The following is a 72,089-nucleotide window of genomic DNA, read 5'->3' as shown; positions in this document are numbered from 1 at the left end:
TAAGTAAAATATAGTTATTCTTTTATTTTTATGAGGAGAAAATAGTGGTATATAGTTTTAGTGTTTATTATGCCTTACTTTTGTTCTTTATATACTGTCCATTTCAGAACTAATGACTCATTTTTATAGATAGTCTATTTTTACTTAAGTCCATAGTCAATGCCTGTTATTTTGTAGTTTATTAGCTGTCTGGTGTGCTTTACTTATTTAGTTTTTTCACATGCGTTTTCTGCACAGTTCCTACATCACATCCTTTCACACATTTTCAGTATCCTATGAATGTTTATGCATGAGGTTGACAAATGTTTTTGCACGAAGTTGATGGACTTGAGCGAGATGGATGTGGACAAGTATTTGATGTACAGCTTCGTTCATCATTCCTTGTTGGCTTTGCAACGATGTGTTGCTGTTGTGGAGGTCTCATAATGGAATGGCTCTGTGAGTGCAGAATCTCGTGGTTTACTGGCTTTGTATGCGTGAAAGTCATCGTTATGTGTCGCTGAAAGCGGTCGTTTTTCGCTGTGATACTTCGCACATGACTAGATTACAATAGGATAGGGATTTGGGAAAGTATGTCGTCTATTCTTCACCCATCTTCTTTCTTGGTCTCAACCTTGCAAATCTTCAACTTATGTTCTTCCTGCTTTTTCTTGGCTTCTTACTTGATTTTTGGATCTTCTCTGGGCAGGATATGGGAATATTTATTGATAACTAGTTGCTTTGAAGTTCTCCACTTAGTAACAGTTTGATAAATTGTTTGGACGTGTCATTTCCACTTTGTGGAAGTTCTCTTCAGTTTCGTACATCAGCGTGCTGTTTAATAGCAGTAGTGTGACTTTAAAACACATATTTTTTTGCCAGTGGTGGCTTGCCCAAGCGGTCTTCTCGTTGGGCCGTTTTTTGCTCGCTCCGCTGAGTCAGGGCATCCTGGGGTTTACGAGCGGCGAAAGTCCGGTGTTTGCTTGTCTGTCTCTGCACGGGTCCCTTTTAGCAGTAGATTTACTGCCGACTTTGGATACAAGTGCCCTTTGTTGGTCTCCCTGTCCTTTCCCTTTTCCCGATGCTTCTGCCTTATAGGAATCGTCTCTTGCTAATTACGTCCTTTCCTTTCTTGATACTTCTCTCGTTGCAACTTGTGGGTCATTGCATTTGCTTCTTCCTGTAGTTTTTACAATGGTTCTTACAAAAAGTTTTACTTATAATCATCCAACATATGTCTAGTACCTACATTGTTTTACGCCTTTTTAAAAAGCTTTACAAATTTTGGCACCTTTCCATGTTACAATTATAAGGTATTTTGAGTCTTAACTTCTACAAGAATCCTCAAATTCGTTTTTTATTTTTGTGTAGTGTCATGGTGTATAGCATTTTAGTATTCCATGCTGTTACACTATCTACACTTTATCCCTTCATCTTAATCTATGCTACCATTTGTGTTATCTTTGTTTTGTTTTTATTGAAACTACTTTCATTTCCCCACCTTCCTCTCTCTTCATTCTTCTTTCTCCTGACGATCTTATCTGCAACATAAACTTGAAATATTGTGCTAATTATTTACCAGCAATAAAATTAATCTTCAAACTTTTTGATATGGCTCACATGGTGAAGTCCTATGGTTTTGCCTGTTTTTGGGTTCATTAGTTCCACAGCATTATCATGAGCAATTCAGCTAATTATGACCGGTCCTTCGTATGCAGTGTAAAACTTATGTATTTCGTGTTTATGTTTGCTGGAGAGATGGTGTGTTTTTACAAATACTTTCTGGCCTACTGAGTATGTTCTTATAATTGCTGTTCTATCTCCTCTTTCTTTTATTTTAATGGCTGCCTTTATGATGTTGGTGAGTGCTGTTGCTATGACTTGTTTGTGCTGTCTATGTGGTACAATAGGAAATCTAACATTTCCTCTGGTTATGTTTGGGGGTTCAATATTTTTAAGTACAGTAACTGGACGTAGTAGTGTAGTGCTATGTGGCATTTCATTTATTACTTCTTGAAAATCTTTAAGGTATATATCCCAAGTGTTGTGTCTTTTGCCTGCATATAATCGGCATAAAGTGCCTATGTCCTTCATAGATCGTTCTGCTGGATTTACGCTAGGTTTGTACTTAGATATGTAGATGGGTTTTATTTTGTGTTGTTTTAACGTGTTCTGCCATTGCACTGATTTGTATTGTGGGCCATTATCCGAAATTATTCGTTCCACTCGACCTACTTGCCTGAGGAAATCTTGTCTAAATGCTTTACTTATAGTAAGACCTGTTGCCCATTTTAATGGTGTCAAGGTAGCATATTTAGAAGTAAGTTTCAAAACGACAAATATGAAAATATATCCATTTTTTGTGCATGGGAGTGGCCCCATCAAATCTGTTGCAGCTATTTGTTTTAATTTTTTAGGGATTATTGGAAACATAGGTGTTTTGGTTTGGAAAGTGACGTGTTTAGTCCGCATACATTTTTTGCATTTGACTAATACTGTTCTAATTCGTCCTTCCATATTAGGAAAATAGCTTGTTTGTTTTATTTTTAAAAAGCATATCTTTGGTCCAAAGTGGCCATTACTTAAATGTGTATACCATATGTACTTATTAATTAGTTTATCTGGGACATAAATCAACCATTCATTCGTTGCAACATTTCGTCAAAACAATAAAACATTGTTTTTTACGAGATAGTGCTGTTGAATGTCTGGATAATCCTTACTTCTCCACTTGTGTTTGATTCCTAGTATTTCGGGATCCTTGTCCTGTTCTTTGCGTATGTTTTTCAATGCTGCCATAATGTAGTTTTCGAAAGGTACTTGTTTCATGTAGTATATTGTAAACTGGTCTTCTGCTGCGTCCAAACCTATGTTATTGGATGCACCTGTGGACATCGTGATAAAGCATCTGCTAATACACTGTTCCTGGTATGTGTGTAATAGTGAAGTCAAATTCTTGTAGTATTAACATACATACGGCTAATCTCCCATGAGTTAGTTTGGCGTATAACAGAAATTCTAATGCTTTGTGGTCAGTGTATACTTTTGTTTTTCTTCCGAATAGGAAGTATCGAAAACGTTGGAAGCCCCATACAATGGCCAATGCTTCCAGCTCCATGACTGAATAGTTTTTCTCGCATTTTGTGAGTACATGACTGGCAAATGCAATTGTTCTATATGATCTTAGCCCTGCCTGTTCGTATTCTTGGAATAAAACAACTCCTAAACCTGTTTTCACGCTATCAGTGGCCATACAAAAATGTTGTGTTAGATCAGGATGTGCTAAAATCGGTGCTGTTGTTAGTGCGTTTTTCACTTTTAAAAGTTCTTCGTTGGCTTGTTGATCCCATACCCATGGCGTGTTTTTTCTAGTCAATGCACATAGGCGTGGTGTTCTGAGAGAGTCGATCTAAATAAACTTTTTATAGAATCCGGTGAGACCTAGAAATCCTCTGAGCGTTCTCTTATTATATGGAGTACAGAATTCTTTGATCGCCGTTAGTTTTTCTGGGTCAGGCATTACCCCTTTCTCTGAAATTATGTGTCCTAGAAATTTGACCTCTCGCCTTCCAAATTTGGATTTTGTTATATTTACTTTGACCCCACGCTCTTTCATGATCTGCAAAAACTGATTTAATGTTTCGTTGTGATGTTCCCAAGAGGGTTCTGCTATAATCACATCATCAACATAATTTTTTGTAAAATTTCAGGTCTGTAATAGTATTACATTCCCTAATAAACGCTGCTGATGATATGTTTAAAGCCGGCCGGAGTGGCCGAGCGGTTAAAGGCGCTACAGTCTCGAACCGCACGACCGCTACGGTCGCAGGTTCGAATCCTGCCTCGGCCATGGATGTGTGTGATGTCCTTAGGTTAGTTAGGTTTAAGTAGTTCTAAGTTCTAGGGGACTTATGACCACAGCAGTTGAGTCCCATAGTGCTCAGAGCCACTTGAACCATTTTTTTATATGTTTAAACCAACTGGCAATCGTTTAAATTGGTAACATCTAACGAATACGATAAATGCTGTAAATTTTCTACATTCTGGGGCCAATTCTGTTTGCCAGAAACTACTCTGTAAATCAATTGATGAAAATATCTTAGCACCGTGGAAGTTTTGTATCAATTCCTCTAATTTTTCTGGGCGATCTGTCTCAGTGATTATGATTGTGTTGATCTGCCTGGAATCAAGCACTAACCTGATGCTCCCATCTCGTTTTTATACAATATGGAGCGGGCTGATATATGTGGAGATAGCTGGTTCAATAATATCATCATCTAACATTTTAGATATCTCCTGGAATACTTTATTCCTATAGCTTAATGAGATTGTATAGGGTGGCACTCTAAATGGTTTGTGCTGTTTTACTTCAAACTTGTACTGAAAGTGTTTAATATTGGCAGTCTTAGGCAAAAATACCTCTGCTTTATCTCGTAAAATACCCTCTAATTCTCTTTTACTGTGTTCCGAAACACCTTGAACTTCTTGCAATTTTTCGTCGATTTCTTTATGGGCTTCTAACATGAGTTGAGGCGATTCCCCCTTTTGTGCATACCATTCTAATTCTTCATCCTCTTTATCTCGCATCATTCTTAATTGTTTGTTTATAACTGGTATTTCTTCTAATTTTAGCTTTTGCTCGAAGAGAAGTATGACATTCCCGAATGTTACGCTACCTTTCCCCATATCTATTATCGCTCGCCTCTCATTTAAAAAAATCTACACCTATAATCAGATCTACAATTAGTTTAGGTATAATCACGAAGTTGGCTTCAACCTTTTGATCTTGGCACGAAAGAGCTAACCTTGTTTGTCTCGTAACTTCCGCAGCATTGCTTCTGGAAATTCCTCATTGGAATTACACTGCATGAATAAATTTTCTGAGGTCGCGTTCAGTTCACTTCCGCTATCAATTAAAATAGTGAGTGGGATATGTTTTACCATGGCCTTCACAATTGGTTGAATTTGAAAGGGTTGGTTCTGTTCTTCTTCTTCTTGCATCAAGGAATCCTCCACTGAATCATACATGAGTCTTTTCAGGAATTTCCCTTGTGAATTCGAACTTTGTGTAGGATAAGCTTCGACTGCTACTTCTCTCTCTTTTATTTCCTCTTCTCTATTTCTTCCTTCATTTACGCTTTCTTCAACATCCTCTACTTTTTCCTCATCTTCGTCTATCTTCTCCTTCTTCGTCGCTACTTCGACATAATAGCATTTAAATGCTCTAATCATCGCTTCATAACTTCCTTCATTATATACGTTGGGTTGTGTGCCCAATAGTAACTTATTTTCAACTTCTGTCGACTGCGCATTATCCTCATTGAATTCGCTTTCCCTGGTTTCCATCTCAAATAACGCTGCAATACTCATTACTTCGTCCTTTCCTCCTACATTCGTTGTGTATGCCTCTGGTAATTCCTCTTCCTCGTCTGTATTCTCCCAATTAATTTCGTCCCAACACGATATTGTTATTTTCTTGTCTTCGTTTTCATCTGGTCCCTGCGGTTTTGTTTCTTCCTTCTTCTCTTCTCGTGATAAGGTATATACTTCTCTGTTCAAGGGGCTGCAATTATCCTGGGTCGGTGCGTCATTCTCTTTGGCATGGGCGCTTGTCTGTCAATTCGAACGTTTTTGGGGGTCTGGTGGTCTTACCTCCACCTCTTCTATCTGTATTCTCTTTTCTTGCTCCGCTTGTTGATATTGGTTTCTTTGTTGATAATTTGTCGGCCGATTGGTTCTCCAATACCCGTTCCAGTAGTAATTGTTCCCTCTGTAATAGTTGTTGCCGTTCCTGGGTGAATTATAGTTATTGCCGTATTCTCTTCTAAATCCATAACCTTTTTTTTTTTTATTTTTTTAAAAAAAATCTGTTGTCGTTTCTTGGTGCGAAGTTATCACGTGGTTCGTAATTATTGTTTCTTCGTGCTGTGTCTTGTGGATTCCACTGCTTTTTGCTTTCGTTTTCACGTGCGCTTCGTATTTTTCTTGCGTCATCTTCCAAAAATATAAACTCTAGTTCCCTTAGAATTTCTTTAAGTGCTTCGACGTCATTGCCTCTGCGACCTACTAGTGATTGCTGGTATTTCAATGGTAACTTCATCGCTCATAATTTAATCAACTCTCCGTCACTGTGTGGTATATCTAAGCACTGATTTTTCTTTGCCATTACTTCGAAAGATTTCACGGGACACTTCTCTCCTGAATTGTCAAAATATGGGTTCTGTAATAAATCTTACTTCACTCTGTTCTGTGCTTCGCTGTACCAATATCGTGAGAGAAACTTCTCTCTGAAATCTTCGTACGATCGCCATGTCGCTGCAACATTCTGCATGGTTTCTGCGACTGTTCATGACATGTGTGCACATATAAAGTTTAATTTGTGTGCTAGCGTCCAGTGTTCTGGTAATCCTACCCGGAACTGATCAATAAAAGTTTGTGGATGTAATGAGTCTCCTTCTCTAAAGTGTTGAAATTTTCTGACTGTGAGGAAATGATCGTTGTCGTACTTCGTCTCAGTTCCACATCAAATTCGCGATTTTTCGCCACTTTTGTTTCTGATCATTTCTCCCGTCGTTCTTTCCGGTTGTGGTAGATCCATTGAATATTGTCCACTGTAACTTTCGCCAGCCCTTGCGTAGTATCGTTGGATTGGTACGCAGTAATTTTCTTCCATCGGTTGTGAACGTGTAATTGAATGCATTGCACTGTACTCTTCGCGACCTGACTTTCCATTGTCACGTATTGGTTCGGTATCTTGTCTGGCTAACCTTTCCGCTTCATTGCACGATCCAGACTGTCTTGAAACATACATTTGTGGTTCCGCATGTGTCTGTGGTGCCGTTTGTTCATCAAGAATTTCGAAACGTGTTTGTTGCGGTGCAGGCTGTCTGATTTCACGTATGTTACTTTCCGCTTGTGATTGTAATCGCGTATGCATGATATCTTCGTTAATTGCTTGTTTTCCTGGTGCTGTTACAGATACGGATGTGGTTGCAGACTCGGTGCTTGTTCGATCCTATTCACTACGCTTTTCAATAGTTTGCAACAACTCTGTTCGTAATTTCTGAAATTGTTGCTTCGTTTGCGCTTCTATTCTGACTATGCGATTATCATATCTTTTCAGCGCTGCTTTTGTGATACGTTTGTGTAACACACTGTTTTCAACAATTTCGTGCGCTGTACCTGCTGCTTGTCTAGTAATTACGTTTACCTGTTTCTCTAGTTTCTTGACTTCTCCCTGGGTGTTGTTACGTAATGTTTTGATCTCGTCCTGAATGTCATTACGCAATGTTTGTACGTCCGCTTGTACCTTGTCAATGTCTGTTCTCAATTGATTGTGACCTGTTATTAAGTTTCCTATCACATCTAGAGATTCTTTTGCCTCGTCTTCAATATAACTTAGGTGTAACTGAATTTTTTTGTTTTGTTCTTTAATCTCACGCATTTGTCTCGTGGTTTCTGCAATTTGTTTCGTCGTTTCTGCATTCTGAATTTTAATTTGGTTCGCAATTTCTTTATTTTGTCTTGTCATGGTTTCCGTCATTTGTTGTAATAATTCTGCCAGATTGGTGGGTCCTATTGCGTTTTCTTCCGACGTCCTACGCTCTGTACTTTCGCCCAAGTGTTGGTTTGCAACCGATTGCATCGAACTGTGCGGTGACATGTTTCTGCTCGAATTCCTTGTACTCTGTTGTGAGGGAGCTCTGATTACTTGTACTATGGGTTCTACGTATTCAAGACCCAAGTTAGAACCCTCATAGACTGTCTCTGTACTTTCCTGCTCCTCTGTCGTATGCTGACCTACGTTTTCTATGCCTTGGCGTATATTATCCTCGCGTTTCAGATTTTAACTTCAAGTAGCAAATGTGAATACCATGAGCTTTAGTTGACGATCGACACTAGTATTACGTAAAAAGGGGTGTAACAGATGAGACTTCTGCAGTTCCGAGTGAAACGTTATGCGCTGTTATGCGGCATCGTGTGTGTTCATTACCTTGACGGTGTTTGGGCAGCGTCAGGGGGCGGCGGGTGGTGCAACTCCACACAGCTCGCCATCTCGGAAACAAGTCCTCCTAACTTCTCCTTACTACAATTTACCGAAGTTGGTTTAAAAAAAAAAGGTATCTGGCTGTGTTTCCAACTGACCAATGAGGGTCTCAATGTTAACCTTGAGCTCCGCCTACAAAACTTCTGTCTATCCAATGACCAACGTTATGCTTTTCGTGGTGGAGCAATGTTTTTAATGTTTGCTACGTCACAGAGGCGTGAAAAAGTCTCACGTTAAAACTTGCAGCTTGTGTGGCCCTTTTAGTGTTATCATAAGATCTATATTGTTCTTCTGGAGGGCACTATCTTTTAACATGGGCTGGGGGTGGTTTTGGTGGTCGGCTGGCGACGTGGGTGTCCGTCCCTTATCGTAGGGCCTCCTAGCCTACACGATTCTGCTCTCGGCTTCTGTTCTCGTTTCTCCCCTTAGAACTGCGTCTGTTTCACGGTGGGAAGGTATGACATGCATTTAGGCATTCTTGTGTTAGTCTGTGGTATTCCACTTGCTCACTCGTTACTCGTATTACTTTGGTTAATTTAATGTCAGGATTTATTCGGAAATATGTGACATACTGTCGGATTTGCTATCATGTCAGGGTTTTCATGGAAGGTGTTGGATTTGCCTGACACCTTACAATCTTCAGGCCTTAACTGACACTGGGGGCTAATACCAATCGTATACAAGATTCATCAATGGCGAACATCCATAAACTTTTTTCTTTTTGTGGATAATGGTTGGAATTATGCAAGTGTCTGTCTGTAAGTGTGACTTACCGAAAGATCTTGCGTTTCAAGCTCCTACCAGTCTGTCTGATATACATCGAAGAAGGGTATTACGTTTTATAAGCCAATTCAGTGGTAAACTGGATATTTGGATTCATGCAGTTTAGAGATCATAAGACTTTTTGTAAAGCTTTTTTACCATGTGATTCGTCAATAGGCAACACTCAGCATCAGCAGGAGCACCTTCGAAGATGTTCAGCGTAGCTCAGGGAGGAACGTCATGAACCAAAGTTTCTTGGACAAAGGCCCTACAGCCAGGAAGACTCGGCAGCAACTACACTACTGGCCACTAAAATTGCTACACCAAGAATAAATGCAAATGATAAACGGGTATTCATTCGACAAATATGTCATACCATAACTGACATGTGATTACATTTTCACGCAATTTGGGTTCATAGATCCTAAGAAATCAGTACCCAGAACAACCACCTCCGGCCGTAATAACGGCCTTGATACGCCTGGGCATTGAGTCAAACAGAGCTTTGATGACGTGTACAGGTACAGCTGCCCATGCAGCTTCAACACGATACCACAGCTCATCAAGAGTAGTGACCGGCGTATGGTGACGAGCCAGTTGCTTGGCCACCATTGACCAGACGTTTTCAATTGGTGAGACATCTGTAGAATGTGCTGGCCAGGGCAGCAGTCGAACGTTTTCTGTATCCAGAATGGCCCGTACAGGACCTACAACGTGCGCTCGTGCGTTATCCTGCTGAAATGTAGGGTTTCGCAGGGATCGAATGAGGGGTAGAGCTATGAGTTGTGACGCATCTGAGATGTAAGGTCCACTGTTCAAAGTGCTGTCAATGCGAACAAGAGGTGACCCAGACGTGTAACCAATGGCACCCCATACCATCACGACGGGTGATACAGCAGTATGGCGATGACGAATACAAGCTTCCAATGTGCGTTCACCATGATGTCGCCAAACACGGATGCGACCATCATGCTGCTGTAAACAGAACCTGGGTTCATCCGAAAAAATGGCGTTTTGCCATTCGTGCAACCAGGTTCGTCGTTGAGGACACCATCGCAGGCGCTCCTGTCTGTGATGCAGCGTCTACGGTAACCGCAGCCATGGTCTCTGAGTAGACGCCTGTCATCTCGACTGCCAGTGATACGAGGCCGTTGGTATACGGCACGGCGTTCCGTATTACCCTCTTGAAACCACCGATTCCAAATTCTGCTAACAGTCATTGGATCTTGACGAATGCGAGCAGCAATGTCGCGATACGATAACCCGCAATCGCGATAGGCTACAATCCGACCTTTATCAAAGTCGTAAACGTGATGGTACGCATTTCTCCTCCTTACACGAGGCATCACAACAACGTTTCACCAGGCAACGTCCGTCAGCTGCTGTTTGTGTATGAGAAATCGGTTAGAAAATTTCCTCATGTCAGCACGTTGTAGGTGTCGCGAGTGGCGCCAACCTTGTTTGAATGCTCTGAAAAGCTAATCATTTGCATATCACATCATCTTCTTCCTGTCGGGTAATTTCACGTCTGTGGCACGTCATCTTCGTGGTGTAGCAATTTTAATGGCCAGTAGCGTAATTCTGTCTTCCCCAACTTTTGTGAGAATAACTGAATTTGATGAGAAGTCCAGAGATGCTAAGATGATTTGTGTTGTAGGCAGAATGAAGCAGAAGTCGGCGGCAGAAGGGCCTACTTCCTGAGTGAGGAGACTGCGTACCTCGTGGGAGGCGCCGACGTGGAGCAGCTGCGGCTGCAGCTGGGGCGCGACGGGCCGCCGCTCAACCCCAGGGCGCGCTACTTGCTGTTGCTGGAGGACGCGGGTCCCGTCTTGGAGGAGCTCTGGGCTGGCCGGCGCGCGCTGTTCGCCCTCGCGCTGGAGGGCGGCCGCGGCCGCGCCTGCCGCTACGACGCGTTCGCTGTGGACGGCGCCGGCAGCTACGGGGCACTCGTCTGCTTCACCGTCGATCGCTACACCGACCTACCAGGCATCTTCAGCCGCAGCCTGAGCGATCTTAACGGGTGACCACTGTTAGAATTGATTTCATTTAATAATACTAATTGTGGTGGCAGCAGTAGTTTTGTAGATCAGTTCATCACTTTCGTAAGGATTCTAGATGCGTCACGGTTTACAATTTGCGAAGAAACCAATAAAAACTAAATTCGTATTCTGTCTTAGGTGAGGTGAAGCAACCAAAAGGTGTGAAGAAACTAAACGGAACTTCACGTGTTGAGAATGTAAGAAGGCTATTTTTGCTTTTCACCCTCCGATCGGCCACGAAATGGAAACCACAGTGAAAATGAAAAATGCTTTATTTGTAACATTTAACTGCATCTTCCAGCTACTTATCAAGATAGTCGGCGCTCAGGCTTACATATCTCTTGTAGCTATGCCTCTTCGTAGAAGGCAGCTACTTGTGATTTCCGCTAATTCTCTACTCTGGTCTGCAGCTTGGAGTCTGTGACAAAATGCTGTCCTCATAGCTTGCAGTCCACTGAGCAAAACAATGAAATTTCAGCTTCCGGGTGTATGGTGGGTGCTGAAACCATTCCCAATGAAAACGATGCAGGAACGTCTTCGTTGCACCTGTGTCATGAAGAAACAATCGGATGACAGTTACGTTATGTGGGCTACATCAAATCAGGAGAACACCTAATCATGTACATCACGCTTTCCGGGAGACACTATGCACATTTACGTGCTCACTGTGCGCTCAGAAGCGAAAAGTGCGATGTGACGTCATAGAATGGTTTTCTAGAGACACTTAGCAATACATCTGTCAAAAGTTTCACCAGATTTTCATTGTACTTTTAATTTCACTAACGATCCTAGGCGGCAAAAGAGCCCAGAGCTCTCACATCTCACATTTGTTATTGCATCAATGATTTAAAAGTAACTCAGTTTTACTATCAACGTAAATGCACTCTATGACGTTGCAGCCCCTGTAGCCTCGATGCTTCCACTGATCCGCTTATGAAAGATATCATAAAACCGCTCAATCCTCTCATGAGGCAATCCCTTCGACATTGTCCTATATATGTTCTGTCAGGCATAGTTCTGAAAACCTTGCTGGCTTAAGGAGTATCTTGGCATCGCACAGACAGTTCATAGATACATGTGCCGCCATGTGATAACAAACATTGTCCTGTTGAAAAACAGCGCCACGATACAGCCACATCAGAGGTAACATCCATAAAGATGCACGATGTTCGTTATGTACAGTTGTGAGCCAGAATTCCGTCAATCACTAGACGTTGCGCAAGATGAAGTGTTCTGTGCACAGGAACACATTCCCATCCTGACCGTCCATTCCTTTGCTCTGAAGAATCGGTGGCCAAGAGAAGGGAATCGACAGAGAGAGGGGGGAGGAGGAGATGAACATAGAAAGGAAAGAGGAGGACATGGAGAGAGAGAGAGAGAGAGAGAGTGTGTGTGTGTGTGTGTGTGTGTGTGTGTGTGAGAGAGAGAGAGAGAGAGAGAACAAAGGAGGTCATCGACAGAGAGTGGTGTGGAGGAGGTGGTCAGAGAGAGTGGATGGAGCAGATGGAGGAGAAAGAGGAGATGGCCAGGAAGAGAGGGCAGAAGGAGACTGACTAATGGAAGACTGGAATAAATACATACCCCGCCCTTTTTTAAATAAATAACTGTTTAACAGTAGGTAACACAACGGGACGCAGTCGCTATACATTGCAGAGCTTTCGGAGCGACGTTTCCCAGATAAGAAAAAAAGGAAAAAGTCATTATAGTGTGGGACTATTCTATAAATTAACAGATGTGTTTTACTATTCTTTCATACTTTTGTTACATTTTTTACCAAACCCAATCTCTGTGTTAACTAAATCTAAGTAATCTTACACTGCGTAAATGCCTTGCTCGACAAGTGTTTATTCTTTCTTGGCAAATGGAAATTCATTCTACGTATATCTTTTTCCATAGACATGTAAAGAGCTGTTTGTGGTGAAATAATCAACTTCATTTTCTATGTGCACCACCGTCTGCTAAGTGTACTCTCATGATGCAGTTAAAATACCCAGTGCTTTGTACAGAATTTTATTTCTGGTTATTATTATTATTGGCCTTTTCTGTACTTTGCAAACAATATGTGTAACTTCTGCTTTCGTTCTGCCGAAGAAAAATATTCTTTACAGATGATCTGCAAACCTAAAATACTGACCTTACTGTGTGTAATGAAATGGGGACATCCTAGTTATTGTCACAATATATACTCTATTTAGTAAATACACGTATGCAAGAAATACGCTAAATTTCGATCGTATTCCCGTAAACTAGCCAAACAATTCCTTCTATTTTCAGTACAAAGTAACGTGAGTCATTTGAGAGATGAATACACCTGCGTCTGTGTGACACTATAGAAAACGTTGTTCATTATCACAAGACATTCCATATTTCGCCTGCAATAGTTTTTGGTAAAGTGCTGCAAGTCGTTCGAAAGTCTAAGAAAAATAGGACTAAATTATAGGGAATGATGAATTATATACAATACGCACAAGAACCAGGAGGGAAGAATGTTGTTGTTGTTGTGGTCTTCAGTCCTGAGACTGGTTTGATGCAGCTCTCCATGCTACTCTATCCTGTGCAAGCTTCTTCATCTCCCAATACCTACTGCAACCTACATCCTTCTGAATCTGCTTAGTGTATTCATCTCTTGGTCTCCCACTACGATTTTTACCCTCCGCGCTGATCTCCAATGCTAAATTTGTGATCCCTTGATGCCTCAAAACATGTCCTACCAACCGATCCCTTCTTCTAGTCAAGTTGTGCCACAAACTTCTCTTCTCCCCAATCCTATTCAATACCTCCTCATTAGTTACGTGATCTACCCACCGTATCTTCAGCATTCTTCTGTACACCACATTTCGAAAGCTTCTATTCTCTTCTTGTCCACACTAGTTATCGTCCATGTTTCACTTCCATACATGGCTACACTCCATACAAATACTTTCAGAAACGACTTCCTGACACTTAAATCTATACTCGACGTTAACAAATTTCTCTTCTTCAGAAACGATTTCCTTGCCATTGCCAGTCACATTTTATATCCTCTCTACTTCGACCATTATCAGTTATTTTACTCCCTAAATAGCAAAACTCCTTTACTACTTTAAGTGTCTCATTTCCTAATCTAATTCCCTCAGCATCACCCGATTTAATTTTACTACATTCCATTATCCTCGTTTTGCTTTTGTTGATGTTCATCTTATATCCTCCTTTCAAGACACTCTCCATTCCGTTCAACTGCTCTTCCAAGTCCTTTGCTGTCTCTGACAGAATTACAATGTCATCGGCGAACCTCAAAGTTTTTACTTCTTCTCCATGAATTTTAATGCCTACTCCGAATTTTTCTTTTGTTTCCTTTACTGCTTGCTGAATATACAGATTGGGGGAGAGGCTACAACCCTGTCTCACTCCTTTCCCAACCACTGCTTCCATTTCATGCCCCTCGACTCTTACAACTGCCATCTTGTTTCTGTACAAATTGTAAATAGCCTTTCGCTCCTTGTATTTTACCCCTGCCACCATCAGAATTTGAAAGAGAGTATTCCAGTTAACATTGTCAAAAGCTTTCTCTAAGTCTACAAATGCTAGAAACGTAGGTTTGCCTTTTCTTAATCTTTCTTCTAAGATAAGTCGTAAGGTTATCATTGCCTCACTTGTTCCAACATTTCTACGGAATCCAAACTGATCTTCCCCGAGGTCCGCTTCTACCAGTTTTTCATTCGTCTGTAAAGAATTCGCGTTAGTATTTTGCAGCTGTGACTTATTAAACTGATAGTTCGGTAATTTTCACATCTGTCAACACCTGCTTTCTTTGGGATTGGAATTATTATATTCTTCTTGAAGCCTGAGGGTATTTCGCCTGTCTCATACATCTTGCTCACCAGATGGTAGAGTTTTGTCATGACTGGCTCTCCCAAGGCCATCAGTAGTTCTAATGGAATGTTGTCTACTCCCGTGGCCTTGTTTCGACGCAGGTTTTTCAGTGTTCTGTCAAACTCTTCACGCAGTATCTTATCTCCCATTTCGTCTTCATTTACATCCTCTTCCATTTCCATAATATTGTCCTCAAGTACTTCGCCCTTGTATAAACCCTCTATATACTCCTTCCACCTTTCTGCCTTCCCTTCTTTGCTTAGAACTGGGTTGCCATCTGAGCTCTTGATATTCATACAAGTGGTTCTCTTCTCTCCAAAGGTCTCTTTAATTTTCCTGTAGGCAGTATCTATCTTACCCCTAGTGAGACAAGCCTCTACATCCTTACATTTGTCCTCTAGCCATCCCTGCTTAGCCATTTTGCACTTCCTGTCGATTTCATTTTTGAGACGTTTGTATTCCTTTTTGCCTGCTTCATTTACTGAATTTTTATATTTTCTCCTTTCATCAATTAAATTCAATATTTCTTCTGTTACCCAAGGATTTCTATTAGCCCTCGTCTTTTTACCTACTTGATCCTCTGCTGCCTTCACTACTTCATCCCTCAGAGCTACCCATTCTTCGTCTACTGTATTTCTTTCCCCCATTCCTGTCAATTGTTCCCTTATGCTTACCCTGAAACTCTCTACAACCTCTCGTTCTTTCAGTTTATCCAGGTCCCATATCCTTAAATTTCCACCCTTTTGCAGTTTCTTCAGTTTCAATCTGCAGATCATAACCAATAGATTGTGGTCAGAATCCACATCTGCCCCTGGAAATGTCTTACAATTTAAAAGCTGGTTGCTAAATATCTGTCTTACCATTATATAATCTATCTGATACCTTTTAGTATCTCCAGGATTCTTCCAGGTATTCAACCTTCTTTTATGACTCTTGAACCAAGTGTTAGCTATGATTAGGTTATGCTCTGTGCAAAATTCTACAAGGCGGCTTTCTCTTTCATTTCTTCCCCCCAATCCATATTCACCTACTATGTTTCCTTCTCTCCCTTTTCCTACTGACGAATTCCAGTCACCCATGACTATTAAAGAATAAGACTATAAAACTGGAAGAACAAGTACAATGTGCTCGGATTAAAAGCGGGGCAAGATACGGATACTACCTTTCGCACGCAACATTAACTCTATACATCGATAATGTATAAGATTTTCTACTTCATGCTCCTCCTCCTTTCTTGGCTCCTGATCTGTTTCTAATCGTCTAAAATTCCCTTCTTCCGCCTTGTTGTTTAGTCGTGGAACATCGTATTTTATCGAAACTGTCAATTAATTACGGTGTCATCATCCGAAATACAGGCAAAGATAGTTGAATTGACGCAGTATTGCCGTTAACATCAGTCACCTTTTTCACGGTAGTACACGATGTGCACACACGGAAGCCATATTTCAAGCAGAAAAGTGGAACAGCGTTTTATACTGCTTTGATTTATCCTTGTCATATGAGTTTCTCTTAAATGGTTAACTACAATATCATGTCGCCACAGACAAATTCGCTTTTAAGTTTAGGCGACAAAAGAAATACACCCAGTATTGGTAAAAATTAGCAAAGAGCTCCACTGAATTCAAATATGGAATTACGTCTCTTGAAGATAATTCAGAACCTGAAAGTACAGATAGAAACATAGAGTATGTATACATACGCTATGGGCAACCGCTTTTGAAACCTGTGTGTCATAGGTGACTTAAATTCATAAAGACTGTGCAATATGGATTTCCTAATTGCCACGTGTTGACGGAAAGCAGATTTGGGAACCACTTTCTCGACAACGTATGCAGCATTTTAGAAAATATCCAACTTAACTCATGCAACGGTTTTTTTAAATTCAGATGAAACGGTAGAACGTCACTTTACTCCAAAAGACGAAGGTGCTGTTAAATCAATAGACACAAAAGTCATATCGACTCACATGTCGAAAACGTCATGGCCAGTATTTCCCAAGATGTGAATGGATTAATTTTACTGATTATTTCCTAAAGAGAAAAATTAAATTTTACGAATACTGGTAATATTCTATGGCCTAACTGTATAAAAGAAGGAGTGAGAAAACGCTGTTTTTAAAAGAGAAATCTGTCACTCATAAAGGGAATGTCACTGCCCTCAAAAATTCTTTGAAAATGTGGAAAGGGGAGTACGAAGTATTTTTTTATGATACTAAACTCATCTAGTGACGCCTCGTCCCATGTCTTCCACCCATTCGCACATTTAAGCGAGTATTTGAATGGATAGCGTTTCGGGTGTAAGAAATAACCATCGTTGACGGGTATTAGAAAATCTTAGAGACACATAATTTAGGGAAAATTGTTGGGACTAGTGTACCTGTATTGACCTAGATGGGACTTGAACGAAACCAATGTACTTTTACCAGAAAGAACAAAGTACAGTATTATACTGCCTCAACGAAATCCTTTCACCTTGCCCACGTGTACAACATATGTGGCAGGTCTCGCATCCATGTCATCTTAGGTCAATACAGACAATCACTGTTAAATTCAACATATGCAGGCAAATGTGTCTGGACGTTAAGCCTCACACATAGAGGAAAATGGTAACGTGCCGACATTGGGCTGCCCATGCGTGGGTGGCGAGAGAGAAACGGAATTGTTTTTATTTATGGCTGCACATCGATACCTGCCAAAGTGTATTGACCATAAACACTGCCTAACAGAGATATGAACATTGTTAACATTGGCTTAGAGCTGAATATGGCAGAAACTGATCCGCTTTTTATCCAACGTACTCGATTTTTCATTTTCTGACGTGTAACAGACTGCCCCTGTCAGAGTTACAGGAACAGATAATTCAGCGATTTGCAATGTGATGAATGGGTAGTAGTAATATACGTTTGTGCCTACAACGGAAGAGGATTATATCTACATTTGTGTATTATACACACAGGATATGATAGGTGCTCAGGTCTGGCGGCTCAGCTTCATCGAAAACATACAGAGGAATGAGCTTGTTTTGGCACATACTGGGAATTCTAAGAATGTCTAAACAAGAATAAGTCGTACATATACTGGTTAGAGAATCATGGTTACTAGACTAACTTGTACTGCGACTGGAGAAAGGTCTAATACTTGTAAGGCTCTGCATGAGCTATGGCAGCAGAGGAAATATTTCCAGAAATTAGCATTGCGAAGCTATTCATTTTTAAAACTGTTCCAAACCTCATAACGGATCTGTTAATAAGCAGCAGACAGTTTTCAGTTTGAATTAATGAAAATGTAGTCTAATTTGAAATTAACTCGATTATTTCACCAATTTCATACTCCCTAGGTATGGCTTCACAATTATTTTTCGTGTGACTCGGAGTTACGAGCAGTCTTCGAAGACAGATGTAATTTTCATTGCTACTTTAACAAATAACTACAAAATAAAATTAACACTATTTGAAGAACCTGACAAATTTACGATAGGTTAAAAACACACACTGAAGGGACCTATATCGAAGAAGCACCGTGTACTAAAAACGGGAGCATTACGTACACTCGCCTGTGGAGAAGTTACTGAAAAGTGCGACGTAGCGCTGACCACATTAAACTAAATCAAATTCGTCCTATTCGATAAGTGGGTTACACAGTCCAGTCAACCACAGAGTATCAGGATAGCAAAGCGTTTTTGAGCTATGATAAATACACATTGAGGAATATGTTTACGTTTACCGTTCATAGAAATTTCATCTTCACAGACGAAATAAAAAAAATAGCGTAAGTTTGTACTTACTGTTCCGTTATTCATTTCTCCGCGTTTGCAAGTAGTTCATTCTATTTGCACCAGAATCACAAATCATTCACTCGCCTTCAAATACACCCTTGCTTGGTCTAGGCTCGTGTTACAGAGCAATGGATTAACACATGAACACCCAGTTTTCTAACAAGAGACGATGTTACTGGAAATGCATGTAACAAGATATGTGAACAGAAGGAGGAAGATTATGATACATTGTACAACCGACGGCTCAGTCTTAAGTACTTGACAGGAAATTGTTTGCAACTATTCCAAACATTTTCTAGTGGTGATGGAGTTAATGGTGATGTTCCATGTTTTAGTCAACCGTGAACAAGCATAAGTACACACAAATCACATCCCGAGAAAAATATCTTCAAAACGTCCACGAGGAAGATAACGTAAATCACGCTGTTACACAGAAACGGTGTAAACTACTGAAAATTCGCACTGTAAGATCACCCGAGTTTTTAAACGTTGGTTCCTACTTCGCTAGTTCTCCTTGAACTTTATGCCTAAGAGTGGCATATCCGGCCTGAAGACACTCCTGAAACCCACACATTTCGCAGTCATACAGAAGTTACAAAGACGTTTGATGTCTACTCTTCGATCTTCAGCAAAAGATATCTTGACTGACTGTTTCCAGCAGATTTATAAATATCGATAGCAGTAGTACTCAATAGAGATTACACCGAAGGCGAATAGAGGTACAATATTTAGTTCGTATCATCTACTTTACTTCACCGTCGGCTGTTTGTACCAGTCTTGTAGTAGAGGCATTGAGGGTAGCAGGAAGTACAGTCGTGTGGAGATCAGAACCTAACTGTAAGAAATGATGCTCCAATTCTAACCAGCTGGTGTTACATGTACGAATTGACACGCAGGAGTTGGCTGTCACATTTACACACGTTTAAAGTAATCATTTGGAGACTGTCTGCAAATAGTTTAACATTTTACGTGATTGAGGTACTGATTATTGTTAAGGTTCAATATAGAAGAGCGTCGGATATCTCAGTGACTAATAAAGTGACATACGATGCCGTAAAGTCGTTCCTTCACTTCCACTGAATATTCACGTGACCAAGATGAGGCCTCTAAAATACAAATTTTTCTGTGTTTGTAATGTACACCCCCTAATAAGAAAAAAAGCACGCAGAAACTGGAAGGAAAGAAAATTAATCTTCATATTCTGAAAGGGTATGTTATGTTATTTCAGTGACTGTAAAATAGTGTCAAATTTAGAAAGAACTTAGCACTATAGGCTCACTTATTAGAACAACGTTACACACCCTCTGAACTGGATACATGTTCCTGTTCGGTTGGGAAGGGTGTATTTAGACCATTTTATCCTCTTCTGAGGCAATCTGGTCCACAGCTGCTGTAACTGGTACTCGATATCCCGGATACTGCCAATGGGCCGGGGTCGACGTCCGAACTGGTTCCACAAACCAGGGAGGTGGGGCTGAAAAAATGGGGTGGGGGGATATCTGAGGTTCTTGGACTCTTGCTGACCCAGGGGTATCCCAACACTATGCAGACAGTGCAAAGAGACACGTGCAACGTGTGGATGAGCATTGTCCTGTTGATAAATGACACCACTGTACTGATAAGGGGAAGGTAACATGAGGACGCAGGATATCCGTGACCCAACTTTGTGTCGTCAGAGTTCCTTCAATCACCATCAGCGGTGACCTGAATTCATACCCGATGCTTCACAACGATAGACTCACAACGAAGCCACTTTGACATTCTGTGACGCACTGATGACGATGACTGATGCAAGTACCACTCATCTCTGTTTCTTTCACAGAGCTCACTCAACTTCAGACGCTCTTCACGTCCCTTATATACCGTACCGGGCCTGCAAGCAACACTAAACAAGAACAGCGCTAAGGCACTGCGATGGCACGACGCGAGGAGTAACACCACTATACAATTGTACCTCTTCGAAACATTGGAATAATGTGACATCTCCACGAGTCACAGCCTTCCTCGTCCTCGCCAGTGCTGAGCGGCATTTCATCGCTGAACATAGACTACTGGCCATTAAATTGCTACGCTAAGAAGATGACGTGCTACAGACGCGAAATTTAGCCGACAGGACGACGACGCTGTGATACGCAAATTATTAGCTTTTCAGAGCATTCACACAAGATTGGCGACGGTGGCGACACCTAAAACGTGCTGACATGAGGAAAGTTTCCAACTGATTTCTCATACACAAACTGCAGTTTACCGGCGTTGCCTGGTGAAATGTTGTTGTGATGCCTCGTGTAAAGAGAAATGCGTACCATCACGTTTCCGACTTTGATAAAGCCTATCGCAATTGTGGTTTATCGTATCGCGACATTGCTGCTCGCGTTGCTCGAGATCCAATGACGTACCAGAATATGGAATCGGTGGGTTCAGGATGGTAATACGGAACGCCGTGCTAGATCCCAACGGCCTCGTATCAATAGCAGTCGAGATGACAGGCATCTTATCCGCATGGCTGTAACGGATCGTGCAGCCACGTCTCGATCCCTGAGTCAACAGATGGGGACGTTTGCAAGACAACAACCATCTGCACTAACAGTTCGACGACGTTTGCAGCAGCATGGGCTATGAACTCGGAGACCATGGCTGCGGTTACCCTTGACGCTGCATCACAGACAGGAGCGCCTGCGATGGTGTACTCAAAGACGAACCTGGCTGCACGAATGGCAAAAGGTCATTTTTTCGGAAGACTCCAGATTCTGTTTACAGCATCATGATTGTCGCATACATGTTTGGCGACATCGCGGTGAACGCACATTGGAAGCGTGTATTCGTCATCGTCATACTGGCTTTTCACACGGCGTGATGGTATGGGGTGCCATTGGTTACATGTCTCGGCCAGCTGTTGTTCGCATTGACGGCGCTTTGAACAGTGGACGTTACACTTCAGATGTGTTACGACCCGTTGCTCTACCCTTCATTCGATCCTTGTGAAGCCCTACATTTCAGCTGGATAATGCCCGACCACATGTTGCAGGTCCTGTACGGGCCTTTCTGGATACAGAAAATGTTCGACTGCTGCCCTGGCCAGCACATTCTCCAGATCTCTCGCCAATTGAAAACGTCTGGTCAATGGTGGCCGAGCAACTGGCTCGCCACAATACGTCAGTCACTGCTCTTGATGAACCGTGGTATCGTGTTGAAGCTTCATGGGCAGCTGTACCTGTACACGCCATCCAAGCTCTGTTTGACTCAATGCCCAGGCGTATCAAGACCGTTATTATGGCTAGAGGTGGTTGTCCTGTGTACTGATTCCTCAGCATCTATTAACCCAAATTGCGTGAAAATGTAATGACATGTCAGTTCTAGTATAACATATTTGTCCAATGAATACCCGTTCATCTACATCTACATCTACATCTACATTTATACTCCGCAAGCCACCCAACGGTGTGTGGTGGAGGGCACTTTACGTGCCACTGTCATTACCTCCCTTTCCTGTTCCAGTCGCGTATGGTTCGCGGGAAGAACGACTGTCTGAAAGCCTCCGTGCGCGCTCTAATCTCTCTAATTTTACATTCGTGATCTCCTCGGGAGGTATAAGTAGGGGGAAGCAATATATTCGATACCTCATCCAGAAACGCACCCTCTCGAAACCTGGCGAGCAAGCTACACCGCGATGCAGAGCGCCTCTCTTGCAGAGTCTGCCACTTGAGTTTATTAAACATCTCCGTAACGCTATCACGGTTACCAAATAACCCTGTGACGAAAAGCGCCGCTCTTCTTTGGATCTTCTCTATCTCCACCGTCAAACCGATCTGGTACGGATCCCACACTGATGAGCAATACTCAAGTATAGGTCGAACGAGTGTTTTGTAAGCCACCTCCTTTGTTGATGGACTACATTTTCTAAGCACTCTCCCAATGAATCTCAACCTGGTACCCGCCTTACCAACAATTAATTTTATATGATCATTCCACTTCAAATCGTTCCGCACGCATACTCCCAGATATTTTACAGAAGTAACTGCTACCAGTGTTTGTTCCGCTATCACATAATCATACAATAAAGGATCCTTCTTTTTATGTATTCGCAATACATTACATTTGTCTATGTTAAGGGTCAGTTGCCACTCCCTGCACCAAGTGCCTATCCGCTGCAGATCTTCCTGCATTTCGCTACAATTTTCTAATGCTGCAACTTCTCTATACACTACAGCATCATCCGCGAAAAGCCGCATGGACCTTACGACACTATTTACTAGGTCATTTATATTAATTGTGAAAAGTAATGGTCCCATAACACTCCCCTGTGGCGCGCCAGAGGTTACTTTAACGTCTGTAGACGTCTCTCCATTGATAACAACATGCTGTGTTCTGTTTGCTAAAAACTCTTCAATCCAGCCACACAGCTGGTCTGATATTCCGTAGGCTCTTACTTTGTTTATCAGGCGACAGTGCGGAACTATATCGAACGCCTTCCTGAAGTCAAGAAAAATAGCATCTACCTGGGAGCCTGTATCTAATATTTTCTGGGTCTCATGAACAAATAAAGCGAGTTGGGTCTCACACGATCGCTGTTTCCGGAATCCATGTTGATTCCTACATGGTAGATTCTGGGTTTCCAAAAACGACATGATACTCGAGCAAAAAACATGTTCTAAAATTCTACAACAGATCGACGTCAGAGATATAGGTCTATAGTTTTGCACATCTGCTCGACGACCCGTCTTGAAGACTGGGACTATCTGTGCTCTTTTGCAATCATTTGGAACCCTCCGTTCCTCTAGAGACTTGCGGTACACGGCTGTTAGAAGGGGGGCAAGTTCTTTCGCGTACTCTGTGTAGAATCGAATTGGTATCCCGTCAGGTCCAGTGGACTTTCCTCTATTGAGTGATTCCAGTTGCTTTTCTATTCCATGGACACTTATTTCGATGTCAGCCATTTTTTCGTTTGTGCGAGGATTTAGAGAAGGAACTGCAGTGCGGTCTTCCTCTGTGAAACAGCTTTGGAAAAAGGTGTTTAGTATTTCAGCTTTACGCGTGTCATCCTCTGTTTCAATGCCATCATCATCCCGTAGTGTCTGGATATGCTGTTTCGAGCCACTTACTGATTTAACGTAAAACCAGAACTTCCTAGGATTTTCTGTCAAGTCGGTACATAGAATTTTACTTTCGAATTCACTGAACGCTTCACGCATAGCCCTCCTTACGCTAACTTTGACATCGTTTAGCTTCTGTTTGTCTGAGAGGTTTTGGCTGCGTTTAAACTTGGAGTGGAGCTCTCTTTGCTTTCGCAGTAGTTTCCTAACTTTGTTGTTGTACCACGGTGGGTTTTTCCCGTCCCTCACAGTTTTACTCGGCACGTACCTGTCTAAAACGCATTTTACGATTGCCTTGAACTTTATCCATAAACACTCAACATTGTCAGTGTCGGAACAGAAATTTTCGTTTTGATCTGTTAGGTAGTCTGAAATCTGCCTTCTATTACTCTTGCTAAACAGATAAACCTTCCTCCCTTTGAAACTTCCTGGCAGATTAAAACTGTGTGCCCGACCGAGACTCGAACTCGGGACCTTTGCCTTTCGCGGGCAAGTGCTCCGCCAACTGAGCTACCGAAGCACGACTCACGCCCGGTACTCACAGCTTTACTTCTGCCAGTACCTCGTCTCCTACCTTCCAAACTTTACAAAAGTTCTTCTGCGAACCTGCAGAACTAGCACTCCTGAAAGAAAGGATATTGTGGAGACATGGCTTAGCCACAGCCTGGGGGATGTTTCCAGAATGAGATTTTCACTCTGCAGCGGAGTGTGCGCTGATATGAAACTTCCTGGCAGATTAAAACTGTGTGCCCGACCGAGACTCGAACTCGGAACCTTTGCCTTTCGCGGGCAAGTGCTCCGCCAACTGAGCTACCGAAGCACGACTCACGCCCGGTACTCACAGCTTTACTTCTGCCAGTACCTCGTCTCCTACCTTCCAAACTTTACAGAAGTTCTTCTGCGAACCTGCAGAACTAGCACTCCTGAAAGAAAGGATATTGCGGAGACATGGCTTAGCCACAGCCTGGGGGATGTTTCCAGAATGAGATTTTCACTCTGCAGCGGAGTGTGCGCTGATATGAAACTTCCTGGCAGATTAAAACTGTGTGCCCGACCGAGACTCGAACTCGGAACCTTTGCCTTTCGCGGGCAAGTGCTCCGCCAACTGAGCTACCGAAGCACGACTCACGCCCGGTACTCACAGCTTTACTTCTGCCAGTACCTCGTCTCCTACCTTCTAAACTTTACAGAAGTTCTTCTGCGAACACAGTTTTAATCTGCCAGGAAGTTTCATATCAGCGCACACTCCGCTGCAGAGTGAAAATCTCATTCTGGAAACATCCCCCAGGCTGTGGCTAAGCCATGTCTCCGCAATATCCTTTCTTTCAGGAGTGCTAGTTCTGCAGGTTCGCAGAAGAACTTCTGTAAAGTTTGGAAGGTAGGAGACGAGGTACTGGCAGAAGTAAAGCTGTGAGTACCGGGCGTGAGTCGTGCTTCGGTAGCTCAGTTGGCGGAGCACTTGCCCGCGAAAGGCAAAGGTTCCGAGTTCGAGTCTCGGTCGGGCACACAGTTTTAATCTGCCAGGAAGTTTCATATCAGCGCACACTCCGCTGCAGAGTGAAAATCTCATTCTGGAAACATCCCCCAGGCTGTGGCTAAGCCATGTCTCCGCAATATCCTTTCTTTCAGGAGTGCTAGTTCTGCAGGTTCGCAGAAGAACTTCTGTAAAGTTTGGAAGGTAGGAGACGAGGTACTGGCAGAAGTAAAACTGTGAGTACCGGGCGTGAGTCGTGCTTCGGTAGCTCAGTTGGCGTAGCACTTGCCCGCGAAAGGCAAAGGTCCCGAGTTCGAGTCTCGGTCGGGCACACAGTTTTAATCTGCCAGGAAGTTTGATATCAGCGCACATTCCGCTGCAGAGTGAAAATCTCATTCTGGAAACATCCCCCAGGCTGTGGCTAAGCCATGTCTCCGCAATATCCTTTCTTTCAGGAGTGCTAGTTCTGCAGGTTCGCAGAAGAACTTCTGTAAAGTTTGGAAGGTAGGAGACGAGGTACTGGCAGAAGTAAAGCTGTGAGTACCGGGCGTGAGTCGTGCTTCGGTAGCTCAGTTGGCGGAGCACTTGCCAGTGAAAGGCAAAGGTCCCGAGTTCGAGTCTCGGTCGGGCACACAGTTTTAATCTGCCAGGAAGTTTCATATCAGCGCACACTCCGCTGCAGAGTGAAAATCTCATTCTTCCTCCCTTTTTTTATACTCCTATTAACTTCCATATTCAGGGATGCTGCAACGGCCTTATGATCACTGATTCCCTGTTCTGTACATACAGAGTCGAAAAGTTCGGGTCTGTTTGTTATCAGTAGGTCCAAGATGTTATCTCCACGAGTCGGTTCTCTGTTTAATTGCTCGAGGTAATTTTCGGATAGTGCACTCAGTATAATGTCACTCGATGCTCTGTCCCTACCACCCGTCCTAAACATCTGAGTGTCCCAGTCTATATCTGGTAAATTGAAATCTCCACCTATGACTATAACATGCTGAGAAAATTTATTTGAAATGTATTCCAAATTTTCTCTCAGTTGTTCTGCCACTAATGCTGCTGAGTCGGGAGGTCGGTAAAAGGAGCCAATTATTAACCTAGTTCGGTTGTTGAGTGTAACCTCCACCCATAATAATTCACAGGAGCTATCCACTTCTACTTCACTACAGGATAAACTACTACTATCAGCGACGAACACTCCACCACCGGTTGCATGCAATCTATCCTTTCTAAACACCGTCTGTACCTTTGTTAAAATTTCGGCAGAATTTATCTCTGGCTTAAGCCAGCTTTCTGTACCTATAACGATTTCAGCTTCGGTGCTTTCTATCAGCGCTTGAAGTTCTGGTACTTTACCAACGCAGCTTCGACAGTTGACAATTACAATACCGATTGCTGCTTGGTCCCCGCATGTCCTGACTATGCCCCGCACCCGTTGAGGCTGTTGCCCTTTCTGTACTTGCCCAAGGCCATCTAACGTAAAAAACCGCCCAGCCCACGCCACACAACCCCTGCTACCCGTGTAGCCGCTTGTTGCGTGTAGTGGACTCCTGACCTATCCAGCGGAACCCGAAACTCCACCACCCTATGGCGCAAGTCGAGGAATCTGAAGCTCACACGGTCGCAGAACCGTCTCAGCCTCTGATTCAGACCCTCCACTCAGCTCTGTACCAAAGGTCCGCAGTCAGTCCTGTCGACGATGCTGCAGATGGTGAGCTCTGCTTTCATCCCGCTAGCGAGACTGGCAGTCTTCACCAAATCAGATAGCCGCCGGAAGCCAGAGAGGATTTCCTCCGATCCATAGCGACACACATCATTGGTGCCGACATGAGCAACCACCTGCAGATGGGTGCACCCTGTACCCTTCATGGCATCCGGAAGGACCCTTTCCACATCTGCAATGACTCCCCCCGGTAGGCACACGGAGTGCACATTGGTTTTCTTCCCCTCTCTTGCTGCCATTTCCCTAAGAGGCCCCATTACGCGTCTGACGTTGGAGCTCCCAACTACCAGTAAGCCCACCCTCTGCGACTGCCCGAATCTTGCAGACTGAGGGGCAACCTCTGGAACAGGACAAGCACCCATGTCAGGCCGAAGATCAGTATCAGCCTGAGACAGAGCCTGAAACCGGTTCGTCAGACAAAATGGAGAGGCTTTCCGTTCAGCCCTCCGGAATGTCTTTCGCCCCCTGCCACACCTTGAGACGACCTCCCACTCTACCACATCTGCATTTCTTCTTACTGTAGCAATTTTAATGGCCAGTAATGTATTATCACGCTATTTATAAGCAGTCCATGCTTCCGGACACGGCAACTATCCAAAAGCGGTCGTTAGTGTCATGATGTTAGCTACAGGCGCAGTTGAGAAGGAGGTATGATGGGTTTGGATCATAATATGGCTCTCATCCCTTGTGATGGTGAGATGTGATAGACTAGAACCCTTTCGACGGATGTTCCTGCCTTCACTTTTCAATGCCCTTTAACATCGGGCCACTGTCGCATCAGAACGCCTCAGAAATTTGGATACAATACGATTCGATCAGTCGGCCAAATGCTGAAGCAGAGGTAGGTGTAGACAGGACACAACAAACTTTCAATAGGAAATTGAAAAAGAATGTAGGAAAGTCATCGAAAAGGAAGAAAGTTTTGTTGTTAGGCAGTTCTCATGCCAGAGGTGTAGGCCAACTTCTGCAGGAGGAATTAGGACCAGAATACCAGGTCACAAATTTTTTCAAACCAAGTGCTAGTCTGGATCAGGTGACAGAGGATTTAGGTTCACTCTGTAAAGGATTTACCAGGGAAGACACCGTGGTTATTGTGGGAGGGCCAGGGAACAGCATCGACACAGATCCTGGGTACAGTATAGAGTGTGACCTGGTAAAGATTGCGTCGGCATCGAGACACACCAATGTTGAATTTGTATCTGTCCTGAGACGCCATGACCGGCCTCATTTGAACTCTTCTGTTGGGAGAGTTAATTTGGAGTTGGAACAGCTGCTTGGGTCGGGTGCAGGGGCTCATATTAGTGTGGTTCCTGTTGATTCTCTCAGTGGGTGGGACTATACCAGGCACTGCCTACATCTCAACAGGAAAGGGAAGGGGAAACTGGCTGGGGTAACAGCAGGAAATTTAAGGGGGGGAGGCACTGCCATGAATGGTAAAATACCAGTGGTTACAGGTATTGGAGCAGCACCTTTTTTAGGATAGGTAAGACAGAAAGATGTCAAGTTCTACGAGAGGTCAGGATTGAAACAAATCTTCAGTTTAGGAAAGAAATTAAACAGCACAATTCTAGCACATTTGATCACCAATCACAGCTATCAATTATAAATTTTCACCAATCACCAGAAATTTTATCTCCACCAAGTTGTATCTCAGTCCTAGGTAATTGCTTTGATGAATTAAAGTCACCCAACCCAGTTGACATAATTTGCCTCTCTGAACACCATGTGACCACTGGTATAGGAACTAGGCCTAAGCACAATGAGAAACTCAGACAGGAGAGTACTGCAAATGTTAGAATAAGGAAAGGTTCTCATAAAAGTATAATTAAAAATAATGTAAGTATATTTCATCAAAATATTGGGAGTTTAAAGAATAAAGTAGATGAGCTTCTGGTTTGTTTAGAAGATTTAGAAGCTGAGAATGAAATAGATATACTATGCCTGTCTGAGCATCACATTGTTACTGATATGGATAAGGTAAATGTAAGTGGATATAAGCTCTCTGCACATGTAATGAGAGAAAATATGGAGAAAGGAGGAGTTGCCATATATGTCAAAAGTTATCACTGTGCAAAAAGTATAGAAACAAAAAAGTTTTGTGTAGAGAAACATATAGAAGCATGTACCTGTGAGCTTAAATTAAATAAAGGCACATTTATAATTGTAACAGTATATAGGTCCCCATCAGGAAATTTTCATCTATTTCTGAAAAATTTGGACTCCTTGTTGTGCTATCTGACAGACAGGGGGAAGCAAATTATTATTTGTGGGGACATCAATGTAGATTCTCCGAAAGAGGGTAATAGGAAAAATGACCTTGAAGTATTACTCGGTTCTTTCAATTTGACACCCGTTATTGATTTTCCTACTCGGGTGGTAAAGGATAGCAGCTCACTGTTTGATAACTTCTTTATAGACCAAGATAAGTTTAACCAGATAAATGCTCAGCCTGTTCAGAATGGTCTTTCTGATCATGGTGCACAGCTAGTTACAATATATGACATAGCTCCATTCAGCAATACTAAACAGTCCTCCAAAGTAGTATGTTCAGTCAACGATTTAACAATTGCGAATTTCAGGGAAAGCCTACAGCAGTTAGACTGGGATGAGGTGTACCGTGAACCTGATGCCAATTTAAAATATAATTTATTTCATGACATTTTTGTAAATGCATTTGAAAACCGCTTCCCCAAGAAAATAGTTAAATATACTCGTAAGAAACCTTGTAACAAACCATGGCTTACTAAGGGTATAAAAATATCTTGTAACCGGAAAAGGGAAATGTATCTGACAGCAAGAAAGAGTAGTGACCCAGAAATTATCAAAAATTATAAAAACTACTGTGTTATATTAAGAAAAGTTATTAAAAAATCCAGGAGTATGTGTATCATGTCTGAAATCAGCAACTCTGATAATAAAATTAAAACAATTTGGAATATTATTAAAAGAGAAACAGGTCAACCAAGAGCAGAGGAAGACAGTATTACCATCAAATTGAATGAAAACTTTACAAACAAAAAGTCAGAAGTTGAAAATATTTTTAATAATCATTTTCTAAATGTTGTGGATATAGTAGGATCCAGGTGTTCATTAGAAGATGCTAGGCTGTTAATGGAAGAGGCCATACCTATGCAATTTGATACAATTGAAATCTCACCCACTTCTCCCACTGAAATTAGGAAAATAATAAACTTGCTTAAAAGCAAAAACTCACATGGAATTGATGGCATTTCCAGCAAAATACTAAAAGCTTGTTCTCAACAGATAAGTAAGATTCTCAGCCACCTGTGTAATAGCTCTCTGGAACAGGGCATTTCCCTGATAGACTGAAATATGCTATTGTTATACCTTTGCATAAAAAGGGGGATAGATCTGATGTCAACAATTACCGTCCAATCTCCCTTCTAACAGCTTTATCCAAAAATTTTGAGAAAGTAATGTATTCAAGAGTAGCTTCACATATCTGTAAAAATGAAGTACTAACAAAATGTCAGTTTGGTTTCCAGAAAGGTTTTTCAACAGAAAATGCCATATATGCTTTCACCAGTCAAATTTTGAATGATCTGAATAACCGAACACCACCCGTTGGTATTTTATGTGATCTCTCAAAGGCTTTTGATTGTGTAAATCATGAAATTCTGCTAGACAAGCTCAAGTATGGTTTAATTCGTACCTATCTGGAAGAGTGCAGAAAGTTGAAATAAGTAGTTCTCGTAACATGCAAAGATCAGCACATTCCTCAAACTGGGAAACTATCAAGTATGGGGTTCCACAAGGGCCAGTCTTGGGTCCTTTGTTGTTCTTATTATATATTAATGACTTGCCATTCTATATTCATGAAGAGGCAAAGTTAGTTCTCTTTGCTTATAATACAAGTATAGTAATCACACCTGACAAACAAGAATTAACTGATGAAATTGTCAATACTGTCTTTCAGAAAATTACCAAGTGGTTCCTTGTAAACGGACTCTCACTGAATTTTGATAAGACACAGTACATACAGTTCCGTACAGGGAATGGTATGACGTCATTAATAAATATAGACCTTAATCAGAAGCATATAGCTAAGTTAGAATATTCCAAATTTTTAGGTGTGTCCATTGATGAGAGATTAAATTGGAAGAAACGCATTGATGATCTGCTGAAACGTTTGAGTTCAGCTACTTATGCAATAAGGGTCATTGCAAATTTTGGTGATAAACATCTTAGTAAATTAGCTTACTACGCCTATTTTCACTCATTGCTTTCATATGGCATCATATTTCGGGGTAATTCATCACTGAGGAATAAAGTATTTATTGCACAAAAGCGTGTAATCAGAATAATAGCTGGAGTCCACCCAAGATCATCCTGCAGACATTTATTTAAGGATCTAGGGATATTCACAGCAGCTTCTCAGTATATATACTCTCTTATGAAATTTGTTATTAACAACTAAACCCAATTCAAAAGTAACAGCAGTGTGCATAACTACAATACTAGGAGAAAGGATGATCTTCACTATTCAAGATTAAATCTAACTTTGGCACAGAAAGGGGTGAATTATACTGGCACTAAAGTCTTTGGTCACTTACCAAATAGTATCAAAAGTCTGACAGATAACCAACAAGTATTTAAGAAGAAATTAAAAGAATTTCTGAATGACAACTCCTTCTACTAAATAGAGGAATTTTGAGATATAAATTAAGAAAAAAAAATTTAAAAAATAAAAAAAAAGTAAAAAAGAAAAACAAAAAACACAAAAAAATAAAGTTGTTATATTAACTTAAGTATGTTGTTAAATTAACCTAATTATGTCATGTATTAGAAAATTCGACTCGTTCCACATCATTACGAAATATCGTATTCATGATCCATGGAACTAGTATTAATCTAATCTAATCTAATCACAACGAAGCCACTTTCAAATTCTGTGACGCCCTGATGACGATGTCTGACGGAAGTACCACTCAGCTCTGTTTCTTCCACAGGGCACACTCAATGTCAGACGCTCTTCACGTCCCTTATATACTGTACCGGACCTGTAAAAAAAAAAAAAAAAAAAAAAAAAAACCAAACAGGAACAGCGCTAAGGCACTCCGGTGGCCGAACTACTTATCACAGAAAACTGCAAGTCTAATCATTTACGCACTCACCAATTCTACGTATCCGTACCTCTGTGAAGCTACCCTGGCACCCGATCATGTCTCCTGGGTGAATAAAAAGTTCTCGAGTTTCCAACCGCGTAAAGAGATTAAAATTACACAATGTTTCGACCAAACCCTCGTTGGCCCTTGTCAAGTGGACTGAAGGTAGTCCCTTTTATATACTATGAGTCGACTGTGACCTCAGTGTTGCCCGCGGTGTCGCAGTGTACGAGCATTTGTTGACTTCGCGATCGCTCGATCTCACACCACGCTGAGCTGCAGACCGCTGTCGCTATTAAGGATGCTATTGGTGCTTTTTATTTCCATGGAGGTTTTAATTACTGTCCCAGAAGCCATATATGCGAGCCACACTGCAATTATTAGTTATCAACGCCGTAATCTCCATAAGAATAACACAGACCGGAAGTGAGTTTTCGAGCAACACGGGTCAAGTAAATATAAGGCACGCTGAAAATTTCTAAGTCTGAATCAAGGTCACGCGCAGTCTGACGCGTACAGCGCGAGAGACTAAGTCCGAATTAAGGTCACGCGCTCTAACACAGCGGCATACGGCCAACGCACACAGCATGGAAAACTCCCACCCACCTCCCCAGGGGTCTTAACCCCTGCAACCCATAGAAGAGAAAGATGCTTCAGTAGCTGTGTATTATTATATTCAGTTAATTAATTGCCTAATTCAATCACCCTGACAAGGAGACCTCACTTACCGTGAGGCCATTCTCTAGGATTGCCTTCGGCTGTGTGTCTGAGCAGGACTTTGAAGTTTTTATTCTATTGAGGTCATAACATCTTAACCTAAAAATGAACAAGATGTTAAGTTCTTTTAATCCATTAAAAAAAAATTCACGAGCGGTCTGGCGCGACCAATAAAGACCACAATCAAACTGTAAAGATAAGAATATTTTATAGAAAGCAACTCTAATACAAAACGAAACAAAAAAATCAGAAAACTAAACAAAATTGACCCGGTGACCGTTTTCTGAAGCATGCTCATCTAAAGAGGATTTGTCGGAGTAGCGAGGGCGATGAAAGCTCTCATGCTCCTTCCTGCGTTGCTCTACAGTGCGTACTGTTTGTCCGACATAGGTTCAACGATACTCGCAAGGTATGTCGTAGACGCCAGGGGTTCTGAGACTTGCTGCACCATTAACTGGTCTCAGTAACAGCCGGATTTTTGTCGGAGGCCTGAAGATAGATTTGATCTTGTCGTTTCAGCAGGCGGTCTATCATGCCCGGCACGAAGCCAAGGAACGGCAAGAAAGCAAGTTTCTTTTCCTGATCCTCGTCGGCGGTCTTGAAATCCCTTTATTTATAAGATTGACGTGGAAGCCCTTGTTACTGAGCACCTTGCACAGATCACTCAGCTCATGGGGTGGGTTGTCAACGTCTGATATCATTTTTGCACGATGCACCAATGTTTGTAACACAGTGTGCTTATGAGCCGGGTGATGATGGCTGATGCTGCGAAATTACAGATGTGATGTGAGTAGTTTTTCTATAGACGCAGGGACCAAAGCATCCATTTCATTTGCGGCAGACAAGGAAGTCAAGGAATGGCATTTCACTATCTTTCACTACCTCCATAGTGAAATGGATGTTCTGTTAATGCCGTTGGCGTATTTCAAGAGTTTTTCATGTTTCTCACGTCCTTGTGACCAAATGTCGAACATATCGTCAACGCACCGGAGGAAACATATAGGCCTTAATGGCATCGTGTCTCAGGCATTATCCTCTAAATTTTCCATAAAGAGAATGGCAACCGATGTGGCTGACGGGCTGCCATTCCGAACATTGTCCTTCTATTCGCAATACTGACCGTTGTACGGAGAATCAGATGAAGCAGGAGTCTGCTTAAAAAGACACAAGATGAGATCGATCTTCTGGCTTACGACAATCTGTTAACTGCTTAGAGACCTGTTAAGAATGCTGCAGGTCTCAGAGTACCCGATGTCTACAAAATACCATAGTTTTGTGTGCCCAGTCATACGTTGGACAATCAGTATGCACCCTTCTATTCGCAATACTGACCGTTGTACGGAAAATCAGATGAAGTAGGAGTCTGCTTAAAAAGACACAAGATGATATCGATCTTCTGGCTTACGACAATCTGTTAACTGCTTAGAGACCTGTTAAGAATGCTGCAGGTCTCAGAATACCTGATGTCTACAAAATACCTTAGTTTTGTGTGCCCAGTCATACGTTGGACAAACAGTATGCACCCATAGAACAACGCAGGAAGGAACGTGAGAGGTTTCATCGCCTTCGCTATTCTGAAAAATCCGCTTTAACTGTGCGTTGTTAAGGGGCTCCGGAACGCCCTATACTTGCAATGTTAAAATAACGCTTATAAATTACATCTGTCCTCACAAAGTATTTGAGGTAGGAAGTTGAACTTTTTACAGATTATTTATTGGAATATGGGCTACAACTTAACACAGGGATTTTACAAGATTTTAGTTCAGTTTTTAAAGATGATTTTTTTCAATTGTAATGAAAATTCACAACATTTTTTTTGCAATTTTTTATTTATATATTCAAAAATATACAGTTTTTTGGAAAAAGGCTGTGTTAAATTATGCAGAAGGTACTGTGTAACATTTACTGAAAGTTTGAAACAAATATGTTTGGAAGATCCTTAGAAAACGTGTAATTAGTATGAGAAAATAAAAGTTTTGGGAATCGAGCGACAAAGATTGGATTAACTTTTTGGTGCATTCCAGGTCCATAGGATGGATTATCTTCATCCTCTGCAAACTCCTCCTCCAGCTTCCTCTTGTTCCTCCTCCTGTTTACTCTTGCTTGTATTTCTAGACTCTTTACAGCCCTGTCTGCAGCCCGAAGGCGTTCCTTGTCTAAAGCAAGCATCGCTCGTTGTTGTGTTCGTAGATTTTGCTACCATTTTCTTCAGTTGCAGTTACTGCAAGGTGGTCATGTATGAACACTTATCACATTTCAGTTTTATTTCACTAGCAAGTCCTACGTGCTTTATTATGGAGAGTTCCAGACCAACTTCACTACAATGAATACATCTTACACAGTTTGAAAAAATTCCTTTGAGAACCGACATATCAAATATTTCATTCACATCCGATTCGCCCATAAAACATTCATAGTTTTCACTCATTGAACCAAGCTTCTTCTGTGAAGTATTTTCTTTCCCACTTTGACTGCTATGGGCAGGTGTACTTGAGAGGTTAGGTTCACTCACTTGGTTATCGTCTTTATTGTTTACAGTAATAACACATACCTTTGGCTTTACAACATTTCTCCTTTTCTTAAAAGCCTTCAGAGGATTTCTAATAACTTTACTTTTACTCATTATTATACTTCAACAAAACAGAGACTCAAGAAACAGAATTAATTACGAATATTTTCGAGATAACGACAGAGTAAATAAACATGAAACAATCGACAATCACACCAGCGATATATATTGAACCATCACAGGTTAGCCACAACACATACTTTATCTCACATCACTAAAATGTACCTGATGAACACGGACGTTAATAATAACACAATTTGACAGCAGTTTAACAGCGCCACAGTGGGTCACGCCCATGTAGAACACATTTCAAAAAAAATTTAAAAATAGTTGTAGTCTTCGGAATTGAATAAATTATGTATCTATTAAAAGGTAATAGACTGCAGATTCAGAAAACGCAAAAAGGTAAAAATTGAACTTTTCATGATTTTGAGCCTTTCCGGAGCCCCTTAAGGAAACGGTCACCGGATCAAATCTGATAAAACCTAAGGCGTAATGGCACGTACGGCTTCGGGACAATGCAATTAAAGAAGACACCGAAATAAAAATCAGCTATAACACTCTTAATAGAGACGGTAGCCTGCAGCTCAGCACTGCATGGCATCCAGCAACTGAGAAGCTGAAGTGAACACACCGAGCGTCGTGTCAACGTATGTCCACTTATGGCGACGTCTTGAGCGCCAGTGAAGTCACAGCCAGCAGCTAGAGTATATAGGAGCGCATCAGCAGCCCACTGGCAAACATATTACTTGAAAATGGTGAAGAAATGCTTGGTCGATATATCGTATAATTTTAACCACTTGAAGCGGCTGGAAATCCGTGAACATTTTGTTTAATGTCACCGCCGCGAGAATCTAAATTCTTACGTGTCTTTTGGCTGCTCAACTTTTATCGGGCAGTGTATATTGTGTACAATAGATGAATCAGAATATGGTGTGCTGAACCATAATGTCTAACTGATTATCCAGCAGTGAGATCTATGAAGTTTTTATCAGTCACTGCTGACAATAGTCTAATCCTGGCTATAGTGGTTTAGAATTACAGCACTATCCTTAAATAGAACAAATAGTCCTGCTAATGTAAAATCCACGTATAACGCTATTACATGTAGACCTGTGCATATAGTATAATGCCACTACTTTTACAGGATTCGACCGTGACGTGTGACTAATGGATATGGAAATCAGACTGTTAGTTTCTTTTTCTAAGAGTTTTCTTGCTATTAGAAAGAAACACCGTAAAAATGAAATAATGCTGAATTTAGGACCTTTCTGTACCAGGTTGATTAAGAGGTTTGTCTAATGAATTCACGGTTGCCTACCTATCTAGGCAAAGAAATGTTTAAGTTTCAGAAAAGTACAAGTTAATTTGACGTGTTTTCTTGCCGTCCCCTTACTTAATTTCACAAATAAATATAACTTTTCAGGTTATGGTTCTGAGAAACACACAAGAATCTTTCAGCTGCGACACCCACATACATATACAGTTTTGATAAAGAAAGTCCACAAATTTTTGATTATTACTGTGTGGTAAAAAGATTTCGCCAGGGAAGACTTCTATGTTTGTATTTTGTACAGCTAACGAATTAAATACTTGAGTATTCTAATAGTGTAATACACATATTTAAATTTATTAAGATACTTTGTTTATATCTTTCTCTTAAAAATGATCCGTCAGAACCCAAACGTAGGGAGGGTATGGCCACTCTGTATTGTCATTCAGTACTTTATGCCGCCCCACTTCAGTGTTACTGAGCCACATAAGCAATTTTCTTTTCACAACTCTTTGTGCTTCTCTGAATTTCATTTATAACTGAAATAATCTAATCTATACTTTACTCAAAACTTCTTTACTCACTTTCTCTTTACCTATTGCCACAAAGTGAGTAAGAATATTAAAATCGTTAAATTTGTTTGAAAATATCTATTTCAGTACTTAAAACCAAAATTTAACTTCATCACATCTATTACGTAAATCATACAGCACTTTCCCCTTCACTTTAAAAGTTAGTACACAACAATCATTTTCAGTCTTTTATTCAAAGATGAAAATTAGTGCTTGTGGACAAAGAAGAAAGCTCTTCAAATATTTCTATAACAGGTTTACTCGGAACACTCAAAAGCCAGGAAAGAGCCCTCTCTCGGTCAATAATTAGAAATAAATAACAGGGTGAATCAATTTTTATCTCTAACATAGTAATTATTCAAAAATAGATAATTTTGAGTTAATGGTTCACACTTCTGGAATTGTAGTTACTCTGTCCGAAACCTGATGGCTGTATGCGTTGCGTGTGACGGATAGTAGCGGCGACTACACTACCCATGGTGCTGCGCACGGGTTTCTTGATGTATGGACTAATTAATTCTTCTTGGCATCGTTGTAACGTCTATAATATAGTGCAACAGCTTGTAGCAAAGCCGTAATGACTCACCCGTCGTCATCCGAGACTGTTGTGCAACAATTTCCAGGCAAAGTGTCGCCTTCTCCGTTCGAGAGCTGCCTTTTTCACAGCTGCCTGCAGTCTTCCCGTTCCCAATCGCTGTACAGGTAGTGCGCCAAAACCCATGCCACAGTTTCCACCACCCACAGTAAGTTCCGTATAGTACAAAAGCACTCTATCTTTTACATAAGACATATCCTACACGTTGTCCCTAAGCGTGTACCATTTTATGCAAATGACAACTTGCACAAATATATGAAATTACACACACAAACATTTTCATTTCATTTGTCTACAACAAAATATTATTTAGTAAATTATACATTTCACATTTTTCTTTACATAAGTTACAAACACATAGTAGCAAATCACTCTAGCATCACATGTACCAATACTCTTCGCATATCATAGTTACATACGACAAATTTTAAATGAATTTTATTATTAGTTTAGATAACTGATTATGCTGTTATATAAGTCACTGTTTCAGTTACGTGTCCTAACAGATAAGCATAACTGAAATGTACAAGAAAACTTCTCTTCATCACTTCACCCACGTTCACGCGCTGTCATCATGAAAACATTTTCCAACGCTTAACAAATTATATAGGTATTATACACTGAAATTACAATAGAAAATTTATCATAAGATCAAACTTTGCCTTCAAAACGCTTTTACATAAATTACTCAAAATATTACGTATTATTGAAAAAGCTTGCTGTCCCCAGTATAGGTATTATGGCAGTTCTTTTGTTCCTCTGAAACATACTGCATTAACTTCACTTTTTGGTTGTATCTCAACAAGGTTATAAGCAGACCATTTTCCATTTTACTTAATTACACTCTATATAACTTCGTTCGTTTGCTTTTTCACCTTGACGTATTTGGGCAGTTCTTTGGCGTCTAAATTACACTTTTTCTATGCCCATTTGCCTGGATTATTTCACTAAACCGCCCTCTAAATGACACATTTGTTTCATTTATTCCATCATACTATATACAGATATGGCCTCATTAATAGCTGTTGGAAATTTTACGATTTTCTACCTACATATTTCTTTAGATCAATGGTTTTCTGGATTTAGGATATACCATGAAATCTGCATTTGAGTGTGGTATTCCTTTAATTTCAAAAGGAGATAATAAACGTATTCAATTTTTTTTATATCTCATAATTTACCTCACTGGATTTTTCGCAAGTTTTCACAAGGTCTAATTCTCCAATATTAAATTTTGTGATTTTTAATTTTTCATCGTGCTGTTTTACTCTTGCTTCTGCGATTCTTCTACTTAACTCCCTTACCAATTCCTTTTTTCTAACCAAATTTATCTCTTTGTTCTAATATTTCCTCTGTTAAACTTTAATTTTGTGATCTACTATAATTTCTTCAGGAGTGAAGCCAGTGGATTCATGTTGTAAATTTGTTCCAAGTTCTGTGATTTTGGTGACAACAAGTCGTACACAGTCTTCCTAACTCTCTCATATAGCGTCCCACGGAATTACTGGTTGGGTGGTAAGCAGAAGTGTGTGTTACTTGCGCTCCGCATTTTTCCATATCTTCCGTAAGCCTTGATCTACCGTTTTATCTTCCCATGAAATGGAATTCATTTTTTTCAATTCCGTGTCAGGTTGTCCTTATTTCTGATAGCAAATTCTTTCGAGATCTTCAGTTGTGGTTTTTTACTAATCATTTCATGCGATGATTCCTTTTTCTTTGGCTACGTTTCGTCTTCTGGATCCTGTAATGAAATCCTTCCATCTTCATCTTTGGGATGATTTAGAACGTCGACGTCGCATCAGATCTGAGCATGTAACATTAGTACACTCTCTGGTTTGGGCTCTCGAAGGAGAATGGGCTGCCACTCCTCCACAGACATTCGTACACCTCATTAAAAGCTTATCCAAAAGAATTCAAGCGATCTTAAAGGTGAAATGTGGACATACCTCATATTAATTGTGATTAGTATGTGTCCAGATACTTTTGATCATAAAGTGTACTTAAGCGTATGTTGCTAAATTTTAAGAGGTGATTGTGTAGACATAATCGAGTACAACATTCCACATGATATGTCACCGATCTTTATTGTTTACAGAGGTACACATGTCAGATAGTAATACAAACAAATACTCACAGAAAGTATTACACAAAGTCAAATGATAATGTAAAAATGGACATAATGCCGTTGGAGAATAAATCCGCTAACTCTAGTTTTGAAATAGATATGTTATTCGTTCTGACGGCACTATTTTTTAAAAGGACCGGTTTCGGTTCAATACGAACCACCGTCAGATGTGAATGTATCGGTTACAAGAGGAACCTGTCCAAATACCAGCAAATTTACATGCTAAGTCACATAGAAAACGCTTTATATCAGCAGTATTTTATATCGGCAAATATACATGCTTGATGAGTTTCTTGAACATCTTAACTCACGCCACCCAAATATCAAGTTCGCCATAGAACTGGAGAAGAATGGCCAGCTGCCGTTTCTGGATGTTCAAGAGAAAAGGAAGGCAGGTGGACAAATTGACCAAAGTGTGTAACGAAAACCCACAGACACTGATTTATATCTGCAGGTCAGCAGCTGTCACCAACCTGCGCAGACGAACGGGGTACTTGAGACATTGTCTTTTCAGACGAAGAGAATCTACCAACAGAAATAGAGCATCTTAAAACTGTTTTCTACAATACAACCAGCCACTACATCACAGGTCCTAGAAACAGAGCAAGATGAAGTAAAGAAGGTACCGTAACAGCCCTATGCTGTTTCTGCCAGAATGAGTAGGATCCTCCGTAAACACAACATGAAGTATATTTTTTGTCTATCCAGCACGATTGGGGGACTGGTGGGGAGTGTTAAAGACGTCCTGGGGTTACAGAAACCAGGGATTTATAATATACCTTGTCAATGTGGCATGTCCTTCATTAGCCAGACGACAAGGACAGTGGATATCAGGTGCAAAGAGCATCAGAGACACACCCGATTAAGACAGGTGAGAAAGCCAGCCATTGCTGAACACTGTCTAGAATTGCCATGAATTATGAGGAAACCAAGATTCTAGCGCAGACATCCAGATTTTGGGACAGTGCTACAAGGGAGTCGGTTGAGATAAAAATTACTGACAATCTCATGAACGGCGACATGAGATACCAGCTAAGTAGATCCTGTTACGAAATTGTTAAAGGAGCAACGGAGACGGCTGCATCACTCCATGAATGGAAGAATGGAAGGCGTAGATATGGAAAGCGATCACGAGACTGCCAGGTGCAGCGGACCGAAGATAGAACGACCAAGAACGAGTTCCATGGGCGCGGATCACAGAGGGAACGTCCAGAACCGCAGCGGACTGGAAACGAAATGGCAACGCTCCAGTAGATCGCAGTGAGCGGGAGCGGACCGCAGAGGGAACGCCTGGTACCTCAGACCCCGCGTGGATCTTCACGGAGATAACTTATCCTCCGATGTGTGATGGAGTTCGCAGCAGTTTTTGCTTTGCCTCCCATGCATGCTGATGTAATGCGTCCTCACTTGCCGATTGTCTTCAGGGGTGTTTCCTCAGCATAGTTCGGCGGTGCTAGCTAGGCAGCGAGCAGGTGTGGCCATCTGGTGGTGACGCTGCGCGGCAGCTTGCGGCCCAGCGTCCGGATTTGGGCGTTGTTTGACCGGCAAGCACGTTCGTAAAAGGTGCGGGCGGTCGACTTGAAGAGGTCACGGAGCAGAGGGACGTCCGCGATGTCTTGAAGATGAGCGCTGGGGAAATCGTAAGGCAGGTGTAAGGCTAGCCGAAGTATGCGATTCTGCAGTGTCTCCAGCTTCTTCAGGTTGGTGTCGGCGGCGTTCCCCCAGACGGCGGCGGCGTATTGTATTGGAGTACAGGGTGGTGCAGCGCCTTGTACAGAGAGATGCCCAGCCGCGGTGGTAGTTGGGAACCGGGGTTCAGCACCGGGTTGAGTTTGCGGAGCCTGTTCCGCACTTCGTTCTTCACTTCGTGGCTGTGCGAACTCCACGTGAGTCGGCGGTCGATGGTGACGCCGAGGTAATGGGCCGTTGGACGCCACGGGACAGGGCTTCCACCGACGATGAGAGCTTGCAGACCCGAAGGAACCAGTCACCTGGTGACGATCAGGAATTGCGTCTTGGCCCCACTGAATTGTAGACGCCACTTGACTGCCCAGGCTGCCAGGGCGTCAACGGCGAGCTGCAGACGGCGGCGCATGACGGCGGCATTGAGGCTCCTCGTATATAAAGCCGTGTCATCTGCGTACAGGACGAGTCGCACACGGTCGATCTTCGGTGCATCAGAAGTGTACAGCGAGTACAGGAGTGGCCCCAAGACTGAGCCCTGCGGCACACCGGCGTTGATGCGACGGACGGTGGACAATCCATGCGCGGCCCGCACTTGAAAGGTCCGATCTTCAAAATAGGAACGGATGAGACGGACGTGCGACGCCGGTACCCCAAGTTCAAAAAGTTTGAATAAGAGGCCACAGTGCCACACACTGTCGAAACACGTGACACGTCCAGGAACACCGCGCCGAAGAACTTGCGCTTCTCGAGGGCGACGAACGCATCTCCCACTAGCCGGAGGAGTTGGTGAACTGTCTAGTGGCCCCTGCGAAACCCGAACTGCTCTTCGGGCAGGAGACCTTCCTCGTCCACGTGGCGCTGCAGTCTCCTGATGTACACCCTCTCAAAGACCTTGGAGACGGCCGGCAGTAAACTAACAGGCCTGTAGTACGCGAGCTGGCGCAGATCCTTCCCCATCTTCGGAATCGCCACGGTCTCTGCATGCTTCCTGGACTGAAGAAAACTGCAGGACGGGAGGATTTCATTAAAGACGTTGGCGAGATGAGTAACAGCCACTGGCGGTAACTTCTTGAGAAGGGCGTTGGAAACTTCGTCTGGACCCGCAGCTTTCCTGGGGTTCTGGGCGAGCAGAATGGACGACACCTCTTCCGCCATCGTCTCTTCAATGACGTCATCGTCGTCGCATGCCTCCAAGTAGCGCGGGAGCCAGACAGCAACCAGGTCGTCTTGGACAGCGTCGGTTGGGTCTTCTATCGGCGTAAACGCAGCCTCAAAGACGTCTGCGAGGGCATCAGCTTTCGCTGCTGGTTCGCAGATAGCCTGACCATTAACCATCAGCGGAGGGATGCGTTACGTGCGGCGTAGGAAACTCTTCGTCGTTCGCCAGGCCGAGCCGTCGTCAAGGCAGAGGTTCTCAATGGCGGCCCGGATGTCCCGACGCATCCTGTTGAGGAGGCGCTTGGTTTCGGCATTGCGTGTCCACTGCCACTCCCGGTAGACCCGGTTCTTCTCGGTGATGGCTGCAGGTATGTCCGGCGGCAGCTGTCGGGAGTAGTCAGGTGGAGTGCGTGGTCGAGGCGGCGTTGCTGTTTGGGCTGCGTCGATCGTGGTTGCCGCGAAGTGCAAAAGTGCTGCGTCCGCTCCAGCGTCCGCAGGGGGCGTGCGGCGGCGAGTGAGTCGGTCAACGCCGCCTGAAACCTGTCCCAGCAAGCGAGATGCCTCTCCTGGGCTGTTGTAGGGCGTCCAGATCTATATCAAAAGCCACTGGGACATGATCAGAAGACAGTGCCGTCCTTGTCATGGCAGTTATCTGATGAGGAATGCCCTTGACGACTGCGATGTCAATTATATCCGGTTGCCCACGGACAGGGAAGTTAGTTGGGTCGTATGGCCCCACCACAAGCGCGTGGTGACGTTCTGCCACTCTGAGCAGGCAGCGTCCAGCGGCACTGGTGATCCTGGAGTTCCAGGCGACATGTTTGCTATTGAAGTCCCTAGTGACGAACACCTGCCCCCTCAAGGAGAGCAGAGCATCGACGTCAGCAGGGTCCAGCGGACGGGACGGCGGTCTATAGGCAGTGACGAACGCGATGGCGCCCGCCGAGGTATGGACGACGACAGCAGTGGCCTCCAGTGTTGCCTGTGGTGAAAGTTGTATCACGTGATGACGAATGCCATTGCAGACGTAAACGGCTGTCCCTCCGCCCGCCGTCAGTCGATCGGTGCGGTAGCTGGAATAGTTCGCCGCCCTGACGTCGACCCCAGGCTTCAGGTGGGTTTCATTGATAAGACAGACGTCGACCATTTCGTCGCGAAGAAATTGGCGGAGTTCGCCGGCTTGTGTACGGACGCCGTTGGCGTTCCACGCGACGACCGTGAGCCCTCTAAAGCTTCCCACGGTGTAGCTGTTGTGGGTTGACAGCGGTAGTGGCCGGTGTGGCCGTCGGCACTGCAGCGGTGAGTTGCTGCGACAGGACCTAGATCAACTTCGTGGCACTGGTCACCAGGGCAGTGAGTGGCGCGACAAGGTTGGCCAGGTCAGCGGTGGAGGCAGCAGGCGCGGCCCCGTCGCTGGAAGGGGGAAGCGTGGCTGCTTCGCTGTGAGAGTCCACCTGGGGCTGCTCGACTGACGTTGCTGAGCGCTGGGTTTCCACGGGGCGTCGACCCCCGCGCCGGTGGTTGGCGGGGCGCGGTCCGGCCGACGCCTCGGGAGAGGCAGGTCCCGGTTCCGCCACTAGCGGCTGTGGTGGAGGCGCAGGGACCTCAGGTGTCGGCACGGCCTCAAATGCGCCGAGAGCAGGAGCGACCGACGCTGTCGGGACCGCGGAGGGCGCCCTTGATGCCGCCGCTGCGAAAGAGACGCCAGGCGGTCTCCTCGCTGGCTTCTTCGGATGTGGCGCGGGTGTTTGGCCACGTTATCTCGGACCGAAGACGGAACATCCAGAAGAGGGTCTGATGGACGCGGACCGCAGAGGGAACACCCACAACCGCAGCAGACGGACTACTGCTATTCGACGCTGAGATGCCTTCCCGTGTGGATCGCAACGAAGAAACGAAGGAGGTAATGGATCGCTGTCTGACAGAGCCTGCTCTGTCAGTGGCTCCATCCGGTCCACCACCAACGACGACCTAGCAGATGACAACAGACCCCAAGACAGCTACAGAATTGCGCTCGGGAAGTCGTTATGCGGCCGCAGCTTGGGCCGTGGGAGGAGTAGTGTGTTGGATCGGCGCTCAACAGAGATGGCTGTACTGGAGGCCTCATCCTTCCCACTGCCTACGATGGACCGGCGCATGGACTCGAAGATTGAGAAGATTGCCAGTATTGGGTCGGAGCGGAGTTATTTCGGACTGAGCCTCGGCTCTTGAAGCGACTGGTTCAAAAATGGTTCAAATGTCTCTGAGCACTAGAGCACTAGAACTTAGAACTACTAAAACCTAACTGACCTAAGGACATCACATACATCCATGCCCGAGGCAGGATTCGAACCTGCGACTGTAGCGGTCACGAGGTTCCAGACTGTAGCGTCTAGAACTGGTCAGCCACACCGGCCGGCGGAAGCGACTGGTCTGGATTTTTGCCCGCCACCTACGAAGTTACGACCCAGGAACAAGGGCACAACACAGATATGGCGCGCGCATTCCACGGAAGGGGGCTTTCCTCTGAACGCTGTAACACGCACACTGGATGTAGGAGGACCGCCTGCCTCCCGCCCCACCACTACGAACAGCGCTGCGGACGAAATTTCGGCTTCGCACGCCACGGCGTCTGTCTGGCTGCCCGTGGACATCAAGAGCAGCACGTCATCGCAGTGCATGACGTCGGACACGGGCGCTGACACTACGACAGAGGCAGAAAAGGGCCTCATCTCAGGGACAAAACCGGATGCTGGGAGGATGGACGTGGAGCCAACTTCGATGAAGCGTCCAGCTGATGCAAAAGCGACCACCGCGAGAACGAAGCGCACTGCCCCAAGTGCCGTCAGCGGCGCCCCAACACTCCAAACACAATGAATAGCGTCAAGGGAGGGACCAGTGCCCCACACAGGAGAGACGAGGACGTCTTCGTGAAGCCGAAACGCAAGCAAACCACAAGGTCGGTGGCGCTCCCAACAGCCGACAAAATCAATACCATCTACCGATTCTCCGACCTCACTGTGGAAGGCGGGGCGACTATGGAGAATCAAGAAAAAATGGCTCTGAGCACTATGGGACTTAACTTCTGTGGTCATCAGTCCCCTAGAACTTACAACTACTTAAACCTAACTAACCTAAGGACATCACACACATCCATGCCCGAGGCAGGATTCAAACCTGCGACCGTAGCGAGAATCAACAGCAGAAGAAGACGCTCCCACCATCACTTAACGCCAACCAGTAAACGGGGGGCTTCGAAACGTTCGAAGAGAAGATAAAATCAGTCTTAAAAGTCAATTTCACAGAAGACTACAAAGGACTCATGGACCTCGTGAAGAAGGAGGGTCTGTACTGCTTCACTTACTATTCGGAGCCGGTGAAGACCCTTGCTAGCCAAGGTAGGGAATGGTAAGCACAAAAACAAGCACTAGAAATTGTCGCGGTGTGCAGGCGGGCATTATCTTGCAGAAATTCAGGCCGAGGATGACTTGCCATGAAGGGCAACAGAACGGGGCGTAGAATTTCGTCGATTTGCCACTGAACTGTAAGTGTGCCGTGGATGGTAACCAAAGGGCTCCTGATATGAAACGAACTGCCATTCCAGACGAGCTCCCAAGGTTGTCAGGCCGTATTGTTAGTGACGGGTTGGTATCCCACCGCTGCCTGGGGCTTTTCCAACCACGTCTGTGTTCTATGATCTCACTGACTGGAGTCAATGTCTTCAGTGATGAGTTCCGCTTCGAACAGAGCTCCGATGACCAGCAAATACGTGTTTGGACACGCCCCAGTGGTGGGATAGCAACCATGACTAGTAGAAATTGTTATTCCACAGACAGTTGCGAAAGGGAGCGAGGCCGGAATACTTCGAACAACGTGGATCGTCTTTTTCATCACTTTCCACACGATTTCGAAAATGAAACTTGGGGGAATAGTTCCCAATAAATTTTACTATTGAATGGACACAAATTTGGAAAATGAAATTTTTCATCATATTTGCACACGTCCACCCCCATCGTCTTTCTCGGTTCTTACCCCAAGTGCCTCGGCCCTCTCTCCAAGTGCCTCTCCCCCACCCATCCCGACATGGAGGTTTCAGTCGGCCGTGTCGCTCGTTCATCGACGCTGTGGGTTCTGTCAGCTGGCTACTTAGGGTGTTGGAACAAGGACCGTACGTTGAACCGTCAAGGTTGAAGTTGCCGAATTTCTGACGCCATAGCGTGGAAAAAGCACGTGGGGAAGGCTTTCCGAACATGTGGAGCAGTATCAGGCATGTCAGATATTAAGGACATGCTTTGGAATGTAGATCAATGAGATGGAAACAGCCACCTTCGTCACACGCATGACATTATCTTTACAGAGCACAGTCGGTAGACACCATATTGCCATATTTGCTGGCTTTTGTATTAAAACTTATGTCCTATGGATATATTACGTTTCAGCAGAATTTTGATCTCTCGAAAACCTGTTGTTCATTTTTACAATTTGCTGTGGTAAAATGACAGGAAATGTCATATTGGTGATTAAAGAATTTTCAAATTGTAGCTTGAATGTAATGAAAGTATGCCGTTTCAAGGCAAAGACGCAAAGAACATTCACCAAAAACACAGAGTTCTTGATACAATTTCTTATAATTAAATGTCCGGTTATAGCATATTTGCATTAAAACTCAAAAGTCTTGCACCAGGCGACCGGCCTACCTGACGGGAGGCCCTAGCCACACACGTTTGATTTCATTTATTTGCGATTAAGGCATTTATAAACGAATGTTAGCGTAGCATAATGAATACAGTCTGAGAGCCATAAAGCCATACGTGTTGTGTTGTAGGTTAGTGTCTTACGACAGCAATTTTCTTTACTCACTCTCGCGTTTTCTACTAGATTCTCTGACTTTCTTATTAACTTAATACAAACGTAGCCTACAATATTCGATGTTACGTAAAACGAAGTGAGCTGTTTCTCAGTGGTGTGGTTGTTCCACTAGCCTTATCTACAAGAGAGCTCGCACTACTTGCAGTAATGTATTTTGCGCTTATATTTTTAGTCTCATATTTCATATATCTTAAAGATTCTGCTAGTGAACAGGAAGAGCGATCAAATAAGATGACCTGAGGGGTTAATTAAAAACTGTCAGTTATGAAATAATTTTTATCTTATGTGGAAGATTACTGTAAATTTGTATCACACTACTTTCTGTAATCTGATGTCCTTACTGAGAGTACATAGAACTCTTCATTCTGCCTTATAACATATACATGAATATTAAAAGTTTTTATTTATGTTTACTGCAGAAAGAATAACAGAACTAGAATAGGTACAAGGGAGGATATGTGCGTTTTAACAGAGATAACGTATGATGTGTTCATCGTATTCAATATTTCCAGGTCTAGGCCTTACTTATATATCAATATGTCTTTAAAAAGAATATTGAGACTAAAAGTCAACAGCGATGAAAGAAATTTGCTTAAATTTTTTTGTGGCGATCATGAAGTCCGTTGTAGATGTAGTTGAAATTGTTAAGAGTGTGTTTTTAGGTTCTGGACCCCACTTACTCATCAGTTACTCTTTAAAAAGTGTTTTGTTAATATAATTCAACAGGAGTTAACGAATTTTGTTCTCTTTCCCAATTGTTTTCGGGTAGTCATAAATGCTAATGCGCGTTACGGAAGATGCAGTGGTATTTCTAGGGTTAAAGTGATCAGGTGTCGTGAACCTGTGTGATGTACTCTTCAGTCTGGATCGCTATGGAGGGAGTCAGTGTATGGTGGCAACATCTTAGACAGCTCGTCGACAATGTTACCAGTATATGCTGGAACATTAAGTAAGTATTTCTGAATTCTGGTTGATGTTAAATACAGTCCCGAGATGTCACTTTCAAGTTAGGGAACAGCAAGAAGTCTCCCAACTAAGTATGGTGAATCAGGTGGATGAGGAACCAATTCAGAACCCAATTCATACACTTTCACCATTGTTGTCGCTGATGTGTGGGATGGTGCATATCTTGGTGAAACAGCACTGTTTTGCGTGCCAACCTTAATCTTTTTCAGCCAGTGCAGGTTTCAAACGGTCCAACAATGAAGCCTAATAAGGTCCAGGTCTTCCTTTTTCCAAATAATCTATGAGAATTTTTCCTTGGGAATCCAAAAAACAGTGATCATCACTTTACTAGCTGACAAAATTGTCTTTCTCTTCTTCGGTGCACTCTCACCAGCCTTTGTCCACTATTTTGAATGCCATTGCGACTATGGTGTGTAATGATGGATTCAGGTTTCATCAGTAGTCTCAAATCGGCATGAAAAGTCCTGTGAACTGCTATTGTACGTCGCACGTTTTTCAAATTTTGTGCAAGATGCGTTTTTGGTAGACTGTGAAAGACATCACGCACTTACTCAGCTGAGATGTATACAGGCTCAGAAATCTCAAGAATTCTTATACAGCGATCTTGGATTATCGTATCATGGATTTTGTCATTGGTTATTTTTATGGTGACCTCAGTTGATGGACCGAGCGCATCTCGTCATCGTTGCTTGTCCGACCACGTTTAAATTCATTAAGGGAAGAGAAAAAATTGATTAATCGGAACGTAAATGGTTATGAATGATGGTGCTAAGTATGAGTTAACTTCTTTTAGTTCTGTTTTCATTTATGTGGATGTCTAATGCTTCAAATAAAAATGATTAACAATAACATGAATCTCGGCTTTCACCATTTTCAGTCACAGACGACACACTGGTCACTTAAGACGGCTGCCAACGATGAACTGTATGCTGTACTTTTTTCAGATTCTTTTTACGATAGTTGGAATTCTTTATACGTTCTAGGGAATTTTCAAGCTTACCAACCATGAAGGCGCTACAGATATGTTCCATCCATTCATGGAAATTTACCAGATGCATCAAATCACCCTTGTACAGCGATGAAAATGTTTCACAGTTATTGTTGACTCGTTCATTGGCTTAGTTAAGTACGGGAGAAGCGTATGGAAGACAATTTTTTTGGAAACTTTGATAAGCAGTTGAATCACGACTACCAGTATCAGACAAAAGTGTGTAACTATTAGTTCCTACTTGTTGCAGTTCTGGAACAGTAGCATAAATGAGAGCACCTTAAAGTGATAATTCATTGAGTATTACTGATACAAGTTAGAAGTACACGTACTAGTTTCCACCGTTTTGATGATCTGTGTTACTCTTCTACTGACATCCATTCTAGAACTTTTTAAGCCTGTTATGGATTCCTTTTGAATCTTAACCCGATAATCAATGAATATTCACTATTTTCAACGAAAAATTCGGTGTTTCCGGTACAACATTCGTTTTAAACGCGTAAGACTCGACCTATAATGTAATTTTACACTTCTTTAGATTGAAATTTCGTTGAGTTAGGCATGTTATTCGTCGATTTCACCATAAAACTGACATGAAATGTCAGTGACTTGCTGTATGCTTGTCACAGGTCGCACTATAGAAATCATGTGTAGACGTCTGATGTTAAGTATGCACCATATAACATGCTGGGTGAAGAAAAAATACCGCACTCGGAAGTCGGCATGCGAGTCCTCACCCAGATTCAAGACAAAAGTGTATCTACAAAAACAGATCGGGTGCATTTTGGAAACACATGTGTGAAAACGAAGAGGGGGATACACTGTCACATCTGAAGCGCATCGGAAAGTAAGGAGGAACGTGTATCACTCCGCGCCAGTGTGCCAGCTGCCGTATCTCACTGAGTAGACTGCCAACACACACATCCACCATGGAGCTATGGGTCGGATGCTCAGAAGGTTCCTTTTTATTTTTCACACATCTATTCCACTGTTCTCTTCGGTCATGATTTTGTCACAGGACGATAGCCTACCACATAACTGTGGGACCCATAAAACTGCAAGGCATGTGCCTACTAACCGCGAGTGCACGACCTTAACTGTCCTGTCAAGTTCATGCAGGGCGGCTTCCCGATGGAGTACACAAACAATGAATGTGGTGATGCTGGATGCACCCGATAACCAAGATGCTGCTGCTCGTGCGTGTGCTGCACGGTGCTCTCAAAGGCGAAATCGATAAGAATAGTTTTCGTCGCCTGGAGCAATTTATACAGGAAACTGGTAATCTTTGACCACAGATAATGGATAGAGGTCGTCCAAGGGCTAGACGTGCTCCACAGACAGACGATACGATTCTTGAAACCGTTCACCAACGACCTCAGCGAAGTACCCACGGTACCACAAGGCCGTTCCCGATATCTCAAAGACATTGTTGAAGTGTTGCACAATGAAGAACTACATCCACATCATGCACATTAACACAACACCAGGGGAGAGAGCGCTGTATTCGACGAGTACAGTTTTGTGGATGGCTGTTACCGCAAGTGGAAGATAATGAACATTTTATAAATAACGTACTATGGTCTGATAAATCCAGCTTCACTCATGAAAGTATTTTCAACCTCCGCAACAGCCATTATTGGTCGGAAAACAACCCACATGTCACACATGAAGGTGGCTTTCTTGCACGCTTTCGCATATACCTGTAAGCTGGAATCCTGATAGGAGTACTTTTCGGCCCTTTCCTATTGCCGGTCAAGTTGAATGCCCCCATGAATCGTAAATTTCTTTTCAGTTCTTTGCCTAAAGCATTAGAAACTGTTCCACTTGCGCGACAGCTGTGGTTTCAGCATGACGGTGCTCCACCACAATTTGAAATGAATATGTGTTGGTGTTTACAAGGAAACGGATTGGTCATGAGAGGTCCAACGTTCTGTTCTCCCCGTTCCCCAAACCTTAATCCACCGGATTAATATTGTGTGGTAACACTTGACGGAACAAGTTTATGGTACTCCACCCATGGATATATGCGGCCTAATAGCTCGCTTGCATGTCGCTTCAGGAGTGGTGGATGCAGGTACGTTGCGTATGGTCCAGCAACTGGAAGGGGATGGTGAAATTTTTGCAAGAGAAGGTGATCGCTTCGAACAGATTTCTAAGGTGAACTTTGCTCATACATATACATACTGGCTCTGTGAACGTAAATCTAGATATCAGCCGCATACAATGGTATTATTGTGCGTAGCGTAATGTGTAATCTAGTGTAGCCTACCCACTGTGATTCTCGCACCTCATTTGATATAGAAGATGTTGCTGCATCCACTGTAATTTTCTATTGGCTTTATTCGTGTTATGTCTTAATGTTCAAATAAGGGTAACAGCAACACAAAGAAATACGTAAGATACTGTTTTGTGGAGGTGTAAATTGGGGCGAACGCAACTCTAACATCGATGAGTCTTTGTATTCGTTCCCCATTTCCTTCATTTTGTTCATCATTGTTCTCGTCGTGCGGTTTGGGCGGACGTCACATGACACCCCTCCAAGCTCACCGTTGGTTATTTCACTAAGCTTTTTTCATTATAGAGGGCAGCCAGCCGCCTGAGCGAACATGCTGAGTACGATACTGCAGTGCCTATATTATCCCAAATTACGACGCAACCCAAGCATGTTCGAAGGAACATTTCATCGCAATTCGGAATAATACAGGTACTGCAATGTCATATTTAGCCGCCGATTCCGGGCAAGCGACATTCAAATAAAATGTCTCCCCTGTACAGGAATATACATAAAGGATGTACGAGCACAGGTAGCAGACACAAGACTGACGATATATGGAAGCTTGAGCCCGGCCGTGCTTGGATAGCCAAATGGTAAGGCGATAAGCGGGAAATTCGGGTTTGAGTTCCGGTCCAGCCCAAATTTTCACTGTCGTCATTCCATTACACAGTTGATGGCAGACCATATTCGCAACTACGAACATTTCATGAACATACTGAGCTACCATGCCGGCCACTGATTTAATGGGACAGCCCTAGAACAGCACAGAGTTCATGCTGTCTCTTCTTGGCCGCACTGCGTGCTGTTAAAGCGTTGACAGAACCTCTTCTTTTTAATCAGGTTTTCTATTAAACCAGTCAGTGCGAATAACTTTTGTTACGTCTCGATCTGGAATGAGCAATCGATGCCGACTGCCAAGTGCGTTCTGTTATTGCTTCACACTTTACAGTGAGGTGGGACACAAAGATGTGAAATTCTGTTACATTATTGCTGTCATGTGTCGTTTACTTAATGGCTAATTACAGTTGGTTCTTCGATGTTTATGTCCAACCATAGGGGACGGTTTGACGTGAAAAGTCTCAAATCTACTAGGAAAAATGATTAGTCGCAGTATATTCGCCGATTTTAATGCAAGATTAGATACTGCCAGTACAAGATTTTTTGTAGCAACCATAAGACTAAAGCTGGAAAGCAATGTCTCACTTTCTTTAGGCACAAGTTTAATTGATTTCGGTACAATATTCGATGTTCCAACGCAAAATTGAATCGAAATTTCGGTAGTTTGAATTATCACCAGCCAGCGATCGGTTACGGTCGCCAAAATAGTACAGAAATCGAGCCCAGCTAACGAGAAGAGGCCTGGAGTCAACGTGTGTGGCCCGGTGACACCTGGCAGCGACGGCTCTCCGGCCAGTGAGTCAGCAGAGCGCTCCTGAGGCAGCCATGAATCATACCCAACCAAATGTGGTGTACCTAGTGCTTTATCACATTTAAATGTATGTTCCTGCAGACTCTTGACGCAATATTACGCCCAGGAGATGGCGCGGGGCTCTGCTGGGGATAACAGTTCTGTTTCTGTCTTTAAATACGCTCTGCAAGTAAGGTATAGATCATTAATCTCAGATGGCCTAAATTATCACTCTCTCCCGTCATACGTATCTGCTGCAGATTTGATGGCCACGGTTTAGCTTGTGGCACAACTTTACTATAAGAAGTGTTCGGTTTGTAGGACACGTCCTGAGGCATCAAGGGATCGCCAATTTAGTATTGCAGGGAAGAGTGGTGGGTAAAAATCGTAGAGGGACACGAAGAGATTAATACAGTAAGCAGATTCAGAAGGATTCAGGTTGCAGCAGTTACTCTGAGGCGAAGAGGCTTGCACAGGATAGAGTACCATGGATAGCAGCATCAAACCAGTCTTTGGACTGAAGACCACAACAACAACAACAACGATTCAACTTGTAAATGAGTATAAGTCTATTATATTCACAAATTTTGTTGCTATGTGGCTGCTGCATAGAAGACCAATGAGTTTATAGCAGTACTCTGGTGTTTGGCTATGTTACTGCTAGTATTGTTTTCTACCTTAGGAAGACTAATAGCTTGATATTTCAAGTTTCCCATCACCTTAACTCAGGTCATAGAGAGTGTGGCTGCAGTGCTATCACAAACGGCATACTACCGGCCTAGACAAAATCTTCTATTCTGCTCTTTGCATTAGGCAGCTGAATGGCTGTACACGGGTGGTGTGTCTCCGTAGATACCTGTCACCTGTTGATGGTGGGCGGATTGGCTCTGAGCACTACGGGACTTAAGTTCTGATGTCATCAGTCGCCCAGAACTTAGAACTACTTAAACCTAACGAACCCAAGGACATCACACATATCCATGCCCGAGCAGGATTCGAACCTGCGATCGTAGCGGTCGCTCGGCTCCAGACTGTAACGCCTAGAACTGCACGGCCACCTAGGGAAAGGACTTCATGAATGTTAAAGAAACCACACCCAAGTGTTTTCTCTTCACTAGTTATCCCTTCTGAAGGTAATACAACTAAGCTGCCAGAGCAATATCCTAGTAAACATGGAACTAGATAGGCCCTTCGAAAACACAAAAGGAGACATCGGCTGCGTTCAGGAACATTTTCTGTGAGGCGGGAAGATTTCAGGGCTCCCCTTACATTACACCACAACAGCAAGAACACTAAACGCGAAAGCCGCGATAATAGTAGTTAATAAAAACCTAATAGTAACACAGATCACCAAGTTTTGCTCTGAACACATCGCTGCAGCAGAAGTAACAGGCGGATGTGTGGGTCATTTCGTATATTTACGCTCACTACTCGTATGATATAGAACATTCCTTAGACAAATTAAAAGACATTGGACGACACTCAGAAAGAAAAAGGCTGCTCATTCTAGCCGGTATTAACGCAAAATCCCCCATGTGGAACCTAGATAGAACTGAAGACGGAGGAAAACTACCGCTTGACGTGGTAAATGAATGCAATATCTTCATACTGAATAGGGAGGGTCAGTCACCTACCTACCGCGGAGACGCCGGTGGTGTATGTAACATTGACCTTTCTCTAGGGAATCCAAAATCTCTTCCACTAATCAACACATGGAAGATACTACATAGAGCCACACACAGCGACCACAATGCAATAGTCATAACCACAGACAGATATGTCAATACACGGAACATGGACCATGGACAGCAACAGTATAGCAATAAGATTGCGATACTGAGAAGCCTTTGCTGTTAGATTTTAAAGCATCTGACTCACCTTACATTTCAAGGCAATGTGTTACTCTGTACTGTTAATGAAATAAATAAATAAATGGCTGTGGCTAACTTATGGTCTCGCGTGGGCAGTCGCTACCCGGTTATATAGCGACAGTCATACTGGTTGGCTATTTAGTTAAAGATAGCTAAAGCGAACTTGATGGCAATGTGAGCCCTCGATTTTTGAACTGAAATAACGCGATTCTGTGTGACACATGTATTGGCTATTTTCATCTTAGGGCGACAGTTGTTTAAATGGTGACATCAGAGGAGAATTGCTTAATTTATGACATGCAGTATTGAGTTCCACAGCATCTGGCCGCTATAAACAGCGCTACAGGTCTCTACAGGTACGTTACTTCCCTTCTGACCCAAATTAGGTCACCTAGCACGTCATACAGCTGTACAAGTACGCCCAGGTCGCAATCTTATATCCCAATCTTTGATTATTGACTTTCTTGTCAATTTATACTTAGGGCATCAAACCTAGTAACACAGAAGTGGGCGAAAATCCCACCAAAACTTGAATTTCCGTTCAAAATTTGAATTTCTTGTCGTTTTATACATGCGGTAATTGGCTTTCTTCAGACATGGGAGGTGGTGAGCGTTGAGTCTTCGATGACGCCTCCGTCGACGTGCTTTGGGCTTATTTTCCCACTGTCTACCTCACCTAATGTTACCTGTAACTACGCTACTGGCCATTAAAATTGCTACACCACGAAGATGACGTGCTACAGACGCGAAATGTAACCGACGGGAAGACGATGCTGTGATATGCATATGATAAGCTTTTCAAAGCATACACACAAGGTTGGGGCCGGTGGCGACACCAACAACGTGCTGACATGAGGAAAGTTTCCAACCGATTTCTCATACACAAACAGCAGTTGACCGGCGTTGCCTGGTGAAACGTTGTTGTGACGCCTCGTGTAAGGAGGAGAAATGCGTACCATCACGTTTCCGACGTTGATAAAGGTCGGATTGTACTCTATCGCGATTGCTGTTTGTCGTATCGTGACATTGTTGCTCGCGTTGGTCAAGATCCAATGACTGTTAGCAGAATATGGAATCGGTGGGTTCAGGAGGGTAATACGGAACGCCGTGCTGAATCCCAACGGCCTCGTATCACTAGAAGTCGAGATGACAGGCATCTTATCCGCATGGCTGTAATGGATCGTGCAGCCACGTCTCGATCCCTGAGTCAACAGATGGGGACATTTTCAAGACAACAACCATCTGCACGAGCAGTTCGACGACGTTTGCAGCAGCATGGACTATCAGCTCGGAGACCATGGCTGCGGTTACCCTTGACGCTGCATCACAGACAGGAGCGCCTGCAATGGTGTACTCAAGGACGAAGCTGGGTGCACGAATGGCAAAACGTCATTTTTTCGGATGAATCCAAGTTCTGTTTGCAACATCATGATGGTCGCATCGGTGTTTGGCGACATCGCGGTGAACGCACGTTTGAAGCGTGTATTCGTCATCGCCATACTGGCGTAATACCCGGCGTGACGGTATGGTGTGCCATTGGTTACACGTTTCGGTCCCCTCTTGTTCGCATTGACGGCACTTTGAACAGTGGACGTTACATTTCAGATGTGTTACGAACCGTGGCTCTACCATTCGTTCGATCCCTGCGAAACCCTACATCTCAGCAGCATAATGCACGACCGTATGTTGCAGGTCCTGTACGGGCCTTTCTGATTACAGAAAATGTTCGACTGCTGACCTGGACAGCACATTCTCCAGATGTCTCACCAATTGAAAACGTCTAGTCAATGGTGTCCGAGCAACTGGCTCGTCACCATACGCCAGTCACTTCTCTTGACGAACTGTGGTATCGTGTTGAAGCTGCATTGGCAGCTGTACCTGTACACGCCATCCAAGCTCTGTTTGACTCAATGCCCAGGCGTATCAAGGCCGTTATTACGGCCAGAGATGGTTGTTCTGGGTACTGATTTCTCAGGATCTATGCACCCAAATTGCGTGAAAATGCAATCACATGTCAGTCCTAGTATAATATATTTGTCCAATGAATACCCGTTTATCATCTGCATTTCTTCTTGGTGTAGCAATTTTAATGGCCAGTAGTCTACTTATACGAGGTGACGTGTTCTTCCAAGCACTGTGCTGTAGCGCACTAACGATAGATCCTCTGCAGGTACGAGCTACCGGTTGGCACGGTGCTGTTGGACCCCTACTCCTACGACTGGGACAACGCGTCGCAGAGCGGGCTGGGCCGCGACCTGCTCACCCTGTCGCACCTGTCAGGCAGCCTCAACTTCCGGCCGGCGATGCACCTGCTGCCCGACTACGGCGTCAGACAGCCGTCCGGAGTCGTCACAGGCGCTCTCGCCGCCACCGCCAATGCAGAGGTAAACCACCTGCTGCGCTGTCACCTCTCCGATTCTTAGAACACCGTCTTTGTAAACGATTCATCTAATACCACAAGCCGGCCGGTGTGGCCGTGCGGTTAAAGGCGCTTCAGTCTGGAACCGCGTGACCGCTACGGTCGCAGGTTCGAATCCTGCCTCGGGCATGGATGTGTGTGATGTCCTTAGGTTAGTTAGGTTTAAGTAGTTCTAAGTTCTAGGGGACTGATGACCACAGCAGTTAAGTCCCATAGTGCTCAGAGCCATTTGAACCATTTAATACCACAAGACTGTATCTCCTACGTGAATGAGAAAACTTGAATTTTAATTTTGGCATCTAACCTAGAATTGTTTCAAAGCACCAGACGTAAATTCTCTGTTCATGGGGTTGACGCAAGCAGAAACCCCCGCTAGCTTGCGTGGTCGTCATTAACTGCGCATTGGATCAAGATAACGACAACGCAGCAACAAACGGCGTGTGGCGTTCTGCATTCCCAAAAATAAAACTGAGTTGCGCATGAGCTCTGATGTCTCTGCGTCACTGTTGTTTAAGGGTGTTTCAGTAACATTTATATAACATCGCTATATCTTACTTGTAACTGAAATGGTTTTTGGAAGAAAGTGCTAACCCTCAATTTAGCAAGAATTAGTTTTATTTTTGTCTTATTTAGCTTCACCGAATGCACTATCACAGGTTACAAGTCGTTCACTTTCTACTCATAGAATATACTGTCTGTTACATAAATTCGTTTCTCTTACACTATTTTTATTCTTATCTTTGAATATAACTGAACTTAAAACATGTAACAACAGGTTTGCCGAAGACATTCTAATTCTGCCAGAAACAGCAAAGCACTTGGAAGAGCCGTTGAACGGAATGGGCAGTATCTTGAAACGAGGATATAAGATGAACGTCCACAAACCAAAAACTAGGATAATGGAATGAAGACGAATTAAATCAGGTGATACTGAGGGAACTAAATTAGGAAATGAGAAATTTAAAGTGGTAAATGAGTTTTGCTGTTTGGGAAGCAAAATAACTGATGATGGTCGAAGTAGAGAGGATACAAAATGTAGGCTGGCAATGGCAAGAAAAGCATTTATGTAGAAGAGAAATGTTACTATCGAGTATACATTTAAGTGTCAGGAAGCCGTTTATGAAACTATTTGTTGAGTATAGCCATATATGGAGGTGGAAACATGGACGGTAAACAGTTTAGACAAGAAGAGAATAGAAGGTTTTGAAATGTGGTGCTATAGAATAATGCTGAAGATAAGATGGGTAGATTACGTAATTAATGAGGAGGTACTGAATACAATTGGAGAGAAGACAAATTTGTGGTACATTCTAACTAAAAGAAGGAATCGGTTGCTAGGACAGATTCTGAGGCATTAAGGGATCACCAATTTAGTACTGGAGGGACGCGTGGGCGGTGAAAGTCATAGAGGTAGACCGAGAGATGAATACAGTAAGCAGATGCAGAGAGATTTTAGGTTGCAGTAGTTACTCGGCGTTGAAGAGGTTTCCAGTAGATAGAGTGAGCTTATCAAACCAGTCTTTGGACTGAAGACCACAAAAATAACAACAACAACAATGCAAAAACTCAAAAACTCCCTTGTTTTTTAGAAATTTGTTCTACCGACCTCTTCAATTAATAGTAGAAACTTAGAGTAAATTTCAACTTCCTTATGATAATGAAATGCTTATCTTGGTGGAAACTGTAAGTCGCTGTTTCTTGTAATTGCTGGTAGAGCTCTCGGTTGTGGAATAAGCCTGCTCGCTCGTTCCTTACCAAGTCTGCATCGAGTCGGACGGCAATGTGGCAACAGAACGCATTTCTGGAGCTGGAATTCCATTACAACAATCCTGACTCATTTTTATGGAGAGTACAGTACTAGACCCCAGAGTATTAGGAATTTGTTCAGGATTATTTTCCTAGTAATTTGTTGCAAGTCGCAAGGACTGTTCCAGTACTAAGATTACAAGAATGATAATATTGGCGCTTTGGAGACTGATATAGTAAACACTAATTCGTAAGGCTCACGGACAATACACGTTTATTAGCTTTGGACCGCACTATAAATGACTCATTTGGAATCCATGCGAATGCCTGTGTTCCACAATGCTGCCTGTGTGAAATGAAAAAGTCACATATTCCCCGATGAGAAGAAATGATTTTTTTTAGTCTGAGTAGTTTTATGTGGCCTGCTATGAATTCTTCCACGCCTAGCTCTTCATATCGAAGAGGCACTTGCACCCTACGACCACAGTTATTTGTTGGATGTATTTCAGTCTGTGCCTTCCTCTGTAGTTTTTATCATCTACAGCTTCCTCTAGGTTATTTCCTTGTGTCCTGTCTCTTCTTCTTGTTAGTGTTTTCCACGTTCCTTCCGTCATCGATTCTCCGGAGAACCTCGTCATTCCTTAGCTTGCCATTCCACCGAATTTTCAAAATTCCTCTGCGGCACCACATCTAAAACGCCTCGATTCTCTTCTGTTCCTGTTTTTCCACTGTCCATGTTTCACTACCACTCAATGCTGTGCTCCTAAATATGTTCTCAGGAATTTCTTACTCAGATGAAGGCCTATGTGTGATACCAGACATCAAGGAATCTCATCACTGATGCACTCGTTCTCCTCGGGTTGGAAGAACCATTGTTGCATTTTCCGTATTTGAAATTTTATCATTGATGTCCTTTCAGCCTGAATTTTAATGCCCCCCTTGAACCTTTCAAATTGCTTCTTCGATTCTTAGAACGATGCGTAGGGGCGAAAGATTGTACACCTTTACATTGCAAGCACCTCTTCACGCTTCGTATGTGTTTCAAATTTTTTCATTGATATCTTTTCACCCTGATTTTTTTCTTTTATTTCCATCATTGCTTCTTCGAGAGTAGGGGCTAAGGACTGCATTACGGTGTTATCTCTTTTTTTTATCTAAGTACTTCGTTTTTGGTCTCTCAGTCATATAGTTCCGCCTTGGCTTGCTGCGACTCTCTGCCTGAGATTGATGCCGCAACACTCCTCCCTCCTCGCGAAAATTCGTTTCTCTGAATTCCAGGCTGCTGCTGTACCTGCGAACTACTAAAACAAGGTGGTACTACTGTACCTATATTTTTTCCTTGCACCTTTGGTGCAGTCTCTCCCACACCACTACTTTATTTACACTTTACATAGTGTGTTTTCCTTATCGCCACTCTGTCCATCATTCAGCTTATGAGGACTGGTACACCCACAACGTTTCGTTATCTCGGGCAAACCTTCTGGTTGCTCCATTTGGTTGGTAGGCAATGTAGTGAAAGATGGTGTGGGGTGATGGTTCCCCACCAATGATGGACATAGGTCATACAAGCAACGGTCACCATTAAAAAATCTGCGGAAGTCGAAGTTCCCATCAGCACGACTTGCTACTAGTACCAGCTGCGAAATTCTTGACTATACCTAGAACCAAATGTTCTGCACTAATGCGGCTAGTCTGTGGTGTTTACAGCTTGTTTAGCGAACTAAATCGGAATCAAGCGCGGTATACAGGAGGTTTAACTTCTTCATTCGCTGTCTATAAAAAGAATTAACGTGCAGATACAGCAGGGGATAGGTGAGGTTTAGAGATCTAGTAGCTATTATTGTCGCTGGAAGGCGCCGAAAATCAGTCGTGAGATGTCACATTGGGACCGGTTTAGCAGCATCCCGCTGTTGCGTAAATTCAGCTGTTGTGTTCCCTTTAAGTGGCGTTCCTCTTAGCACACACTGAGCAGTAAGCTTGTAATTTCTGAAGGTATGGGTGGGTAGTAACAATGTTCCGTGTGTATCACGGTATATAGATCCATTTCTGATGTTCCTGCGACAGCATGGACCATCATGGTGAGACATACTGTAACTTGGCCATGTGGCCTCAGCACAGTTTATTTGCTGTTTTCACAAAATGATTCTTCATATTCCCAAATATCATCCGTTTCATTGCCTCTATGGAGACTGCATTCGTATGTGCCATTAATGCTTACTACAAATAACTGTACTGCTACGTATAGTCTGGAGCAGTCGGCGCAAGCTTCTGCTGTTGTGAAACGATTGTGCAACGACAAATTGTTTTCCTCTGGAAGCGCAATTGATTCCATCGTAGCTGATGGTACGATCCACATCCGGCGTAGACCTGTCACTGACTGCCCTGAGTAGCAGCTCAGTCGTAGTTAGTAAGCCTCGACGCGCATGATGCAGGGCTTCCTGTAGTTTCCCTGCTTCGTTTGAGTTACTCCATACTCTCCACGACGGCGTGCAAAAATTTCGCCAGGGTGAACCGTATATCTAACAGGTCTAGTCGACTCTATATCATACCGAAATCGTGATTCACCGTATTGGACGCCCTCCTAACATAACTAGTCATATCCGCAATTAGCCTGTGTAGTAATCTAGTGTTATTTAACACTCTCTGTTTTAGATTAGCCAGCAGGTTAGTATTCCGTTCATCCTGAATTCTGTTGCCGGTTTATTCCGCTTGCACATGAACCAACTCGTCGTTCACTATTCATATTTCCTCAGTAGCAGCTGTCCCTAAGATGGTTGTTGTTGTGGTCTTCAGTCCTGAGACTAGTTTGAAACACCTCTCCATGCTACTCTATCCAGCGCAAACTGCTTCATCACCCAGTGCGTACTGCAGCCTACACCCTTCTGAACCTGCTTAGTGTATTCATCTCTTGGTCTCCCTCTTCGATTTTTACCCTCCACGCTGCCCTCCAATACTAAATTGGTGATCCCTTGATGCCTCAGAACATGTCCTACCAACCGATACCTTCTTTTAGTCAAGCTGTGCCACAAACACCTCTTCTCCCCAATTCTATTCAGTACCTCCTCATTAGTTATGTGATCTACCCATCTAAGATGCATTCTTCTGTAGCACTACATTTCAAAAGCTTCTATTCTCTTCTTGTACAAACTATTTATCGTCCATGTTTCACTTCCATACATGGCTACACTCCATGCAAATACTTTCAGAAACGAATTCCTGACACATAAATCTACACTCGACGTTAAGAAATTCCTCTTCTTCAGAAACTTTTTCCTTGCCATTGCCAGTCTACACTTTATATCCTCTCTATTTCGACCATCATCAGTTATTTTGCTCCCCAAATAGCAGAACTCCTTCACTACTTTAAGTGTCTCATTTCCTAATCTATTTCCCACAGCATCACCTGAGTTAATTCGACTACATTCCATTGTCTTCGTTTTGCTTTTGTTGACGTTCATCTTATATCCTCCTTTCAAGACACTGTCCATTCCGTTCAACTGCTCTTCCAAGTCCTTTGCTGTCTCTGATAGAATTACAATGTCATCGGCGTACCTTAAAATTTTTATTTCTTCTCCATGGATTTTAATACCTACTTCGAATTTTTCTTTTGTTTCCTGTACTACTTGCTAAGTATGCAGATTGAATAACATCGAGGAGAGGCTACACCCCTGTCTCACTCCCTTCCCAACCACTGCCTTCCTTTCATACACTCGACTCTTATAACTGCCATCTGGTTTCTGTACAAATTGTAAATAGCCTTTCGCTCCCTGTATTTTACCCCTGCCACCTTCAGAATTTGAAACAGAGTATTCCAGTCAACATTGTCAAAAGCTTTCTCTAAGTCTACAAATGCTAGAAACGTAGGTTTGACTTTTCTTAATCTAGCTTCTAAGATAAGCCGTAGGGTCAGTATTGCCTCACGTGTTCCAAAATTTCTACGGAATCCAAACTGATCTTCCCCGAGGTCGGCTTCTACCAGTTTTTCCATTCGTCTGTAAAGAATTCGTGTTAGTATTTTGCAGCCGTGGCTTATTAAATTCATAGTTCGGTAATTTTCACATCTGTCAACACCTGCTTTCTTTGGGATCGGAATTATTATATTCTTCATTAAGTTTGAGGATATTTCGCCTGTCTCATACATTTTGCTCGCCAGATGGTAGAGATTTGTTAGGACTGGCTCTCCCAAGGCTGTCAGAAGTTCTAATGGAATGTTGTCTATTCCCGGGGCCTTGTTTCGACTTAGGTCTTTCAGTGTTCTGTCAAACTGTCCACGCAGTACCATATCTCCCATTTGATCTTCATCCTATCCATTTCCTCAATATTGCCCTCAAGTACATAGCCCTTGTATAGATTCTCTACATACTACTTCCACCTTTCTGCTTTCCTTCTTTGCTTAGAACTGGGTTTCCATCTGAGCTCTTGATATTCAAATAAGTGGTTCTCTTTTCTCAAAAGGTCTCTTTAATTTTCCTGTTGGCAGTATCTCTCTTACCCCTAGTGAGATATGCCTCTACATCCTTACATTTGTCCTCTAGCCATACGTGCTTAGCCATTTTGAACTTCTTGTCGATCTCATTTTTGAGACGTTTGTGTTCCTTTTTGCCTGCTTCATTTACTGCATTTTTATATTTTCTCCTTTCATCAATTAAATTCAATATTTCTTCTGTTACCCAAGGATTTCTACAATCCCTCGTCTTTTTACCTAACTGATCCTCTGCTGCCTTCACTACTTCATTCCTCAGAGCTACCCATTCTTCTTCTACTGTATTTCTTTCCCCCATTCTTGTCAATTGTTCCTTTATGCTCTTCCTGGAACTCTGTACAACCTCTGGCTTAGTCAGCTTATCCAGGTCCCAACTCCTTAAATTCCCACCTTTTAGCACTTTCTTTTTCAATCTACAGTTCATAACCAATAGATTGTGGTCAGAGTCCACACCTGACCATGGAAATGTCTTACAATTTAAAACCTGGTTCATAAATCTCTGTCTTACCATTACATAAGCTTCTTCCACGTATACAGCCTTCTTTCATAATTCTTGAACAAAGTGATAGCTACGATTAAGTTGCGCTCTGTGCAGAATTCTACCAGGCGGCTTCCTCTTTCATTTCATACCCCCATACCATATTTACCTACTACGTTTCCTTCTCTTCCTTTTCCTACTATCGAATTCCAGTCACCCATGACTATTAAATTTTCGTCTCCTTTCACTTTCTGAATAATTTCTTTTATCTCATCATACATTTCTTCAATTTCTTCGCCACCTGCAGAGCTAGTTGGCATATGAATTTGTACTACTGTAGTAGGCGGGGCTTCGTGTCTATCTTGGCCATAATAATGCGTTCACTGTTCTGTTTGTAGTAGCTTACCCGCACTCCTATTTTTTTATTCATTATTAAACCTACTCCTGCATTACCCATATTTGATTTTGTATTTATAACCCTATATTCACCTGACTAGAAGTCTTGTGCCTCCTGCCACCGAACTTCACTAATTCCCACTATATCTCACTTTAGCCTATCCCTTTCCATTTTTAAATTTTCTATTCTACCTGCCCGATTAAGGGATCTGACATTCCACGCTCCGATCCGTAGAACGCCAGTTTTCTTTCTCCTGATAACGACGTCCTCTTGAGTTGTCCCCGCCCGGAGATCCGAATGGGGGACTATTTTACCTCCTGAATATTTTACCCAAGAGGACGCCATCATCATTTAACCATACAGTAAAGCTGCATGCACTCGGGAAATATTACGGTCGTTGTTTCCCCTTGCTTTCAGCCGTTCGCAGTACCAGCACAGCAAGGCCCTAACATAGTGTTCAACAATCTTCCTCCAGCATCAGTCCATCTACTCTTACATCTACTCAGTGTATGTGGCACAACATGGACTGCCTGCTGTCGCTGCACCCGTAGGTGATCGTAGTAAGTAAATGGTTATTAATGGTTGAATGGTTATCTGGAGAGCGATTTGCAAAACAGAAACTGGGGAAAGTTAGCCAGTGTGAAACTATGCAGTCTACTATAAGTTTCGTGTGACGTAAAATTTTTCTGGGCCTCCGCCCAATTTAATTGAAATTGAAAAAAATTAATACATGAACTGAATTAATCACTGAAATGATAAACACAGCTAATGTGTTAATATCAATAAAAATATTAAAGTGAATATATGGACTGAGCACATGAGAACAATTTAAGTACAACCGTTAAATCAAATAATTCAGAGCAAGCAGGAGCTTAGCCTCAACAAAAAGAATAAGATAGTCAGACAAAGTCTACAAATATAAGGCCGGCCTTATAGGCATCAGAAACGCCAGATGGGATATACTAACAATAATCTTACAGAAGGGGACGGGTTTGTTTGAGAAACAGTGGTCACAATTTAGCATAGTTTATTGTAATAAAACATCGCATTAAAAATTCACAAAATAATTTTAAATTATGATCTGCCTTTACCTATTACGTAACTCATTACCTCACTTATTATCATATTGAGTGCTGTGGTACTCAGCGGTGCTAAATGAAAAGCAAATATTCGACGGACATGGGAAAAGTTCACACAATCATATGCGATTCACACAGTAGAGTAGACATAAGAAGAATTTTGCCCACCACAGTATGTCAGAGGCTCTGAGGTTCATCCCTATCGCTATGAGTGATATAATGTGAATAAGAATACTATGGAACACTTTCCGACAAAGAAATTAATCTGTATCACCTTGCACATCAAACTGAGCCACGCTGGCATGAAACACCCGAAAATGCCGTGAATATCGACGAACAAACAAAATTATTAACTCTCGTGAAAACTTCAAGAAAACAAATGTTAATTGTATAGACACAAATAGCAGTGTAATATCACGAGGAATTGAGAATAAAACTTATTCAAGATGGTATGGAAATTACACACGGTAACATTACCACCAGGTGTCATGAACAAAGCTACACAAATAACCTGAAATGAAATAAAAAGTAGAGGAAATAAGCACATACAGATGAGAAACGTTCACACATATATTGCAATTGAAAGAAAAGTGGAAGAATCCAATTTTAGATCTGTCCTGGAGTAATGAAAATCCTATACCACGTGTTCTGGTTACACAAAGCAAGGATCGGAAAACTTGCTACATACAGAAAATATACTCGTGAATTCACTCTGAAATATATAAAAATTCGATTTTAGAACTTAAACATGAACTAGCAAAATATACGGAGACATCAGATACAATAGCTACACTCCATCACACATTAATACACTCAACAGCTCCAAGACGCCCTTAAGAGTACCGTCTCCACTTACAAAAGATTCCGTCCTGAGTGCCGAGAGCACGCTCTCCCTGCAACAAACTTGTCCCAGATAGCCGGAAGATGCCAGAGGAGTCCTTTCGGCCACCAACTTAACAATTGTCGAATGACTACTGGAAGGGTACAAACCTCTTTGCCCTGACAGAGAAAACTACGATGGCTACACTATTGCTAACACAGAGGACAGCCATATGCTGTACTGCTACCATATATGGCACTAATTCAACATACACACTCACTCCTAATTCATTGTTATTGTTGTTGTGGTCTTCAGTCCAGAGACTGGTTTGATGCAGCTCTCAATGCTACACTATCCCGTGCAAGCTTCTTCATCTCCCAGTACCTACAGCAACATACATCCTTCGGAATCAGTTTAGTGTACTCATCTCTTGGTCTGCCGTTACGATTTTTACCCTCCACGCTCCCCTCCAAAACTAAATTGGTGATCCCTTGATGCCTCAAAATATACCCTACTAACCGATACCTTCTTCTAGTCGGGCTCTGCCACAAATTTCTGTTCTCTCCAATTCTGTTCAATACCTCCTCATTAGTTATGTGATCTACCCGTCTAATCTTCAGCATTCTTCTCTAGCACCACATTTCGAAAGCTTCTATTCTTTTCCTCTCTAAATTATTTATTGTCCACGTTTCACTTCCATACCTGGCTACACTCCATACAAATCCTTTTACAAACGACTTCCTAACACTAAATCTATACTCGATGTTAACAAATTTCTCTTCTTCAGAAACGCATTCCTTGCCATCGCCAGTCTACATTTTATATCCTCTCTGCTTCGACCACCATCAGTTATTTTGCTCCCCAAATAGCAAAACTCATCTTCTACTTTAAGTGTCTCATTTCCTAATCTATTCCAGCAGCATCACTCGATTTAATTCGACTACATTCCATTATCCTCGTTTTGCTATTGTTGATGTTCATCTTATATCCTCCTTACAAGACACTGTCCATTCCGTTCAACTGCTCTTCCAGGTCATTTGCTGTCTCTGGTAGAATTACAATGTTATCGGCGAACCTCAGAGTTTTATTTCTTCTCCATGGATTTTAATTCCTACTCCAAATTTTTTCTTTTGCTGCCTTTACTGCTTGCTCATTGCACAGATAGAATAACACTGAGAATAGGCTACAACCACTGTTTCCATTTCGTGCCCCTCGACTCTTATCACTGCCATCTGGTTTCCGTACAAATTGTAAATAGCCTTTCGCTCCCTCTATTTTACCCCTGCCACCTTCTGAATTTGAAAGAGAGTATTCCAGTCAACATTGTCAAAAGCTTTCTCTGAGTATACAAACGCTAGGAACGTAAGTCTGCCTTTCCTTTATCTATTTTCTAAGGTAAGTCGTAGGGACAGTGTTGCCTCACGTGTTCCAACATTTCTACGGAATCCAAAATGATCTTCCCCGAGGTCGGCTTCTACCAGTTTTCCCATTCGTCTGTAAAGAATTCGTGTTAGTGTTTTGCAGCCGTGATAATTCGGTAATTTTCACATCTGTCACCACCTTCTTTCTTTGTGATTGGAATTATTACATTCCTCTTGAAGTCTGAGGGTATTTCTCCTGTCTTATACATTTTGCTCGCCAAATGGTAGAGTTTTGTCAGGACTGGCTCTCCCAAGGCTGTCAGTAGTTCTAATGAAATGTTGTTTACTCCCATGGCCTTGCTTCGACTTAGGTCTTTCAGTGCTCTGTCAACCTCTTCACGCAGTATCATATCTACTATTTCATCTTCATTTACATCCTTTTGTATTTCTATAATATTGTCCTCAAGAACATCTCCTTTGTATAGACACTCTATATACTCCTTCCACCTTTCTGGTTTCCCTTCTTTGCTTAGAACTGGGTTTCCATCTGAGTTCTTGATATTCATGCACGTGGTTCTCTTGCCTCCTGTAGACAGTATCTACATTACCCCTAGTAATATGCGCCTCTACATCCTTACATTTGTCCTCTAGCCATTCCTGCTTAGCAATTTTGCGCTTCCTGTGAATCTCATTTTTGAGACGTTTGTATTCCTTTCTGCCTGCTTCATTTATTCCATTACTATATTTTCTCGGTTCATCAATTAAATTCAATATTCCTTCTGTTACCCAAGGATTTCTATTAGCCCTTGTCTTTTTACCTACTTGATCCTCTGCTACCTTAACTATTTTATCTCTCAAAGCTACCCATTCTTCTTCTACTGTATTTCTTTCCCCAAATAGTTGTCAGTTGTTCCCTAATGCCCTCCCTGAAGCTCTCTAGAACCTCTGGTTCTTTTAGTTTATCCAGGTCTCATCTCCTCAAATTACCACCTTTTTGCAGTTTCTTCCGTTTTAATCTACATTTCATAACCAATAGATTGTGGTCAGAGTCCACATCTGCCCCTGGAAATGTCTTACAATTTATAACCTGGTTCCTGAAGCTCTGTCTTACCATTATATAATCTGAGACCTTCCACTATCTCCAGGATTCTTCCATGTATACAACCTTCATTTGTGCTTCTTGAACCAAGTGTTAGCTATGATGAAGTTATGCTCTGTGAAAAAATTCTACCAGGCGGCTTCCTCTTTCATCCCTTACTCTCATTCCATATTCACCTACTACGTTTCCTTCTCTTCCTTTTCCTACTATCAAATTCCAGTCGCCCATGAGTATTCAATTTCCGTCTCCCTTCACTATCTAAATAATTTCTATTATGTCATCATAGATTTCATCGATCTCTTCGTCATCTGCAGAGCTAGTTGGCATATAAACTTGTACTACGGTAGTAGGCGTGGGCTTCGTATCTATCTTGGCCACAATAATGCGTTCTCTATGCTGTTTGTAGTAGCTTATCCGCATCCTATTTTCCTATTTAATATTAAACCTACTCCTTCATTACCCCTATTTGATTTTGTATTTATAACCCTGTATTCACCTAACCAGAAGTCTTATTCCTCCTGCCACCAAACTTCACTAATTCCCACTATATCTAACTTTAACCTATCCATTTCCCTTTTTAAATTTTCTAACCTACCTGCCCGATTAAGGGAGCTGACATTCCACGCTCCAATCCGTAGAACGCCCGTTTTCTTTCTCCTGATAACAACGTCCTCCTGAGTGGTCCCCGTCTGGAGATCCGAATTTGGGACAATTTTACCTCCGGAACATTTTACCCATCATCATCATATAAGCATACAGTAAAGCTGCATGCCCTCTGGAAAAATTACAGCTGTAGTTTCCCCTTGCTTTCAGCTGTTCGCAGTACCAGCACAGCAAGGCCGTTTTGGTTAGTGTTACAGGGCCAGATCAGTTAATCATCCAGACTGTCGCCCCTGCAACTACTGAAAAGGCTGCCACCCCTCTTCAGGAACCACACATTTGTCTGGCCTCTCAACAGATACCCCTCCGTTGTGGTTACACCTACGGTACGGCTAGCTGTATCGCTGAGGCACGCAAGTCTCCCCACCAACGGCAAGGTCCATGGTTCATGGGGGGTCCTCATTCATACAGATGATAAAGACAGAAAGGAAATTTGGGAGCATAAAGTGCTGGTTCTGTACATAGGTTTAGATGCTTATTGGTAAAATTGATAGTTTTGTGTAATTTTGTACCACTGAACGGGGACAGACACGAATTAAATTACAAATAATTGAGCATGCCAGCACGAAATACAAGGTAAATAGTATGAAGCGAATCTAACAGAGACGTTTCAGACCTGGTATTACCCATGCAGATTCTCAGTACCCCATTCCCCCAGTTTCCTGATGGATCTCTCTGAAGCTTCGTCCAGCCTCCGAACCTCAGTTCTCAATGCCCAAGTGTTATACATCAGTTCAATGCCCATTGGTGATCTCTTATAACGATATATTCTTGCTGGGTAGGTAGAGTTCCATCCTCCAGCAGATCGTCCACACATTTATGGCCGTAAAGATGCAGCAGCACTAGTAGTGTGATGCTCCTTACAGGCAGGTACCTAAGGGAAGGTAACTGCAGCTCCCCCGACTCCACTTCTTTCCTCTATGTTGGCATAACTCTAGATCTCAATGTATATCCAGGATACTCACAGATTGTGTAGGATTGTTTTGCTAACTTTTTTGTGCTGTTTTTCCTTTCTCACCATGTACCACCATTCTTGGTACCGAAAGGATTGAATACGCGCAACATGGGTGACTGTTGTTCGAGTTGGGAGCTTTAATTTTACATTTACCAGTGAGGTCATCTCCATCACTTAGTAGGGAAATCTGATAACGAGGTTATAGTCTTTCTCTTTTTCCATTTGGGATGTAAGGGCTCGTCAACATCACCCACTGCCCCACACGGTTCATAGGCAACTTTGGATTCTGTTGTCCCATTATCCATTATGATTGTTGATACAGCAACACAAGTTCTTCTTTTGTATTGTATTGTGACTATGTACCGTTCTTCCAGTTGCCTGTGGTTGTGACCCGCTTGTTGTTAAGTTACGAATTCGAAACAAATTAGAAAAGTAATTTCTTAGTGCTGATATGAAATTAGTACCTCGGTCCATAATCAACATCTCTAGAACATTAAACTTAAATAATCAATTGTTAACCACTGCTTGTGCAACCCTGTTGACTTGTTGATTCGGAATAGCGGTCATAACTACAGTGCACGAAAAGTTATCTATTATCGCTTATACATCACAATTCCCTGACAGTATCTACTAACTCAAACAGTTTTCTGGCTTTTGGTAATCTCAGCAGTAGAATATGCTGATAACTCAACACACCTTGTTGTGCACGTGCTACACAGTGATTCAGATACTGATAAACATCCTACATACGTGGTCACCAGAAATATTGTTTGGTTTCAGATCATTCTGTCGTTCTTAATGTGCTTGGTTTAATACTGCACGTCACAACATACCTAATGCCACAATATGAGGTCAGAGTTTTGTTTCATTACATAGTAACACTCCATCATGTGCAATGCATTCTGTTTATGTTCCAAAGAGCGTGCAATTTTTGTCAACTGCTTGTCCCTTCTGTTATTCTGTAGTGGTGGGATACACTCATGTTGTCGCATACACGTTCTAACTCACCTTGTCAGCATTGCCGATGTGAACTGCCAGATTGATGAATTACTCAAAATCAGATTCACTGCATTTTTAGTGCCTAGCGCATTAACCTGCTGAATGAATATGTCAAACCTAGTAGCCATCTCCGATCTGTATCATCTGTTGCGACTTCAAAGTTTCTTTCACACAAATTACACTACTGGCCATTAAAATTGCTACACCAAGAAGAAATGCAGATGATAAACGGGTATTCATTGGACAAATATATTATACTAGAACTAACATGTGGTTACAGTTGCACGCAATTTGGGTGCATAGATCCTGAAAAATCAGTATCCAGAAAAATCACCTCTAGCTGTAATAACGGCCTTGATACGCCTGGGCATTGAGTCGAACAGAGCTTGGATGGCGTGTACAGGTACAGACGTTTTCAGTTTGTGAGAGATCTGGAGAATGTGCTGGCCAGGGAGCAGTCGAACATTTTCTGTATCCAGAAAGGCCCGTACAGGACTTGCAACGTGCGGTCGTGTATTATGCTGCTGAGATGTAGGGTTTCGCAGGGATAGTATGAAGGGTAGAGCCACGGGTCGTAACTCATCTGAAATATAACGTCCACTGTTCAAACTGCCGTCGATGAGAACAAGAGGTGACCGGGACGTGTAACCAATGGCACCCTATACCATCACGCCGG

The sequence above is a fragment of the Schistocerca piceifrons genome, chromosome 2, assembly GCF_021461385.2.
Source record: "Schistocerca piceifrons isolate TAMUIC-IGC-003096 chromosome 2, iqSchPice1.1, whole genome shotgun sequence".
In the NCBI taxonomy this organism is placed as follows: domain Eukaryota; kingdom Metazoa; phylum Arthropoda; class Insecta; order Orthoptera; family Acrididae; genus Schistocerca; species Schistocerca piceifrons.
This window is presented reverse-complemented; position numbering follows the sequence as displayed.